The following is a 66,301-nucleotide window of genomic DNA, read 5'->3' as shown; positions in this document are numbered from 1 at the left end:
TGAAGATTGAATCGAGAGTTGGGGAGTATAGTTAATTGTGTGCCATGCATGCATCTAAAGAAAATATCTTTAAATTATGTGTCTTATTTGATTGATGAACTGTCACTGAACGTCTTACGGTGAAGTTATCTCTTGCTAGAGTGAAGATATAACTTGATGGTACATGAGATATATGAATAACCAAAAACAAAAATCCTATCGGACAAAATTTGCCATTTCAACATGTAGCTATTGAACTCTAAAATGTAATTTCAAAGGAGCAAAACTACTTATCCTATGATCTGAGACCAAGAAATTAAAGTGGACATGTAAAAGCTGGTCCCCAACAGCAAAATATGAGTGACACAACATCAATGAACTACAACTACTAACGTTGCAAGGATAAAAAACAAAGCTTATGACAAAAAGGAATATCATGTCATGGTTGGTGAAAAGCATTGTGAAGCAGAAGAAGACATCAGATTCCCCATAGTGGCTTCCTATACACAAATTGTCATGTCAATCAAATATTATTCATAAAGTATTTCTATTTGACATATGGATATAATGATATAATCTTCAAGGATTCTTCAAATGTATAGAAAAATTAACTATGTTCGTATCAAATAAATGTTAGAAAATTGTGGATATCACATGTATAATAATAATTATGGGCCTCAGTTATTAAATAAAATATAAGTCAAATATGTGTAAATACTCTAGTAATTAGTTTTTAATCGATGATAGGTTGATTAGAAATTAAGGTTAATGTACAAAAGTTATAATTAGGGTTATGATCCCCAAATTACACATACTCTGATATCCCATATTTAGAAAAGAGAAAGCCATCATTCTCTAAAATACTTGTGTCTCTAAAATATTTATGTTAATGTGAAAGATCAAAACCACAAGACTTGAAGACTTCAAGATATCAATGGATTCAAGTATGTTTTCGCATCTAGTTTTGTTATTGTTGATATGATATGATAGATATTGGTTTACGGTTTTAAATTTTATATCAAAATTCTACTATTCTAACAGATGACATCCGAGTCTCGTCATGTCGAATTATTAAGAATAAATTAATTTTATTTTTTAGAATGAATCGTTGTTAGGTTTTATGGGTTTTATGTTATGATTTGGATATTTTAAGGATGGATTTCGATATTTTCCCGTAAAATTTTGGCATTAAATGTTTATGTATTAAACCCTACTGATGGATTGAATGTATGGTTTGTGGAACAATGCATGATTATATTATCCATGAATTGGATGTTATTGAATCCACATGATTTTAAGTCTAGTGTGTATTTATGTTAAGATTATTGATAATTTTTTTATGGATTTAATTATGATTTTTTTTGTTAAATTGATTTGATGACATTCGTCAAAGGTTTTTTTATACGTGTATATATATATATTAGAGGTGATCATGGGTTGGGTGACCCGGCCCGGCCTGATGGCCCGCTCGAAATATGGGAGAGTTTGGATAAAAATATAGGCCCAAAATATGGGTTTGGGCAAAAAATAAGGCTTGTTTAGAAAATGGGCCGGGCCTCAGGCAAAATTTTTTTGGCCCGGCCCGAATATAAAATAAATAAATATTTTTTTATTTTTAAAATACATTTCCCATTTCCCATTAGACATTTAGTATTTATATAATAAATATATATAATAAATATTTAGTTATTTATTTTAATAAAAATACTTTTTCTTATTTTTTATTTTTAAAATACATTTCCGAATATAATAAATTGGTTGCAAAAAGGACGATGAGAACGATGAGGATGATGTTTCTTCGATTACTTTTTAGGATACTTCATTTCTAATTATTGAAAAATTATTTTAGCTTACAATTTATATTTTGTTATAAAATTAAATATGTTATTGGTTAATGTATGGATATTCTAGTTGGTTGATTATATTTTGTAGGTTTTTTATACAATTTTGGTGTTTACTAAAAAAAAAAAAAGGGCCGGGCCGGGCTCAGGAATTTTTTCTCGAGCCGGGCTGGATAAAATTTCATGCCCATATTTCGGGGCGGGCCGGGCCCAGGCCTAGGACGTGGGACGAAAAATTTTCTGAGCTTGGCCCGGCCCATGATCACCTCTAATATATATATATTCAATTTTCGAGCATAATATGAATTTAGTTTTAACTTTTGTTCTATAAGATTTTGTTTTAAATATTATTTTAATTTTTATGGTTATTATTAAAAGACAATCAAATAATAAAATTTTCGATTTTTATAGTAACATTTAGATAATTTTATTTCGGATTATTTTAGAAATTATACTACATTGAGAAATTTTAGTTTTGGTATATTATATATATATTTTAAAATTTTGTTTTAATTATATTTTATAAGTTTTAAGATTTTTTGCTTTTGTGTGGTTTAGTTTGTGGTTTTATTTTTTTATTTGGGTTACATTTATGAGTGATCTGCCCATGTTTGTTTTATTATTACTTTTGATTTTCAATAAAACATGCATGGTATTTCTATTAATTTTTTAATTAAATCTAATATTAGTTAAGTGATAATTAAGATACTTAAAATTCTAATTAAGTAATAACTCTATTTTATTTTAATAAAAGTAGTAACGTCAAATGTTTTAACTAAAAATAGTAAATTATAATTATAATTATCACAATTTTTGTCTTTTCCTATATTTTATGCTTAGAGTTTTATTTAAATAAAATTCTATTTTAAAATTAGCATAATATTTTTAATAATAATTGTAGTTTAAATTTTAATTATTTTGATTTATATAATTCTCACAACTTCTATTAAATTATAATTATTTTTAAATTTATAAAGAGTATTTATATATAAAATATATTTATTTAATTAATAATTTTGAATTCTTATTATTTTAAATTCATCCAATTATATTCGATGATTTTATAGATTTATAATTTTATTAATTAATAATATATTATGTTATTTTCTAAGTAGAGCATTTATAATATATGACCAAATATATTATCATTTTAATTATTATTACTTTTTATTATTATATAATAATATTAATAAATTATTATTCTAATGTAGTTTAGTAATATAATTAACAATAAATGATATTTTGTCGTTCAAAAGTTTTTCAAAGCTCATGCTTTTATATATATTATAGATAGATATTTTTATGATTTTTATTGGAGATATGAAAGATTAAATCATAGGCTGCCATATTTCATCATCTAATTGGTCAATGCAATCAAATGTAAAAATCATTAATGTAATAGCTTAATTAATTTTTCAGGTTAATGATAATGGCTCAATTGGGTTCAAATTAAGTCAAGGGAATAACTTTTTAGTTTTTCTTAAGGGACTATTATAGCTATAAGCCTTTATTTTATTAAGAATATGAAAGTTGTCTTAATTTTTACCAATATTATGTTATTATTGTGTTTATTAATAGTTAATAGTAAATTGTTGAAATCGTTAGTATTGTTTGTAAGGTTAGAAATTTAATATTTGGTAGGCTCACCTGAGAATGTGATAAATCGATTTATGGTCTGAATTAGTCTGACTGGATATATTATTTTAATTGAAGATAATGTCACTTTTAAGTAGGGATGAGCGTTCGATCGAATCAAATAAAAAAATTTCGAGTTAATCGAGTTGACGAATCATATTTTATCATCCTAATTTGATTTGAAATTTTCTCGAATGGAGTCGAGTGAGATGGAATTCGAATCGAAACTAATATATTTGTTCGAGTTAAATTTTAAAAAATAATTTTGGGTCCTTGTAACCACTGTCACCCATCGTAATAAAATTTGTCCACCTTAATCAAATTTTTTATTAACTTTCATCAGCTCATAATTTATTTATTAATTTTTTATATACTGGTTAGCTTCTTTGCTTACTTAGTTGTTTCAATTATCTTTAGATTCTTGTCACTATGTATTTTGGAATTAAAAATATATTAAATGTAAAAATATGATTTTTAATAAAAGTTATTTTAAAATAAAATGTGAAATTGATACCAATATAAAATTTTAACACCAATATAAAAACAAGATTGTCACACGTAGGAAACCTATTACCTCAATAATAAAATATAATGAGTGGACGATGGTTGTGTGACAATCGATACTATAAATAATAATTTTAAAAGTTTAGTGATGAAACATAATTTTAACTAAAGTTAAAGGATAATTGGTATAGTTTATCCTTTCAATTAATACATACAATTAATCTTGTTCAAGGGCTAAGCTACCTGAGTAAACCCGAAAACTTCCATGAAATATCGGAGAATTTGAACAAAAACATTAAGCTTAAAAAATGAGCTTAAGTAAAAAAATAAATTCATTTAAAATATGAGTTAAACTTAGACTTAAACATTTAAGTTCCAAATCGGATTTAACCCGAACCGTTTTTTAATTTTGTAATATAAAGAATAAATATATAATATTAAAATATAGATTAAACTGACCTGGCACAATCGATGTTATTTATTTATTTATTAGTTGGTGCATAAAATCGATTAGGACAGAGCATTGTAAGCTACGCAAACATGACATAAATGATAAAAAAAACCCTCATCCAAAAAAAGTTGAGTAGGGTTTAAAACCGAAACAAAAGAATTCTACGTCGTTTTCCATCAAACAGTCACCAAAAATGAAAATTAAAAATAAAATAAAATAAATAGAGAGATCCAGTAATCAGCCAAAATAGCTACGTCGCCATTTTCCAGCTCCGTCATTATTTTCCAATCTCCTTTGTTGTGCAAGTTTAAATCGACGGCGATAGAGTGTGTTAGCTAAAGAGAGTAGTAAAAAAAGAAAAGAATCTCGTCGATGTTCATTTCATTTAAAGAGAAATAAATTTACTACTATTATTGTCCAATCGATGTAAAGAATGAGAGCACCGATAATTTATTCGTTGCGGTAGCTGTTTCTTGGGTAGTTGATGATCGATCGACAGTTTGCGTTTTGTTAAATGGAGATTTCTTCGAATCGATGAAGTATTTCCGGTTTTGTTATGAATCTGAGTGTTAGATCGGCTTCTTGATGCATTGAGTTTACTTTTTTTCTTTCTTTTGTTTTTGGAGTGGAATCGATATAATTTTCTTTCTTCCTTTTTTTGGGGAAAACAATGATCAACGGCGGTTCCGAAACAGCCGTGGCTCCGGTGGGAGGATCGCAACCGCTTGACTGGAAGTTCTCTCAGGTGTTCGGAGAACGGACGGCCGGAGAGGAAATTCAGGAAGGTGTGCTATTTGGATTTATTCGATTTGGTTTCTCTTAGTGTTGATTTTGTCTCAGTGCTAAAGAATTATCGAATTTTATTGTTTTTTAATCCTTATAGCTAATAATCTTTTTTTTTCCCGTTGCTATTTATTTTTCCATTGTTTAAGTTGGTAATATATATTGTTGGATTAGTGTATAATGTTAAGATCTAGGTCTAGCTTCATGTACTGTATAGCTTCTCAAAGTGTGATGTGAAGCAATGAAGAATTTTTGTGTTCTGGAATTAACTAATTATCGGTTGAGTTCAGTAATTAAGTTGAGATTAGATGTTATTTACTGAAAGTCTGAAGAAGGAATTCAATGAACTGTAGATTGATCTAATTACTAGGTTCCTGGTCTTGGAGGGTGGTGCACCATGTAAAAAATGTACTAAGCAAGTCCTTTGTGGTAAGAGACTGAGTTTGCCTGCGTGACTGATGCTCTTTGACTTTAGGGTGTTATTTATGGACTAACATGGAAGTAAAACTAGTTTCATGCATTAATCAGATGGTCTTACTTAGGAGTCTGGCCATGCAAGTGACAGTTCGATGAGGTTTTGATCCAGTAAGAACCATAATTTCTTTGTGAACCATCTCGGGATGGGCTGTTATTAGTTTTGCTCTTCATGATGCCTTCCTTGCATTGGCCTCAACTCTAAGCGTGATTAAATAGAAAATTTTGAAGAGCTTTTCCATGATGCACTTTGCTTGATGAGTCTGCTTGTGTGAAGAAAACAGTTGCGGGCGTGATATACTTGGTGCTTATATGTCCTACATGTTCTGCTTCTCTTTTCACTTCATTTACATGCCATTGTTTCTTTTTCAGTTGATATCATATCTGCAATTGAATTCAATAGAAATGGCGATCACCTTGCTACCGGTGATCGTGGGGGTCGGGTGGTTTTGTTTGAAAGGACTGACACTCAAGACGTACGTTCTCTGACCATTTTTCTTTTTAATATTTCTGAACCTGCTTGTTTCACTTACTGTGATTCTCCGGTGTTCTGTTCTCACACTTTGTCATACCGTTTTATAATATGTAGCATGTTGGACATCGAAGAGATCTAGAGAAGATGGATTATCCAATCAATAGGCATCCTGAGTTTCGCTATAAAACAGAGTTTCAGAGCCACGAACCTGAGGTATTTATGTTTGGTTTGTGGTAGACATAAACATAATGATTATTGGGAGTACATGCTAAAAACTTTCTGGACTTGAATATTGAAAACGTGTACTCCCTTGGTTTAATACAGTTTGACTATCTGAAGAGCTTGGAAATTGAGGAGAAAATTAACAAAATTAGGTGGTGCCAGTCATCTAATGGTGCTCTTTTTCTTTTGTCGACAAATGACAAAACAATCAAGTTATGGAAGGTAGGTAAAGGCATATTTTCTATTCCGGATTTTACAGTTATGAAGTTATACACAAATTATTATTGTGATAACTCCACTATTTTTTCCCAAGGAATATCAATATCCCAAAAGCAGCAACATAGCAAATCTACAAATTTAACCTTGTTATCCTGTTGGGTATTTCTAATGTCATTTCAAACTTGTAAAGGTACAAGAGAAGAAAGTCAAAAAAGTATGTAACATGAACGTGGACTCAACCAAAGCCATGGGAAATGGTCCTATTGTTGGTTCAAGTATCTCAACAAGCTCCAAACAACACATTGCTAATGGAGGATGCACAAGCAATGACTTCTCATTCCCAACTGGGGGTTTCCCATCTTTGCATTTGCCTGTGGTAGTTGTTGTGAATCCAGAATGCTTATTTGTTAAGATACTTTGGAATCAATTACTTTTTTTGTCATATTTCCATGGTTTAGGCAGTGTTTGATATGCCAATACTTTTATTATATGGTTTACTGATCTAACATGTAATGCTTCTGTCATATCTAGGTAACCAGTCATGAGACAAACCTTATGGCCAGATGTCGAAGAATATATACTCATGCTCATGACTATCATATCAATTCCATATCCAATAACAGGTGCGTATACTTATTTGGTTGAATTTAGCAAACCCGTACATATGGTAGATTTCTTTTATTTTCATTGAGTTTCCTCTTTCTTGGGGCTGAAACTTTTTTGTGCTTCAATTTTTTTTTTTTTTTTTTGAGGGGGGGGGTTGTTACATGTATAAAAATTATAGATTGAGAGAAAGTAATAGGAGTTGCTGCTCAACTTTTGAACCTAGAATACTTGGTCTTCTAAGCTTGTTCTTTATTTTATGAAATACTTATTGTTCCTTTCTTGATTTGTAGTGATGGTGAAACTTTTATTTCGGCAGACGACCTGCGAATCAATCTTTGGAACCTGGAAATTAGCAGCCAAAGTTTTAACATTGTTGATGTGAAACCTGCAAACATGGAGGATTTGACTGGTCTGTATCTGTTTTGTAAATGGAAATTATGGATCTAGTTTTGATATTTTTTATCTTCATCTTTTATTGCTTATGGGTTGATTGGTAAAAGAATCAGTTATTTCCAGTATTCCCATCCCTCTTTTTTTCCCCTTATGTATTTTGGTTATTTGCAAATTTTTCTTCCTCTTTTCAACACCCTCCTCTTCATTGGGTTACCAGGGGTGGGGGTTGGGAGGTTGAAGGGAGGTAAGGGCTATGGAGGAGTAGCAATTGAGTTGCTTCTCTCTCATTATCCCGTACTTCATTGACTCTCTTCTGTCCTCATACAACACTTTGGATTCTGCTGATATTATGAATTTATGATGTTTCCCTGTAAAGATAATACTATTATGTATTTTCCTGTTTGCATGATTCGTTTGCTATTTATACTTGCAGAGGTGATAACTTCAGCAGAATTTCATCCTACACACTGTAATATGTTAGCATATAGTAGTTCTAAGGGTTCAATTCGTCTTATTGATATGCGACAATCTGCATTATGTGATACTCACAGCAAATTGTAAGCGACCTGTTTTATCATGTCATTTGAAAAGTCATCACTAGCTTTCTGTACTACTATATTCTTTTTTATGCTGTTTTCTTTCTGGTTTTATAAGTTTCCCCTTGATGGTACAGGTTTGAGGGACAAGAAGCTCCAGGTTCCAGGTCTTTCTTCACAGAGATCATAGCATCAATCTCCGACATTAAGTTTGCCAAAGATGGAAGGCATATACTAAGTCGTGACTATATGACCCTTAAGGTTTATTTGTTTTTACGGAATTGATTCTTCTCTTTTGATCTACACTTTGCTCTTGCGTCATACCTACTGGGTATGATGCTAGTATAATAGCTGAATTTCTCTATATATTTCCTCCTTTTTCAATTGTTCTGTAACAAGGTTTTGATTTATTGGCTCTCAGTTGTGGGACATAAATATGGATTCTGGTCCGGTTGCAACTTTCCAGGTTCATGAATATCTTAGACCTAAGGTAGTATATTCTACTATTTGGTTTAGATAATTTTTTTAAAAAATGCTATATTTTACCCGGTATGATGTTTTCCTGTCTTTTTTGGACCCTGAACAGCTTTGTGATCTGTATGAAAATGATTCCATCTTTGACAAATTTGAATGTTGTCTAAGTGGAAATGGACTTCGAGTGGCTACTGGTTCCTACAGGTACGGACATTACATTAATTCTAAATTGGTCTCAAAACTTCAAAATGATCTAATTGAATTTCCAAACTATCAATATCACTCCAATCAGGTCTTTCTGTCAGCCATTCTGTTGACTTTTGTATTATATTTCTATTAATGACACGTCACCAGTTGAATGCGACACGTCTCTTTTTTCAAAATTTTTTTCTTTCATCATTTCTTTCTTCCTTTTTCATAATAAATACAAATAAATAATAATTTTATACAATTAATATAACTGAATAGATTTTAATAAATTGTTTATTAAAATTTGATTTAAATTAGTATATAAGTTATTATTTGTTTTCTGTATTTATTTATATAAAAAGGAAATTAGAATTATTTTATAAAATTAATACAAATGAATAATTTTCTAATTAATTATAAAATTTTAAATTTCTTTAATTATAACATAAATTATTATTTATTCTTATTTGTTTATAAAAAAAGGAATAAAAGAATAAAGTATAAAAAACAAAAACAGAAAAAGCAAACAGGTGTCGCAACTAGATATGCGTCACCAATTGACAGAAGTACTAATGGAAGGACCTGTTTGGAACAATGTGATAGTTTACAGACCTAATTAGAACGTTTAAGAGTTTAGGGACCAATTTAGAATTTGGCTCATAGTTTATGGATGTTTGGTGCAATTAACTCTTTTAGTAGTGATTCTTTTTATCATCCGAAATAAAACATCCACAATATGTCAGGACTTGAGCATCATATAATCTAGTGTTTTCTGTGATTCCAGCAATCTGTTTCGGGTGTTTGGTTGTTCTGAAGGTAGTACGGAAGCAACAACACTGGAAGCCAGCAAAAACCCCATGAGGTATGTTTTGATGTTGTCTGCTTGGCTATTGTTGATATTAGTGATGCTAGTTGCTCTAAAAAAAATAAACGTGTTTCACCTTTCTTGGTTTTTGAACTTCTGATTCAAAAGGATGTATCATCATTTGTCAGAAATTCCCTTTTTTAATTTTGTGATTAATTTCCAGGAGACAAGGTCAGGCGACATCAAGGCCTTCAAGATCTCTTGGTAATCTCTCTGGTGTTGTCCGACGAGGTTTGTGTTTCACATACTTACTGATTCGTAATTTGAAATGATCTGTAACTCATTTAATTGCATATTTTCAAGATTTCGCTTGATTATTGGTGAATTAGTATTATAGCCATTTCCTGAGCACCTAGTTTTCAAATAATCATCGACTCAAAAAGCATTATATATAATATCTTTTGAGGTAAACATCTATTTAACTACATGCATCTCTCGTCGCCATTTTAGTGAAAGGAGCAGATAACTCGGGAGTTGATGCAAATGGAAATGCTTTTGATTTCACTTCGAAGCTGCTACACTTAGCATGGCATCCAACCGAGAACTCTATTGCCTGTGCTGCATCCAACAGTCTTTACATGTATTATGCATGAAGAGGATCCAACGAAGCTTGCAATTATTTTTGCTGGGCAGAGCTTTTGGAGAGATTGCTTTGCCTTCATACCTTATTTAATGATACAGAAAAGCTGCACCCATTTGTCGAACTCTTGGCGATTCTTCGAAGTCCAATCATGTCGACCACCACCAAAGTTCAATGCCGCTGTTGTTGATTTTGTCGATGAAGTACATTGACTTTATGCTTTGATGGCCACTGATATTAATATTCTTTTGTAGGGATAGACACACAGTGCTATCCCTATTCTGTTTTGATTAGGTTGAAGAAAATACAATAGCACAACTCCATCTAACTACTCAACCCCAACCCCAACCCCCCAAAAAAAAAAAAAAGCTTCTATGATTAGAGGCTTTTGCTGCAATGTTACCAGGTTTGAGTTTGAGATAAATGAGCTGTTAACCAAAATCTTCAGGAAAAAAAGAAGCTTATAATTCTCATTGGTTAAAATGTTATTGTACTGTTTAGACTATATAAGTTCAACACATTTCTGAGTTTTAGTTTATTAATAATTATTATTGTTATCAAATTCCTAACTATTCTTTCTGTTACTCCACAGAATTGCCGCTGGTTTGTGTTGGTTTTTGGATGGTGTAGAAGTGGAAGAAGCTCTCCTTTTAAATCAAATTTACTACTGATGTCCATTTTAATTGATCTAAACAAATAATAAAATGCTAATTACTTATCAGTATCTGTGTAGATGTTGAAATTATGAGTTGTATGCACTATGCACACAATATCAGCTTCGGTTGTAGCTTAAAAATTAAAATAAAGGAGTAGGACGGAGATGCAAATGTTTAAATATTAAATTTATTGGACATTATTGTATTATAAATTTTAGGTACTTGAATTGTTCCTAGTACAAGAGACAAGCCCAAAGGCCTATTTGGCATGTCGTGGGTGGCAACTTTAGTTCTTAGACCACCCTTATGTATTTCGAGTAGCGTCTATTTGTATTTTTTTATTAAAATATTATTATTTTGTTTATATTTATTCAATTAAGACTCTTATGATTTTCTCTATAAATAGAGACCATTGGTTAGATCGAAAAGGCACCACTTAAGTGTTAATACTCTATCAAAATCTAGTGAGATTTATTTTCTTAAATAAATTCTAAATTTTAAGAGAATTTGTATTTCAGTTTCTAACATTTGAGAGTTGTTGATATTCATTCTAAGTACCAATAAAGTTTTCATTAAGTGATCATTGCTTCGCAATTAGAGCCTACGGTCCAAGCAAGTTGAGATTTGATAATAATAGAGAAGATTGTGTTAGTTAAAAGTTGGGAATATCTTATATTGCCTATTCCTAACACAAGTGCGAATTTGATAAAGAATTTATTGTTATAAATAACACAACAACCATTTACAAAAAAAAAAAAAAAAAAAAAGAAAAATATATTAGCCTTTAATCAGCTCTTGCAATTGATTTGAATTAAACAAGATAAAGTTATGATAACCTCCTCCACAATATTGAAAAATTGAAGTAAAAGTATAAAAGTTCAATCAAGAAAGAAATATAAGAAATTAATCTTATAAGAAAATCTCCTTGAACCCTAACTAATTATAAGCATGTCTAAGCCCTACTTAATAAAAGTAAACATAATACATGCTATGGTGGTAGGCGATTATCTATTTATGTCTAATCCCTACTTGAACCCTAACTAATTACTAAGGGCTAGTTCGTTGAAAAATACTTTTTAGAGAAAATGCTTTTGAAAAGTTTAGAAGAAAAGTGTTGTGAAAAATGTAATTTATTAAATTTTAGTGTTCCCCATTACTATCAAAATTCTGTTTGAAGGTTAAAATGTACTTTTGGATATGATAGTAGAAATTTAAAATTAATTAAATTATATGATATTTAAATAATTTAATATAATGGTACATGAAGTATAAATGTTAAATACTTTTAAGTAATTAATGTAAATTATTTGTAAAATTAATGAAACATAAATTATTTTAAAAACTTAAATATAATAATAATTTATATTTAAATAATCTAATATAATGATAAATTATATTTAAATAATTTGATATAATGATACATAAAATATAAATTAATCTATGTAACAGCCCGTTTTCAGCGAAATCGGAACAGTGGTTTTGGGACCACAAATTCGAGTCTGAAAGAAAATTTATTTTAATATTATTTTATGGTCTGCATTATAGTAGGAATATCGTATAACAATTTCGTTAAGAAATTTTACCAATTTCATGATTAATTGAAAAAAAAGACCAAATTGCATAAAATGCAAAAGTTGAATTCCAGTAGCTAAAAGGATCAAATAGCTATGGAATTCAAAATTTTAGGTCCATGGAAAATTAAATAAAGAAATGGATGAAATTGAAAAGTAAAATAATAAAAGATGATAAATGATAAAATAATGAAAATATCATCAATTTATATCATATTTCCCAAATAAAAACATGGAAACCCTAGTTTAGAAGAACTTGAAGATAGCCAGTTATTTTGGTTCAATTAGGTGAGTATTCAAGTCCCGTTTTTAGTAATTTTTATGTTTCCGAGATCGTAATAGCTTAATTTAGCTATCTCGGGGATTAATTTGTAAAGTTATCAAAGTACTAGGGTTTTGCCATGGATGAATATGTATGAATTATGAAATTTATTGTAGAAAATGAAAGGTTGTTGATAGATAAACAACTTTTGTAAAGTGAATTTTGATGAAATTGTGATTTAGGGACTAAATTATAAAGATGTGAAATTTATGGAAAAATTCTGATTTAAAAAAAACATGGGCTGAAAATGTTATATGTGAAAATTGGTTAGGCTTGGAATAAGGATTAAATTGCATGAATTTCATTTTCTGAGCCTAGGGATGAAATCGTCATTAATTAAAAGTATAGGGGCAACATGGTAATTTTGCCTAAGATGTGAATTTGATTGAATTGAATATGAATTGTATTAAATTGAGCTAATTTTACTCGTTAGATCCGGATAGATCAAATATGAAGCTAGATCGAGGTAAAGAAAAAGTATCGGATTAGTACCATACAAACATGAACATTGTCGAGGTAAGTTCGTGTAACTAAATTATATATTTATGTGATATGCTTGATTTATATGTATGTAATTTGTATAATTGTTAAGTATGAAAATAAATCACATATTCGACAAGAAATAAATCCCGTTTGAATAAATGAAATTAGATGGATACAGAGTTTCCGAAGTGCTTGTGGTTCTGCATATGTTGCGAACACACCATAACTCACAAGAGCGTCCCGTTATAGCTCACATGAGCATCCTGATATAAGCTCTCTTGAGCTTTCTGATATATGGCTCTCCCAAGCTTTCCATTTATATGCTCTTTTGAGCATTTTGATAGGTAGTGATCCTGTATGTGTTGCGGACACATCGCAGCTTTTATGAGCATCCCGATATATGGCTATCCGGAGCTTCCTGATTAAGAGCTATTTCATGAGCTTCCTGATAATAGCTCTTTAGAGTAACCTGTTAAGCTCGCATGAGCTTTCTAATTTAAGCTCTTATGAGCTTTCTATCATTAAGCCTGAATGAGCTTCCCGTTATAAGCTCACACGAGCTTTTTATTATTTGGCTTGGAAGAGCTCCCCGATTAAATGCTCAATGAGCATTCTTGAATATGAATTGACGGAATATAGTATGTACAATTTGTGTGTAGTAACCATGTATCCATCGATATTATAAGTGATTCAACAGGGTAAAGTTATGATAAATGGCAATAAGAGTTTGTAATGAAAGATTATGGACATATATTTGACTACATGAACATGACTTGTATATGAAGTTTGAATACATGATATGGAAAGTACATGAATAAGAAAACTTAATTAATGATAAGTTCATACTTGTTTATTGATATTCAAGTGAAATAAATGACTAACATTTTTATGAGGATATGTGTATAGGCTATCGACCAACTTGCTTTGAATATATTATGTATATTTACCTTAAATGCAATTAAATGGTAAGTTAATTTCCGTTAAACGAACTTACTAAGCATTAAATGCTTACTCTATTTTATTTCCTTTGTTTTATAGTACTTGGAGGCTCATAAGGTTGGAAGCTGGTCGGAGCCACATTACATTATTTATTAAATCAACTTTGGTATAATGGCATGTATAAGGGGAGATTTCTAGTAAAATGCTATGTGACAGAGGAAGACTTGTTAAAAGCTGAAAACTGTTGTGCTGTCAAAATGTGAAAGAAAGAGATACTCTTTACATGCCATTGTTTCATTCCTTATTCAAATAATACTTGGGACAACAAGTTAAAGATTGTATTTGGGACTGCTACTTGGGATAATAAGTTAGGACAATGAGTTTGAACAGTTAAAGTGCAGTCAGTTTGTTAACATTTTCTACTTGATTCATCTTACTTAGTTTTCTATCTTGGATTGAAGCTGCAATTTTTTTTTTTTATCTTGTTGGTAGATTTAATTTCAAAGAAAAGAAGGAAGAAGGACTGATTGATTTAAAGTAAACTTTATCCTTATGTAATAAGGTTTAATTAAATTTATTTTTCTTGGAGATAAAGCTGATCAGATTTATTACCGCACATGTTGGGGGTGTATCGTCAGTGCTTTTGTCAAGTGTTTATTGATTTTTTGCTCTTGTGTCAGGTATTTCATTGGAGAATAAAATTTGTTGTAAGAGAAGTTGTTTGGGGTGAATAATGGTAGTATCGGGAGTATTTTGTGTAAAGGTAGATTGAGCTTTTTTTTCAATAGGGTTTTGAATCTTTTGTTGAATAAAATCATTCACTTAGCAAAACTACGTGGAGGGGGATTGGTGAATCTAGATTGCGTTAAATTGTCTTGTTCCAAACAGTTGAAACATTGCATTGGACATCCAACAAACCGGAAAGTTTTCAAAAACAATATTTTAAATTAAAATTTACAATTGTAATTAAATGATGTTTAATCAATATTTATAAATATCTACATAAAATATATTTTGCATGGACTTGATAATTTAGTTGTGAGTAGGATTTATTCTCAATTTTGTCATCACAAATTCGCATAATTTTGAGTTTTGATCGGTTTTGATTTTGAGTTATTGTATTTTTAGGATTAAATTAGATTGATTTGCGGATCCAAATGGATGCCTTAGGAAGGGAAACACTTTGTTTAGTCCCCTAACCCACACGTGGTAGGCAACGAACCATTACAACAAAGACAATTAATAACACCACAAAACATAAACCATAGCCCGAGAGTGAGTTGGTAACTGAGTCATAATCTTCCAAATCTCTGGGCCTCCCCAAAGCGAACCCTCTCTTCTCTAGAAACCACCGTCGAGCCATGGCTCTAATCACCCGAACCACCGCCAATCGCCTCCCTCACCTCCTCTCCCTACAGCGTGCCCTCGCTATTCACACCACCGTCCCTTCTCTCTCCTCTTCTGCCACCCCAACCACATACGCTCGCCCTTCTCCGCCGTCCACCTCCGGCACTCCCTCCAGTCTGTCTAAGCCTGCTGAGTACGTGATCTCCAAGGTCGATGACCTCTTGAACTGGGCCCGTCGTGGGTCCATATGGCCCATGACTTTCGGCCTCGCTTGCTGCGCCGTCGAAATGATGCACGCCGGTGCTTCTCGCTACGACTTCGATCGCTTTGGTGTCATTTTTAGGCCTAGCCCTCGCCAATCCGATTGCATGATTGTCGCTGGCACTCTCACCAACAAAATGGCCCCTGCTCTTCGCAAGTATGATCTCATCTCATTCTTAGGGTTTCATTAAAAAAAAAGTTAATTTATGATCCTTTATTTTGATCTGTATATTAGATTTGGGATTTCATGAGAATGTGATTGTTGCAGTCCCAACCTTTTCTTAGCTCGTTGGGTTTTTAGCCTAATACAATACAGGCGTAATCGCAAAATTCAATTCGTGAACCCTCTATTTGATTTGTGTTAAGGATATATTTACAATTTGATTTGTGACTGAATTGCTTTGATTTTTGGAAGATGATTTTTTCTTTGAAATTGGTGGATTGTTTTTGGGAATATGATACATAAACTAAAAATGAACTGAAAAGCTACTTGAGGCTGTTTCTTCTTTAACATGATACATAAATCGAGAAGGTTATGTATATTTTTTCTATTGCTCTATTCAACTTATGCGTTTCTTTCTGATTATCAGGAGAATTGTTGAAGAGTTAGTAACATAAAAAACTATGTATCTGTAATCTTTTAAGCCCGTAGCTTGGTTGACAAAACATAGATCTTAATGGTGTAAAACCTGAAGCTCAAGCTTGAATGGTCCTGGATAAGTTCGTGTGGTCTAACTGGGGCTTGATGTTTTAGGAAGAAGATTCATAGTTATTACAAACATATTAGTACACATTGATTTTTTTTTTAACTTTTATTTTATGGTGTTTCTGGACTTGTGGAGAACTACCCAAATCCAGACTGAGCTAGCTTATTTGGCATACAATTTTGTCTCATGACAGCCGTAGCCTAAACGTCTGATGGTGAATTCAGAGTGGGATGTCCATGAAAAGTTTTCTTGTTTTAATGGTATTTTGACAAATATGATTTATTCCCTTTGTTGTGTTGAACAAATCCAACCTATTAAGTTTTCACCCCTGATGGCATCCCACTCTCTGCTTTGAATATTAAGATTCTTATTAGCATTCCCCAAATTTTGTTGCTTGGTAGTGCATGTTACAAATTCTTCATTTTGAAGTTTGTTAATCTAGGCTCGAGGGATTCTCTATGAATTATGTGAATGACTTGGCAAAGAATCAACACTGTGTCTCCATTTTTGCTTCTTCTTCCTGCCTGTCTTCATATTTCCTGTTTGTTTTCCAGTCTTCGGTTATGCAAATTTGATTCGGCTTTGGTAATTTAGTTAATGGTTTGTAATATTTGTAGGGTTTACGACCAAATGCCAGAGCCTAGGTGGGTGATTTCAATGGGAAGTTGTGCAAATGGTGGTGGGTACTACCACTACTCATACTCAGTTGTAAGAGGTTGCGATAGAATCGTCCCTGTTGACATCTATGTTCCTGGTTGTCCACCCACTGCAGAGGCGTTATTGTACGGAGTTCTTCAATTGCAGAAAAAGATCAACAGGCGCAAGGATTTCCTCCATTGGTGGTCCAAGTAAGAAAATTTGCAAGTTACTTCAGGGCTATTTGCACTGCATTTTGCAGTGTTGAGTAACAAATAAATAAAATCAAACTTTCTGGTGAAATGCCATGTAGATGGAGATTGTTAAGAAAAGCTTTTGATTATAAAAGTTCATGGGGTTTCTATTACTTTGCATGGTGACTGTACTTCCTGTATCATTTGGAACTTCAGTTTTTGTTTCGGATTTAAATGGGTATGAAATATGAATAATTTCATTGTTTTGTTGTGGTATTATCTGGATTTGATGGTTTTTGCATTCATGCAAGTGTTTATCTTCTTATTTTGTGGAAGACGAATTTGGTCAAAAAAGTTCTATTGATAATTGGTTAACTCAATTTTATTGGTTTAGTCAATTATGATGTTAAATTGGTCAATTATTGATTATTAGAATTCATTATTGAATCGACCTATCAATGTTAAATTGATTTGATTAGATAAATTGTTTTAGGTCGGCAGTACAAAAAATTTAACCTTGCAAAAAAGGGCCTTTTATACCCTAATAACAACCATTTTATTCCAAAAGTGAATTATGATTCAAGAACAACTAATGATACTTTCATATGTAGTTTCCCAAATAAGAGAAAATCCCTTCTATCAACAATTATATGCGTTCTAAACCGATGGCAATCCAAACTCAAGTTTAGTCACTGATGACATTGATCTTCTTTTAGATCCTCACCAAGAATGTCTTCATACGAAACAGGAACCCTAATCCTGTCATGAACAGTTTTTCGTGTTCCTTCGGTACTGAACTGCTCTTCCCGAGTTTGTGGAAGCAGTTGAGAATCTTCCAAAACACTTACCGAGGTTCCATTAGTCAGATTGCAAGCAGTTTCTCGGGACGAGCTCTCTTTGTTCTGTGCTAGTGTTCGTCCGACATTTTGTTGCTTGAATTGCTTCTGCAAAATTATAAATACCACAACTCACATATTCGATGTTACAATTCGAAGAACGAAACTAATTACTAGCTTTGGTTACTCATAACATGAAACAAGAACCAAGGCCTGGAAATCTAAACCCAAGTTCAATGGCTAGTACATCAAAAACAAGAGTTGCTTGAATCATACTTATATTTCAACGTAAAGGAACATGTCATATGCAATTAGATTAGTCATTAGGTAGCCAAACTATAAGAAACATCAGGCTTTAACCGCTAACGGTTTACCTTTGGACATAAACCAGACAATTATTTAGACATCTGATTGCTGGATGAATCAGAAAGCTCTCATGCATACACATGTGTATGTATTTATTCATAAGCTAATGAAAAGGCTAGTACTTGAAGTGACTATTAATACGCACCTCGAAGTCCTTGGTTTTTTTCATTATTTCGCGATAAGCAGCGGGTTGTCGCACTTTTAGGATATTCCATAATATGCCACCACCTGTCCGACAACGTTTTCCATCGGTAGTCATCTGACCTCCACAAGATTGAATTGCACACACCTGGGAACTTTGTATTTCAACATACCATCCCAGAAGGAAAATTGCAATAGGAAAAATGAAGGAAAGAAAGTATCAAACCGAGCATGGAATAGTACAGTAGGATATATTGAGATTATCATAACATATAACAAAAACTATAATTTGCAACAGAGGTAAAAAGGGCATAAGGAAGAAGAAACAAGTCATGAATTTCCGCTTATTCCTATATATACATCAAGCAATGGTAGCCAAGGTGAGGGACTTCAACACAACAATCTTATGAGCCATGGCCATGATGAAAATTGTTTTCCACACCAGACACCAAATTAAGGAATCTCCAAAACTATGTTACACAATACTTGGGTATATGTATCCGACATGTGTATGGTTAGATTTTTCTGTACTCAAAGGTCATATCACATGTGTCGAGCACATATAGGAAAATGAAAAATCCGAGCAACATAGCTCCAAAATCAAAAGAAAAGCTCAATGTTTTAACCTTTATCAGTTGCAAATGGGATACTAGTGATAAACATAAACCCATCATTAGATTGTACATTATAAACACAGATAATTGAGTAAAAAATATACCTCCACGACAAGATCACTCAATGCAGAAACCCCCAAGCACCCCACAGCGTTGTACACCATGTATGACTTCTTTTCTTTTAATCGTCTACAAGTATCTAACACAAACCTGCAAAACCCATATTTATCAATTTATCAACAAATTAACCATGTTTTGATGGAAGAAAAAATTTTCATAGAGAATTACTGGTTTATATCCAAAGGTTTATGTCCAGAACCACCCTTTTTTCTCTTATTCTTCCTCTTATTTGCTCGGCGCTTTTTATTTTTACTATGGGGCACTTGATTTTCACCATTAACAGCAGCAGAGCCGCTTTTTTCCCGATCATTTCCCGAGTTACAACATTCCACGAGCTCTCCTTCTTCAACGTCAACCATCTCTACATCTTCTCCATCTCCTAAATCTTCGTCTTCGTAAATCGCTTCCAATATGCTCTCTCCTTTCTCCATCAAGAATTTCAAAACCAAAACAATCCCAAAAAATTTAAATTTTATGGCCTTTAAATGGACAATGGAGAAGTTTGTCGGCCGAGCTTTCAGTGAACGTGCGAACGTTTTTGAGTGTACATTAGTGGGGATTTTTCGGTTTTGTTTATGTAATGCAAAGGGAAGCCCAACTGAATAATATGAGCCGATTTTGGGTTTTCATTTTCTCGGGAAAATAACCAGTCGGAGAGAAAGCCCATAAAAATTTTAAATGGGCCTTCACCCAATTTTCTAAGCAACTCTCATCACAACCGCCAATTATATACGATTCCTAATCATCAACATCGACGCCCCAGATGCAAGCACACATTTCTATAAAAAAATTATAGATAATGTAGCTCTGGGCCCCTTACGTATCCTTTACTATATATGATAATGTAAACATATCTATGTATACCAGCTGCAAAAGGCTTGAAGAATCTGTTTCCTTTTTATGGTTCTCTATAATTTGGCCAAATCATGACATCTCTTGTGGTTGGTGCGATTCTTCTCTTGTTGTCGTTGACCGGAATTGTCTCAGCCGGTAGAGATGTAACCGGAGACATACTCCGGTTACCTTCAGAAGCTAATAAGTTCTTCCATGGGGGCGACGATGATGAAGTTGAAGGCACGAGATGGGCGGTCTTGATTGCCGGATCTAATGGATATTGGAATTACAGGCATCAGGTCATAAATAGTCTAATTTGTCAAAAAAGTTACTTATTTTGGGGAATTTTATGATGAATTTATTGTTTTTTAATTCATAATGATTGATGGGTCGTATTAATTTTGAAGGACATATGTATCTATATATTTGTTTCAGGCTGATGTTTGTCATGCTTATCAACTGTTGAGAAATGGTGGCCTAAAAGAGGAAAATATCATTGTTTTTATGTATGATGATATTGCCTACAATGAAGAAAACCCTAGACCTGGAATCATCATTAACAATCCCCATGGTGATGATGTTTATAAGGGTGTTCCAAAGGTTTATTCTTTTTTCATGGTTACTTGTAATATTCTTTAAAAAGATTATAAATTGTATGCCTAATTGATGTTCTTATGCAGGATTACACTGGAGAAAATGTTACTGTTAACAACTTTTTTGCTGCTATCCTTGGAAACAAATCTGCTCTTACAGGGGGTAGCGGCAAAGTTGTTAATAGTGGCCCCAATGATCATATCTTCATATATTACTCTGACCATGGAGGTCCTGGTGTACTTGGTTAGTTCTCATTAGCATGGTCATTAACTTCATATCTATTACCTTGGATTCTTATATGTCATTCAGCTTGAAACTTAATATTGGTTTATAGAGTTGCTAATGAATAATGATGAATTGTGTGTTAATCCAGGCATGCCTACCTTACCTTATCTTTATGCTGATGATTTGATTGATGTTTTAAAGAAAAAACATGCTTCCGGAACCTATAAAAGCTTGGTAAACTTTTTTGTTCTAAATATCTGTCGGTTTCTAGATGTCTTGTTCATCACTATGTCGTAATTTTTAATTTCTTGTCTCTCTGTATGTAACTTTGTAGGTGTTCTATCTTGAAGCTTGTGAATCTGGAAGTATCTTTGAGGGTCTTCTTCCCGAGGGTTTGAACATCTATGCAACGACTGCGGCAAATGCAGTCGAGAGTAGCTGGGGAACCTATTGTCCTGGAGAGTATCCAAGTCCTCCCCCAGAGTATGAAACCTGCTTGGGAGACTTGTACAGTGTTGCTTGGATGGAGGACAGGTACATATAATTTTTCATCTACCCTTCGGATCATTGAATCTGCGAGGTTTTTGAAGTTGAAGCCTATTGCCTATATCTGTTTTCGATAGATTTAAGTGTAGCATCTTCAGTTTATTTCATTTCTTTAAGAATTTGGTAAACAAATACAAAAATCAGAGGCAAAGTAGGTGGATATATTCTGATTCTTTTGATATCATCTGGATTAAATTAGGATATATAATACTAAGGAATCAGTTTTTTTTCTAAATAGTTGAGTTACATCTCTCGGAATGTATTTTTAATGTTCTGTGTCTTGTTGAGCAGCGACATACATAATCTGCGGAAGGAGACTTTGCACCAGCAATATGAATTTGTAAGGCTTTTTTAAATCTATGCTTTGCATGAGCGGGTTCCTTTCCTTTCTTAAAAAGAGAAAAAAAAAATTGCGACTTCAATGTCATCTTCCTATAGTAGTTATTTATTACTGCTATATAGATATAAATAAATATGAAACTATATACTGAAAATGAGAGGTCGGTCTAAGTTCCTTTGACACTGAATTCAAGTGCCAATGGGTCTATTCAGTATTATGCTAAAATCCAAATGGTTACCCGGTTGAGTTATATGGTGAAATTTCACTGTTCTGGTCTTTACAGGTAAAAAGGAGGACTATCAATGGCAATTCTGCATATGGTTCTCATGTTATGCAATTTGGTGATATAGGAATTAGCATGGACAATCTCTTCACATATTTGGGTACCAATCCTGCTAACGATAACTTCAAATTCATCGATGAGAACTCCTTGTTGCCACCCACCAAAGCTGTTAATCAGCGCGATGCTGATCTTGTCCATTTCTGGGATAAGGTTTGTATCTTATGTCTCTTGCATCGGAAATTACTGTGAATGAGTGTAAGATATGAACACTTTGTTCCGTACTTTGAAAGCTGAACTGCTAGTTTAGAGCTCATCCCACTCAAGTTATTTTCGAACCTATTGTGCAGTATCGCAAGGCACCTGATGGCTCGGTTAGGAAGGTTGAAGCTCAAAAGCAGGTTATGGAAGCCATGTCCCACAGAATGCATGTAGACAACAGTATACAACTCATTGGAAAGCTGTTATTCGGAGTCGAAAGAGGCCCTGAAGTTTTAAACACTGTTCGACCAACTGGTCAACCTCTTGTTGATGACTGGAAATGCCTTAAGAAAATGGTAATATCCTTGATTCCAAGTCCCTCTTCCTCATTTTCCTTTTTCTCATCATGCAACTTACGAAGATGCTCTGTCCATCGACACAGGTAAGAACCTTTGAGACGCACTGCGGATCACTGGCACAGTACGGGATGAAACACATGCGTTCCCTTGCGAACATCTGCAATGCTGGAATTGAGACAGAAAAGATGGGTGAGGCATCAGCACAAGCTTGTGTCAACATTCCTTCAGGACATTGGGGTTCTGTTGAGAAAGGGTTCAGTGCATAAAATGTAGCAGAATTGTCAACTGTTGGAAGACCTTAACTTTGATGATGTTGTATTTCATAATGTGTTTTCCTAAGAGATATGTATATATATAAACTCTCTGCATTTTTATGATTATTCATGTGATTGCTTCTGCCCAAAATTGTTGGGTAGCCACACTGAACCAGACATGCTTCATTTAAATTAATGTGCTTCAGTTATGATTCAAATGAAATATTGCAAAGCCTAAAATGTGATGTTTTTGGTGTAGCATCTTTCAATTTAGATTCGAATTTATTTAAATCTCTCAAGGGTAAAACTTTGTCACTGCAGTTTTTTTTTTCTTTTTTTCAAGTTTTGAATCCGAAACTTTGCTTAAAGATATTGGAATTTTTTTCACTTATTCTTACGTTGCATAAAGGATAAAGGATATTGAGACTGTTTGTAACGGACATATTTGGTTTTAATGTTTTTCTTCAACTCCTATACATATATTTTTACTTTTGTATTTAGTCCTATTTTTAATTTTTAGGATTTAATTCCTTTAGTTTTCATATTTAAAAACAGACCCAATTGTTAATATTGTTAAAATTTTATTATTAAATTTAGGTCATTACAACATCTTTTTGTTACATGCCTACCAATTGAGTATTTTTTTAATTTTAAAATACCAAACCAACAAATTTGATAAAATAATATTAATCATGTTAATAATTGGACCTGGATTTTAAATTCAAAAAAAAGAGACTAAATTTATTAACATAAAAGTAGAGTGGTTAAATTCTAAAATCTACAAAAGATATAGGGACTTGGTGAATATTTTACTTTTTTTTGTTTAGTACATATAAGGAAAAGTATTCAATTCCTCTAAGATTTAATTAAAAAAACATTTATTTTTATATTTTAAAAATATGTTCTGCATTAATTACGTATTTTTGTTTTAATATTATATTCAATAATTATTAATTAAAAATAATAAAAATATAATTATTTTAGCTTTTTTAGAAGTATTATTAAATTAAATTATAAATTGCATCATACTTTAATATAAGCTTATCTTAATATTTTTCCAATTAATACTAGAAATGAAACACTGCATGAAGACCCTATTTTGTTGAAGATAATGTTCCAAAGTTTACGAAAATTAAACTGTTCGGTAATTACATTTGATTCTAATTAAATTTGAAGTTGAAGCTAATCATATTATTAAACGAAAAGTAATTTATTTTAACATTGTACTTTTCCGTCCTTAAATTACGAAATCAAAATTTTACTTTAAAAAATATTCCACCACTCAACAAACCCCTGAACGAATAAAAATTTTAACTTGTGCTTAAAGAGAAGGCCCCTCTATTTTCCAATCAAAGAGCTTGGTGGTGACACCCTTGGGTCATTGTCATCTTTAAGGACAAAAATAAAGAAAGAAACTGAGCTGAAAGTAGCCATTTTGGCATGTTTTTCATCTACCATTAGTAATAGGTTGATGAAGTGATTCGGAAGGTGACGGGTGGGTCTAAGCAAAGACACTTCAAAACTTTCATCATTGGTTGGATATATAATATCAACATATGCATAATCCAGGCTGTGTGGGTTTTGTAATTGGCCTAAGTACAAATCATTCAATCAATTCCGTGGCTCATTATCAGGAATTTAAACCCTTTTTCCTCGGGCTGGAAGTTAGCGACTCTTCATGTGAATGTGTCGAGAGTTGCTTGGGGTGGCTTTATAAGAGTGTCGAAATTTTGAAGGTACCTCACTTTTCAATTATCGTTGTCTAATACAAGAAGACAATATATTTACACTAACTATTAACACGATATGATAACTATAAGATTTTTTAAACAAAGAAATCTTTTTCAACCTTGTTGCATATAATTATTTTATGTAATTTCAATATACAAGTGACACAAAACGATAAAACCAGCATGGGTTTCAATTTTAAATCATGTAAACAAATGTATATAAAATAATAATAATAAAAGGGTTAATTGCACCAAATTATTATCAAGGGTTCGGGTAATATAAACCAAAACACAAAATAAAAATTTTAATTACTTTTAGTAGGAAAGTAATTTTCTCCTAGTAAAGATTGTAATTTCTAGAAAATAAGATTTATTTTAAGTAAATAAATTATCACTACTTTCTGGTAGAATAACAATACCTTATGATTGTATGAAGTGTTTTTAGGTCAATCGATCCTCTCTATTTATAGAGGGAAGTACAAGAATCCTGTTTGAACAAATCTTTGATAAATAATATTATTTAAATAGAAAACATACTCTCTATCTAACTGAGAGAGAGGAGGGCAGCACACTCTCATAATTTTACTAGGGTTGTTACCTCCTCATGTTACATGACAGATAAATTGGCCTATCATGTATTAGATCTAATTATATGTGCTTTCTGAACTTTTGATCTAGCACTTTATAATTTAAACCAACCCAATATTTATTTTTTATTCTCAAATAAATGATAGTTAATCAATTAATTAAATTAATTAAATTAACTAAGTTACTTTCTCAATTAGATAATTTTCTCAGCCAAATTCTAATTCGTTAAAGTTATAACAATTTCTTGTAATAGAATCGTGAGGAAATATATTTAATTTCTTTATTCAATGATTCATGACGACTAATTAATCTAATTTCATTTTGAATTTTAATTATTTAATTATAAATAATTAAATAATAATTCAAAAATCTTCAATTAATTCTCAAGTTATTTTTGTACTTAATGAGAAAACACATTCATTGTGAAATATATTTCTCTTACTTCATCGTTTCCATTCATTTCTATTCATTTGGTTCTACATGTGATTCATTTATAGTTTCAACGAGCTAGCGGAAGTTTCAACTTTTTACCTATTAATTATGAACCACTAAAGTCACTAAAGTATTGTGACTGAGCTCTTCCTTATTATATACTATTACGAAAATTATTTAACAAGTATTTGTCCAATGACCTTGTCAGAAATGTATTACTTTTATAGGATATCCTTAATCTTTTTTGGATAAATCTATTTACATTACCTTTGTTACTTCCTCCAACTTAGGTGTCAGAAAGTTTCCTACAACATTAGTTTCGGTATCTCCATAAGTTTCCTGTTGTTTTAAAGGTTCTTCCATACTTCCAGCCCAAAACACAAATCTCAATCCAACCCCTTCCAAAAAAAGATGTTAACAATCTTACTCGAAGCATCACTAGCTTCAATTGTTGTAATCAAATGGATCTCAAACGGTAATAAGTTAGATCTTAAACTTAACTCGAAATTTGTAGCACAAAATTCGTCTCAAACTCAATCCAATATGTTAGTTTTCATTTTCCAAACCTTTGATATAACAACGTTTAATAATAAAATTTGCAATATTTTCCGAAACCATTTTATGAAAATATTATTGGAATCTTATTAAACATTTTCATGACTTTTAAATCTCAAAAAACACTTTTATTAAAATGATTTGATATTTATAAAATAATTTTGAGCTAAATTAAAATTAATTTAAAGTGTTTCAAAGAATTGTTTCAACATTTTAGAGACACAGGGAATCCCCCAAGGCAATGGCATAGGATTGGTCCCCCTGAATTGAGTAGCTAAATGAGGTTTTGAGAAAGGTGGGGGATTGATTTGCCCAAGGGATCGATCCCCTATGGCTAACAACTAGCTTTTCTACACTACTGCAAAACATGATTTTTTTACTTTCAACGATCATTTTTCATCCCCGATGGCTCCAAAGGTTAGAAATTAAATTTTTGGTATAAATATATTTCAAAAACACTTCAAAAAGCAATAAACTCATACCCATACAAGAAATCAAGAGAAAATTTATTAGAGCTTTCTTTTCTACATCTTTCTCTTGTACAAATTTTATTGAGAACTTTATTGTAAATTTTTGTATAAGTTTTATTCACTCTTCTTGATAGCTTATATTTCGCAAACACTTACTTTATTACTCGCATTTATCTTTGAAAAATGGATCGGTTTTAGCTTAGCCTTTAGAAAATAGTTAAATACTAATTCATCCCTTTCTTGGAAAAATTTGATCCATCAAGGCATTCACAATATTATTATAAAAGTTTGAGCTCGAACCAAATTCGAACTATTTGAGTTTGACTCAATTAAGTTTATTTACATGATTTACATGCTCGAGCTCAAGTTGAAACTCGTCTCATATATAATTTTTTTTATATTTAAATAACAAGCTTTAGGGTTTACATTTTATATGGATATATTTTAAGAATAAAATAATAATTTAATATTAAAATATTATAAAATACTCAAAGTCGCTTAATAACTTGAGCTTAGTTTCATAATGACGAATTCAAACTCATGTTTATATCTAGACAAATTTTATTAGTGTTAGCTCACAATTCTCATTTTTCAACTTTTTTTTGGTTTCTAATACTATTCAAAGATATCCAAATTTTCCATCTTCAGCGGAATACAACATCAAAAGCAGATAAATAAAAAAGGAAATTGCAATAATTAATAATAACAGCCAAAAGCAGGAAAAAGAAATCACCAATGTTATTTGAATTAGATCGAGAATCAGTTGAGAGATCGATTTGATTAAAGGGATTAGATTAATTTATTCATGTTATACCACCATTCGTGTAAGAACACGTGACAAGTCAAAAAGGCATTCGAGTAGTAAGCTTGTTGACAGCAAACTAAGAAGTCGTTCACAAGTCCTCCTCTCCGAAGATACCATCTGATACCTAGGTCTTCAGGCTTTCATTGGGAACATGAAGTTGTTGGTTACCGAACACCACGTGAGCTCAACTGTTCTATACCATCAAGTCAAAGTAAATGACAGGATTGTCCCATCACAAACTTCCTCATCCCATCGAAGACATTTGCTCCCACACGATTAGCCCAAACACGTTAACGTCATCTTAGATGAGACCCTCACCTATAAATACTTTCAAGAACGATGAAGAAATGATTGATTATCCAGAGATGCTTAGTCAACACACTGTCAACTTACCTTCAAGCATTCTCCTCACTTCTAATCCTTCCTACCTCCAGCTCTCCATTCAGATTGGGTGAACCAGTCTTCGTAGAATCTACCACTCTCTCCTTCATATCTCATTGTTATATTACTATATCAACAATCGACAAACTGATATGAATTGATTGAACTAAACAAAATACAGATTAAAACGATTTTTTTCCATTTTTAAATATATTTTTATAATTTTTAATTATATATTTAATATAAACCAAATTAATCAAATTAAAAATTAGTGTTAACAATAGTTAAACTACCATTCCAATTAAGAAACATTTTAAAAAGAATAAATAATAAATAAAACCAATTTCAATTTGGCAACTTGCCTTCTTCTTACTGTTTGAGCCGCCCGACAGGCATACTTACCCGTCCTATTGAGAAATTAAAATTCAAAATTAAATTATGATATTTTGTTATAGACGAAAAAGTCCTCCACCAACCAGCCACCACTCTTTAAGTGTAATGGTTATTTCTGTCTTTTCAAGCTTGTAATTTAGGCTTCTAATTAAAATAAAATCATAATTTGGATGCGACATCTATTTTTTTTCTTTTTTGAATTTTCCACGTGTTTGCCTCTATTTTTAAGCCTAGTAGCGTTTTCTTATATCAACAAACATCGTAGTAGTACGATTGGTTTGGTCGTGTCAAATTTAATATTACGATATATTTCGAAATAAAATTGCACTCATTAAAATTTCTTAAATAGTATTAAAATATCGTAATATAGAGCATAATTTCATTACGATCTATTTATTAGATTATCTTATATTAAAGATATGATTTTAAATTTTAGATTAATTTATCCTTTATATTTATTATATTTATTATTTTTATTTTTATTTAAATAAAATTTAAAATTAACTAAAAACAAAAATATGTTTTTCTTGACAGTGAAATAGTAGTCGTACTTTAAAATTATAGTGATTATATTTATCCTAATAATTTATTTATTTATTAGTATATTAATTATGATTATAATTATAATTATGATTGGTGGTGCAATTATTTTCATAAATTATTATAATTATGATTTATAAATTTATTTCAACATAATATATTTACTTATTAATATATAAATTGTAATAAAAAATAAAAATAAAATAATTTATCATAATTTTATGAAAATTGAGATTAAAAAGTATTAAATGAACTAAACTTATAAAAACAAATTCTATTAGAAGAACAATTTAGTAAACTATGTTTTCTAGAGAACCATACATTTAATCAATTGAGCACCTAAATTTTAGGTACTCCAATCAAATGAATTAAACATAACATAACACTTGTAATCTCATTTCTTGAACCAAGCCTCTCCTAATAGAAATTTTACATGAATGAGTTGACTCTGTTAGGAAGCAATGCAAATCAATTAGTCCAATATTTCTTGTTTTAATTCAATCCAATCAATAATCTTATCATTTTTTTTATACATTCAAGTATGATGAAAGTCGAAGTTGAATATTGTGGATGATGATTTCAACTTTACAAGAAAATCTCGATTATCATTCGGGTATTGATAAGCTTAGATTGTTAAATTAGACCACTTAATTACTAGTTACAACTTCTATTTTTAATACAATGTTGAAGTGAAATATAAGAGTAACATATATCAAAAGGATTTCTGATAAAAAAAAATTAATTTATAAATAAACACCTAACCATTACAGTATTTTGCCTAAAATATCAAGGAATGGACTTCAGCTAGTGATGATTTAAGCAGGACATCGGTGACTAACAATTGTTTTCTTTTGTTGCGACAAAAATCTAACCGTTACAGTATTATGCCTACAATTTATTAGAGCTGAAAATTCAAAATTATGCCTAATAGTTATATAGGCGTGATTAGACTTGTTTGTGAGTCAGGTTACCTGTTTAAGCCCGTTTGAAATATGGAAGGGTTTGGATAAAATTATCAAGCCCGAAAATAGATTTGGGCAAAAAATTATGCCCGTTTAAAATATGGGCCGGGCTTGAACTTGAACATTGAAGGCCCGAGCCCATTTTAAATTTATAATGTTTTATATTATGTTATTTTATATATTATGTAATTTAGAACACATTAAAAAATAAACTTATACTAAATATGTGATACTATTCTAATGTAAACATTAACATAATGTTAAGATGACAATATAAAAAAATTTAATAAATAAAAATGTATAAAATTATTAAATATTAAAATAAAAAAAAATAATTTTTAAAATAAAAAAAAATATGGGCGCTTGAATTAATTTTTTACAAATATGGGCAGGTTTGAACAATTTTAGGTCTAGATTTCAAATCAAGTTTAGACAAACATAAAATATATTTATATCATGTTTAGATTCAACTCGAACTTGATCTGACCCGGCCATGAGTACCTCTATGTGTGATTAATTCATTAATGGCAGATACTTATCTTAATTACTGTAAGATTGTAAAGAATTTTAAATATAAAAAAAAAGTATAATATATCACATTTTCGCAGCCTTTTACTTTATAAAATAATTACTATATGCTATTATATGCCACTTGTCATTTTAAAAAATTTATTAATTGCATTTTATAATACTTAATATGATGAATATTTACTGAATAATTCTTTGATATTTTATTTGATTCTTCATTAAAATATTTTAAAAATATTTAAAAAAACTTATTACATGATTTAGATGAAAATAACTATTTCACAATATCTATTAAAGTTAGAACTATATGAGATGTTGCAATTATTGTCTTTACTCAGAATTACTATTGATGTAGTTAACTTATAAATAATTTATAAATAAATTATAATTTGGTGGACGGATTTTTTAGAAAAAAATGCGAAATATAATCTATTCGGATCCAATGGACCTCTTAACAAGTTTGGTAATTTTTTTTAGTAACGGTTTTATCTCTTAACCTTTCGAAAGTTCGAGTGCTTGAAAATGCGATTTAAGGATAAAGTGAGAGCACCTTATTAGGTGTTTCAAAAAGTAAACCATGTGCAAATGGGAGCACCTCATCAAGTGTTTGAGAGAGTAAACCACGGGTGTCGCACATGGTTGAACTCAAACTCATGCCTTATAGCACTTATGGGTGGAAAATGCCACCACTTAGCCTAACTTGCACTCATGCCTCATTCAATGTATGGGTTTATTAAGAGGGATACTCTTTTGGGAAAATTTTTGAAGTGTCATCTATTGAACAGTTGTGTGAACCCCCAATAATGTTAGGTATTGTACTCATGGTTGGGGTTTTGTCTCCCTCCTCTATTAAGAGCCATGTACAATTTACAGAGGGGGAGCACCTCAATTGGTGAAGACAAGGGCGGAGCTAGAAAAATTGGGTTGTGGGGTTAATTTGAAAAAAAAACCAAAGTATTTATAATAGTCATATAAACTAAATATTAGTTATTAATAAATCGATCTATATGGTTAAATGTAAGACTATTACAAAACTATTAAAACAATAACTAAAACAAAAGGTACATCAAATAATTTTGAATAACGCGTACCTTTTTTTACAATTGTCCTGCATGCTTTCTCATGTGTTGAAACTGTTGAATTATCTTCTTTTTGTCAATGTTATTAAAAATGTGCCCTTCTTATATTATCTCTATCATTTGGATGATAATCTGTAATCTTAGTTCTCAATTTTGGATCGATCGGAAGGTTTTCAATGCTAAACTTAACTTGACTCTTTTGATCCTTTTACAAATTGGTTTGAATCTCCTTTTGGCTATTCACTTTTTTTTTTCTTGTTGCTTTTCCTCTACTTCACTAGTAAACTTTTTTTTAGAATATTTTCTCATTCCTGTTAAACATTTAGAATAAATAAATCTAAGCAATAAGCACAAAAATTTTATGAAGCCAACACACAACTAGTAATTTTCTTTCACAAAATAAAAATCACTTAAGTATTTTTTAGTGTCACGAGTATGCAACATGTTAATTTTCAAACACAAGATTCACAACAATCACACTAGCAACAACAATTTCTAAATAAGAATGTTACATTTCTAATCAATATTTAAGAAATTTAAGATTATATAAATACAACTAATCTTAATTTCTTTAAGGATTTCTATTAGTTAACCTTTAAAACAATTGCTCAACATGCCAGTATTTCACACAAAATCAATATCTCAAAATCATTCAATAAATTAAAAAAACTAAATCTTGCATAAAAATTCTAAATTATCACAAGAAAAGCCACAATCTTAAAATTTTAGAGATTAATAAATAAAACTTGAAAAGAAAATAAAGTTATCATCAAATTAGGGAGACTCGCTTGAAAGTATTAAAAGGTTAATCACTTTCTTGAAGAAATTCTAGAGAGAGTGTGTGAGAGAATAAGATAAATTTAAAAGAAAAGTGATAAGTGTTAAAACAATAAAATGATTATGGATTTTGGGGTTTTAGTGGGTAGAGTGAGATTTATTTATTTTTATAAAACTTTTAGTGGATCATTTTCAAATTTTGGTGAGATAAATTATATAAATTTTAAAATATATAACTAAAAAATTTCTTTTTTTTTTTGGGCCAATTTAAGTGGTTTTAAAGCTGGGTGGAGATAAGACCTACAAGGCTTAAAAGAAAGTGTTAGTATAATGTATAACAATAATTACGTAGTCCACCAACCTAAGGTATATAGACCACATGCTTGAAAGTATGGCACCACCTGAGGTACGTCTAAACGACAAAACTTTAAGATCTTCTTCCAAATGAGTCAACCCTTTAACAAGGTTCAAACTCCACTGTTTGCAAACTCTTCAGTTTCTTTGATGGTTTGCTTATTCGGGCATCAGTGAGTTGTTTCCTTTCTATGATATTGCCAACTTTTTAAACTATTTATCTCTTGATAAATATAGAAGAAAAATCCTTATAAAAGATAATATCATATTTGTTAAATATTTCATTGATTCTGAATCAACTAACACTTTATAAACTTCTCCTAAATGAGGCCAAAATCGCTTAACATAATTGTTTTTTTTTTACTCAGTTTTTTCCTTACCATTTGGCAAACGTCTCATGAGCTTTTCCTATTTCACATTCCTTTTAATCAAGGAATCAAAATTTGGATCCTAAATCAAAGTAATGGAACTTTAGATTTTTTATCTAGTCGATTGAATATATCACTTCATGCTGATTGAGTCTTAACTTGATTAATATGGGTATTGTTATCAATACAAGAGGGCGTGAGTTCGAGTGTACTGAAGCGTATTATCCTTTTAGAGGGATTATAGATAGTTCTAAGCATTGCGTAAAAATAAACAGATATGGCCAAAACCTTTAGTGAAATTGTTCAAAAAAATACACAAATTAAATCATAAAAAAATTGTCATCAAATTTTATTTTTAATAAAAAAAATCAAGACTTTTAAATATTGATATAATTAAATTTACTTAATTACCATTATCAACTACACGTTCCAGTGACATGCCAATCTCTTTTGTTACATTATTATTTATTGTCTTTTAATTTTTCAATCAAAATAATTCAACTTATTTATTTTTAAAAAGCACCCCAAAACAGAATATCTAAAACCAACTTTTCTAAATATTTTAATAAATAAAGTTCCTAAATTTTCTATGTTTTGAAAGAAGTTAAATTTACTAATAAGATTCCAAAATGTTGAAAACACAAATTTGGAAAGTGGGTTTAATTCCTTGAACTTTCTCTTGATAATATATATATATATATATATGAGTATATTTGAATAAAATTTTAATATTTATATTTTTCTATCAATTTCACATTTAATTAAAAAAGTTGAATTTAATCATCAAATTTTTAAAAAGAATCGAATTGTTTTTTAATGAAAATTATTAGTTAAATTATTAAAATTTAAAAATAGCAACACACATGTCAATCCAAATATACTTCATGTTTTTTATTTTTTATGATTTTTAATGTGACAAATAAGACAAATAGTATTATATTTGCATAAAATACATGTGGATTGTTCACGTGAGTTACCACACAAATATCATTAAAATTAATGTTTTAATTAATATTTACGTTGAAAAATGATTTGACTCTTTTTAAAAATTAATAACAAAATTTAACTAATAAAAATAAAAATAAAAATTACTAAAAATATAAACATTAAAAACTAAATTTATTATTATACGTTTAATAATTAAGAAAATTATCACCGACCGTGACAAGGGTTCGATGAACCTCACCAAAAGAGGAAGTGACATTTTTTTTGTCACAACGGATAAACATTAAAAATAAAATAATCGTAAGGTATAACATAGTGATTGTTTACTTCATCTTTAAATTATAAGATCAAGGATTTAATCTCTATTCATATCTGTTGCTTATGTTTACGTAGGATATTCATAATGGGGGAATTAGTCACATCCTAATTTCGACTGCAAAAAATAAATAATGTGGGAAAAGTATAATTACCGTTTGATTCAAAAGTCCACCAAGAATTACGAAACTGTCCTACAAGAACAGACCCGGTTTACATTAACCATGGTCAGTTCACCCGAGTTTACATAACCAACCATAGTTAACTTGTTGCATTGTTGTGCTAAGCACCACCTCACCCGGCAGCGACAAAATTAAAATAAAACAAAATAAAATATTAAAGAAAAAATAAAAATATTATTATTCCAGCGTTGTTTGAAGATTCCGCTAGATCTATTAACGCCGTTAAAGAGGAGTAAGGCAAAAGAAAATCCTGAAACGAGAATCGTTATACAGACGGAGTTAACTTTTCGAATTTAGGGTTGGGGAATATGAGCCGTTGGATTAATGATGAACGGATTGGATTTCACGGTGATGAAACCCTCTGTGGTGTAACGGAGGGGTGAGAGGAGGTATAAAAACTGGCTATTGGAAGGGAGAGAGCGCATTTCGTTTAATCAATTTTTTCTTTTGTTTATTTTCTATGTTCTTTGCTAATTTGCTTCTACTTCCTTCTTCTTCTCTTTCTCGTGAACCAAACAGAAATTTCCTAAAGGAAAAAAAAAATTCAAAAGCTGATGTTAATTTATGAATAAATGTTGAGGATCTGAATTTTAAACCAAGCGAGGGAGTGAAAGAGAGACGAGAGAAGGATTTGAGGAATTGTTAGGTGTGTAATTGAGAGTTGAGATTGTTTGTGTTTTAATTTATTGTGATGAGTTTTTGTTACCTATTTCCAATGGATAACTTGTTAAACAACGATTTTCGATTTTTCTTTTCTGCAGATACACTTGAAGAGATTGGAGGGAAGTTTTTTGCTGGTTCTGATAACTAATCGTGAAGATTTCTTTTTATTTTGTTGAAGTTTTTGAGAATCTGTAAGAAAAACGGTGAACAAAGTTCAAGAGATTTGGAACTACCGTTACGTTTCGATTTCTTTTTTGGAAATAATTTTGTCTTTCTTCAATTTTTCTTGTTTGACAGATACATTTGGAAGATAGAAGAGCTACTTCGGGGAGAAATTTCAACTGAATTCATCTGCAAATAAGCAGATCAATTGCTGACATATTCAAACATTAGAACCTTCATCACAATCACAAGAGAGTTTCGGAGGAATAGGCTGCAAATGTCATTATTTTGTTGAAAATTTGAAGTAGATTTGTGTTTATAGACTAGAAGAAGCAAAGTTGTAACGGCTAAGCCTGAGTAATTCAGGTATGAGATAAGATCAGGAATCTGACTATCCAAATACCGATTCTAGTTCCATCTAATGGGAATTGACTCTCGCCATTGTTATGGCAAGCTTTTTGTTAAAAGAAGAAAAAGAAGTCACGGTTATTTTGTTTCTTCCCCGGCTTCTATTTTTAGAACACTCTCTGTTCTACCAATTGGTTTTCTCTAGCTTGGATTTGATCAAGAATCGAATTTTTTTGACAGAGTTGATTTTTTTCCCGAGAACGTTAGCGACCTTCAACACATCTTTCTGCAGAACGTTGGGATTACTTATCCTCAGATTTTAATTTCACTTTGGAAGTGTTGTTTATTTCGTTTTCGTTTTCGTTTTCTGATAATTTTAATATGTTCTCTTCCATGTCCGTCTATGGATATTTCAAACAATTTTAAGAAGAATTTAATCTGTTCCGCCAAGATTTTTCCTCCAGATTGGATCTCTGTTTTGGTTTTGGTTTTCGCGTCCTTAAATCACCACTGAGAAACATCGTTTCTTCTTTGGCTGCGATGTTTTCCCGATTTTGTTGAATCGTCTTTTCAGTTTTTTTTCTCATCGCGTTTCTTCTTAGTCAATGAATTCCTGTTTGGTTACCAGGAATCCAAGAGAAAATTAAAACAAAACAAAAAACTGTTTCTCCCGTCTTGAACTTTTCATCAGTCTTTGGCCCTTTTTTTTTGAAAAATTTCTATGTAAATTCTGAGTCGTTCGATGCACATATTCTAGTGCTAATCCAAGGGCAACTGTTGTTTGAAATTGCGTGAAAGTTTCAAGAGAAGCGACATCTCAATTCCCCTAATCTCTTACTATCTTTTTTTTTATCCTTTCGGCATTTCTACTTTAATTCTGAATTTGTATCCAACGCCTTTTCCCAAAATTGTTTTTCTCAATTTTTTACTCTTCATGATGGGTCAGGTGTGGTGGAGAAAACGATGGAGAAGGACGCATTAAGGATCAATAACAGTGGTATTGGTAATAGCATCAACTACAGCAGAGATAGAAACGGAGGCGCAGGAGACGGCGGATTGTTAAGATCCAGCTCGGATCCGGCCAAGCAAACGGCGTCGTCTTCTGATTTCGTTTTGCAGTGGGGAAATCGGAAGCGTCTGAGGTGTATGAAGATACAAGTCAAAGACGATCAGTCCGGCCCGGTTAATCGAACAACGGTTCGAGTCGACCGCCGAGTCGTGAGGGCCGACAAAGACTCTTCGAATCAACCAAGCAATAATAATCACGGGAATGGATATTTTAACCTCCGTCAACGACCTGCTTCTCCTCAAGCTCCGCCATCTCAGCGCGTTCTCAGGTACTGTGTAATTTACGATTTTACACTTCTTCTCCTTGAGTGTTGGGCGCGTTTAAGATACGCTCACTTGTGATGGGGTAATAATGGGCGGTGTTGGTTAGTTTTTGATGTCTGGTTTCTTTTGCCACTTGTTTTTGCCTTGGGTTTTTAGTTCAAATTGGCGTGAGAAAGTGATTATAAAGATTTAGATCCCATCATTTCCAGGCCCCACTTCATCATGTCTGAAATTTCTTAAAATAATTTCTTCCCCTGCTTCAAAAGCAGAAATTACTGATCTGGATTAAGCTTATTTGACTAGTATATATCCTTTGATGAGATGAGTTTTCTGAGGTCATGGATAAGGGAGAAGATTTTAGGTTAAGGAAGTACTTTTTTATTTAAATTACGATTTTAAATAAAAAATTGATAAACATGCCTCTTTTAAATCAAAATTTATTTTTAAATCGAGATTTTAATCTAAATTAAAAAGTTAAAATTTTAGTTTTAGCTTTTTGGAGATATGCTTTTAGTGAAATTATCATTTTATCTTTAGTAAACTTTTTACTTTGTAACATCATATTTGAAATACATATTTTAAGCAGTTTTAAAGATAATTATAAAACAAAATAAAAAATTTAAAAATATTTTCTCACAACTAGACGCAGATCCCCAAGCCCCTAATATTTTAAAATCTTTTTATTTTTGTAAAATTTTAGAAAATTTTATTAGGTCCTCTCAAATTTTAAAAATTCTCATTGTACTTTTTAATTTTTAAAATTTTAATTAAACTTTCTTAAAATCTTTGAAAATTTTCATTAATTTTACAAAAAATTAATTAAACCCCAATTTTTTAAAAAAGAAATTCAAACTCTCGAAAATTTTGAAATTTTATTAAGCCTCAGAATTTTATCTGAGTCCACCACTGCTCGTATTTTTCAACTTTAATAGTAAACTAACTCCTGTGAATAGAGAAATTGAGAAATCGGACACTTAAAAAGTCTAGACAAAAAAGACAAACCTTCTCGATCATGCTACAAAGATCAAGGTTGTTCGTTGACTGTTCATTTTTCCTGGTAGCGTAAAGGTTTGTTCCAAGAATGGATAATCTTTATAGTTGGTTGCCAATGCCACGGACACTCCTAAAACCTACACAAATTTGGATGGATATTTCCAGATGGGCCTTTTGACTAGTTGGTGAATGCATTTAATGGCTCTCGTATATAAAATAACATTTCAGCCTCAGATTTGCTATTCTAACATTACATAACATTATATGAATGATGCATTCAGGGCTGAATTATTTTTAAGAGGCTTTTATTTTGTGCACTCCCCAATTGGTCAGGTGGGCGCCAGTGTATGGTTCTGGAGAGAAACAAATGGTGAGTTTATGAATGGCGCCTTCTATGTTTAGGGTTTTACTTCTTTTTCGTAGATCTGACTGAATCTGGTTATTCATGCTAATTTAGTGATTAAAAATAGAAACACATGAATTATAGGGCTATGCTTTTGCTTTTTCACGAGGATCTTAATAATATGGTCACAGAAAAAATAAAGGATTGCTCTAGTTTCAAGTAGGTTCTGGTTCACCGCTTCTATTATGCGTCTTTGTTTGAAGGTGGTGTTGTTTGAGGGATCATTTTTCTAGATTTTAAGTTATTACAAAACATAATTGGCCAAATTAGTTAAAATTACTCTGAAATACTAGGAGCTGGATTATATTGTTTTCTTTATTTAAAAAAATGAGTAAATTAATTACAATACGTTAGATCAAAGAGTAAGTTAGTCATTTTATTAAAAATTTTATCTATTTTATTGTTAAAATTGTCCTTGTACATTGGAATGAGGTATATGTGACATGTTAAATATAACTATTTGGTTATTTTGTTAGCCATTAACAGTGAAAATGGATAAAAATTTTGATAAAGAATTAATTTGCTCTTTAATCTAATATATAAAATTAATTTACTCTTTTTTAATAGAAAGGTAAAATATAATTTAATTTTTAGTACATGAGTCAAATATCAATTATCAAATTATAGTTTTGTGATATTTCAAAAAGAAAAAAACCTAATGAGTTATGTGTTGTAATTCTTATTTTTATCGAAAAAAGTTTAGATAAGGAAAGATTTTATCAGTAGGATCAAGTATGCCATGGTCTTCATAAAAAGCTGAAAGGGATGTTTATAAATGACTCATCAATTGAAACTGATGATGGGGTCTCTATGTTTGTCGAGGTGTTCCTCCATCGTAGACGAAAATCTGTGCTGGATCTTGTTTTGAGTTTTGATAATTATTATTACTATTTGATGGTATCCGTAGTTTTATCTTCTAGTAATTACTATTATTATATGTTCTTTTTATTAATTATTATAGTTTCTCGATGGTGCTTGTCCTGCTTTAGACTTAGCTCAATTAATGTACACGATTCTTTCCTAGAGCTATTTAGTCTGATCAGGGGGACTCCTTGGAAACATCAACCATGGAGAATGGACAGTTACCTCACCACATGACTACAAATAGTCTATTTTGATCCCAACTTTATCAACCGTCGGATTATAAATCTGATTTAGGAATTTGGTCCCACTTTCTAATACCAACCCATATTTCAACACGTAACCTTAATCCACTACAAAAACCAAAAAATATGCCTTTAATCCTACGGCCTTAAAACCACCTGTGCTTTCCTTATATCCAATTCATCTCTTTCTCTCTAATAATCTAAACTTTCCCATCAAAGCAAGGAAAGAAATTTAACAACTCTCCTATTTAAAAGCCAATCTCAAAGTCTCACCCTTCTCTTTAAGAAAAGCCAATTATAAAAAAAGAAAATCCCTTCCCCCATTTTCTACGCAAATACTTGTACAGATTCTATCCACTCTCTTTCACCCACCGATTTAGAATTCTAGATCACTCCCAAGGTTATTTTTGTAATTCTAGTTTTACAACTTAAACCTTTTCTCTTTTCTTTTTTTCTACTTTTTTAAAAGTTACAGCAGTTGGTTCTTTTTACCATGTGTTTTTTAAGATACTTTTTTTTTTTAGTATTTCTATTCCTCTTAATTCTTGTTAATGTTTTCCAGGAACTCTGAGAATTCCAGTGCTATGAGAGGCCAAAACAACGGTGGTGTAAGGGGATTTGCTTCGCCAGATAGGGGTGCGCACGATAAGAGAGTTGGTGGTAACAACCATAACAATAACAACCACCACCACCACCACCATCACCACCATCACCACCACCACCACAACAACAAATCAGCGGCATCTTCGGATATGACCCATGACAGCAAAAAAGGAGGCTCATCTTCAGGAAGCGGTGAGGCAGCTCCACCCATCGTTTGGCCACCAAAATTTGTGATTGCTTTAACTAATAAAGAGAAAGAAGAAGATTTCATGGCCATTAAAGGATCTAAGCTGCCGCAGAGACCCAAAAAACGAGCGAAATTTATTCAACGTACCCTCAACGTAAGAAACTCTGAACTCTTTTCCTTGAATTGATTCCTAATTTTGTTTTAAAAATTTAGGCAAATTGAATGTTTTTAGCATTTAGAGCAGATTTTGATTTGAAAACGGAATTATTTTTACTAAATTGTATGGGGATAATAGATGAGGTACAAAAATTAAAGTAGGGGAGACTACCCGTGAATTACGTCAAAATAATGGGTTGTTTCGCTTTTATTATTTTTAGGCCATCCTCTTAGGAAAAAAGAAAAAGGGAAAAAGAAAAGAAAAGGCTTTGAAGGAGTAGGTAAAGCGACAATAAATGAAACGTAGTCGTCTACGTGTCAGTGGAGGAGTGGATGAGTATCTAATTAGATTAATCCAAGTGTTAGCGGTCCACTGGAAAGGCTGTGATTGCGAGGCTGTCACCCATAATGTTGTGTACTGCTATGATGTACGCCTACCATAAAAAATATATAGGAGATTTGAACCGGCACAACACATCACACATACACGTGTTACTTCAAGAAAAAGGGGGTTTTCTTATACAGCAGACTTGAAGCTTAGAAGAAGTCAATAGAATCCGGTTTGAATTGGACGGTTCGGGAGATACTGATTATTTTGTAAATGAAGAGCAACCAGTCCGTTGCTGAACTGGAGGGCATTTGTGCAAATATGTTGTTGTTATAGGGTTACTTTTCCCTTCTTGTACTTCCAGTTGTCTTCCGGGATGGACCACATTGCATACATAAAAACACAAGCAATGATTAATCTTCCTCTTTCTTTTCTACTACATGGGAAAAAAATTGATAATATTTAAAAAGATTATATTATTGAGTAGATTTAAGCCTTTGAAATTCTAATTGGGGAAAATATATTGTACAGCTGGTAAGCCCGGGGGCATGGCTATGCGATTTAACACTTGAACGATACGAGGTCAGGGAGAAGAAGATCTCAAAGAAGGTAACAATTGAGTTATAATGATTTGTTATAGTTATGGTTAGAAGGCTGAAATATTACAAAATGTAATGTTTGCAGAGACCAAGAGGTTTGAAGGCTATGGGTAATAGTAATATGGAATCGGACTCCGAATAAAAAGCAGCCTTTTTTGAGCTTAGGTGTTGAGAGGCAGTTTGGGGGTCATTTTGTTAAAGATGGGAGAAGAAATTGAAGTGGGTGTAAATGAGGACCTTTTTCATCCTTTGAGATTAATGAGAAAGGAATAAATTAAGCCAAACTTTTTTTCATCTTTTATTTTTGGTATAGGATTTCAAATTTCTTCTGAATTTCTCATATAATTCAATTTGTTAATTAAAAGATTATTAGATTTGGTAAAAAAACACTTTTGGTTAAATTGATTTGAATTTCAATTTCACCTTTTAATCGAAATAATTTGCGTTTAAAATTTGAATAGTGATAACCTGTAAATGTTCCCCACAAGTAGGCCTAAATTTTTGGTTATTCAATTTAAAATACAAATATTAATTTAAAAGTAACATGTAATAAATAATTAAATGTATGGTTTAACATTAATTAATAATGTGTAAAATATGTACTATATTAAAATGAAAAAAATTAAATTGTGAGTAAAATAAAATTTAAACACGTAAATACATTATATTAAGAAATAAAAGATGCATTACAATGGTTTATTATAGTATTATCATCACTCTTAAGTTAGTGTCTTTATGACACCAATTCAATCAAAAATATTATCAATATATATACAATTGATGGAAGCATGCTTAACATAATTAAAATATAAAATAAAGTTTTGGTTTATTAGTAAAATTAAAGTTTATTTGATCTAAATAACATGGATTCAAATCCCACCACATGGAAATTTTTATTGTTTTTTATTTTAAAAAATTGAAGTACCCGAATAATATAATTTATTTTAATTACGAAAAATAATTTTGTAGTTTTCATAACCAAGTTGGTGTTTGATTAACTTGTGACATTAACTCAGTCAATGTCTTAAATAATAGTATAAATATACATACAATTGATTGAGGTAATACAATTAAAATGTAAGTATTATATTGAAATAAGTCATTGGTTTATGTAGATCTAATCATGGGCCAAGTCGTGCTAATGCAAAATTTTAGGTCCATTTTTTAGGTCGAGGCCAAATTCTAGGCTCATTTTTTGGGCCAAGCCTGGACCTAAAAAATGAACCTAGAATTTTACCTAAGCTTAGATTGCCCGTATTAATTTTTTAGATGATTTTTTATATAAAAATAAATTTGAAAAATATAATACATCTAATATACTAAACACATTCAGATAAATGTTTTCTAATAAATTGAAAATACATTTAAAAAAATCATACTTAAATAACCCTAACATAGTTGTAACTTAACAAGTAAATACTTCTAAAATAGTAGCAAAATTAAAAATAAAACAAGAGTTATACAATATTCAAATAATAATAACAAAATAGTAGCAATATAATAGCGAAATGATAGCAAAACAGCATAAAAATAACATAACAGCAGTAAACAGCAACAAACATCAGTAGGAAAAAATTGTCAAATTCAATCAGATTCGAGTAAAAAAAAATCTTGCTTGAGGCTGAACGGGCATTTTTTTATCCAAACTCATTTTTCGAGCCTATATTTTTGCCCAAACCCTTTCACTTTTTGAGCAAGCCTTCGGGGCTAGGCATATGGCCAACCCATAATTAGGTCTAGTTTAATGGTAAAATTAGTGTTTTATTAACTCAAATAGTATAAGTTTAAATCCCACCACACACAAATTTTTATTGTTACTTTTTTGAAAAAAAAGATACCATCTAATAATATAATTTATTTTAATTACAAAAGAACATTTTTGTAATTTCTCTAATCGAGTTGGTGATGATTGACTCGTGATACCAACTCAATGAAAAGCTTAATTAATAGTATAAGTGTATTAAGTTAATCATGTATTTTAATATAATCGATAATATTTTTAGCGTAATTGGTTATGTCTCTCATTTATTAAAAGAGAAGTTTTAAGTTTGAATAGCGTTCGATCGAATCAAGTTAAATTGAGTGAAAAAATTCAAGTTAATCAAATTGACATATCCTATTTTATCCTCAAGTTGGGAGGTTGTCTTTTGTACTTTGTCGAGAGCTAGCTAGCGTACCATAAGCACATACTCGGGGGCTTGATTCATAGAGTCAGGAGCTCCTCAGTCGGTGGACTTGCAAGGCTCAAGGGAGAGGTGTCAGTATAGGGCGTGTAATACTTATAGAACTCACCTGGGCTAAGCGACTTACATGCAACCGGTTGTTGTTGAGGGAGGGCTAACTCCTTTGGGAAAGGTCTTCAAAGTGTCATTCGCCAAGCAGTTGACCTGTACCCCAACAACTGAAGGTATTGTCCTTTAATGAAAGGTTTTGTCTCTTGTACTTTGTTGAGAATGCGTCAGTGAGCACGTGCCCAAGGCACAACAATAAAAGTTACTACGCTTCGAAGACCTTCTCCTGAAAGAGTCGACCCCTTTCAACAATGAAAGGTGCATGTGCTTGAAGCATTCCTAACTCTGAGAAGCAAGCCCCTCAAGCATGTGCTTAAGGTACGCTGGGTCTCAGAAAAGTACAAGAGATAGAACCCCATTGGTGGACAATACAATTGGTTGTTAGGAGATCGGTCGACTGTCTGGCAAATGACACTTCCAAGACTTCTCCTAAAGAAACCAATCTCTTTCAACACTTTCTAATCTTACTAATGTGTCTGTGCATCTGTTGCGTTCCTAAAGATATGTTTGAGTGAATTATTTTCCATAGAAATCTAAAGTATCCTACATTCATCACTCAATAGACAAAACAAATTTCGACTTAGTGTTAGTTAGCATAAGATTGATCACAACAATAGCATCAACTTCAATTGAAAAGTCAGGAATGTTAAGGCCCTCTAGCAAGTTGAAGCCCTTCTCGTACTGCCCATAGCTGGACCTCCACACTAGGAGCAAATGGTATATGACGGCAAGAATCGATTATCCAATTTCCGCGGATGATTGCAGCGTCCCATCTCTATCCGAATTACCCGTCAAGATCCATCCATGTAGAGCTTGAAAAACCCTTGACAAGGGCCTGCCAGGCTACAGGGATGAAGAAGCTTGATGGGTGGTGAGAAAGTAATAAATTCGTTGCTGGCACAAAATGGAAATACACCAGGAGTGCTCAAACTTCTCGAATTGCGAAGACTTCTTGGGAGTAGCACTTTCAGTCCACATTTCCATAGGTCTTCATTGGCAGAAGCTTTGTATGGCTTCTCTTTCCGATGTTAGCTCGAAGCTAATTCATAAGCTTTAAATAACTCATGTGACTAGAGATGTCCAATAGGTTTCTGATTGTAAATAGATTTTAATAATAAAAACAATATTTATTTAATTATTAATATAAGAATAATTATATGACACAGTAGATTTCACAAGCGAACTAAAGGCGTAACAAGTGTCACATTTATTTATATAATTATTTTTACTGTATTTTATAATATACTTGTGGAGTCTAGAAAACTTCAATAACGATATATCAAATAATTTTTCTTAATTTAAAATATTCATATATTAATATGTTTAAAAAATAAAACTCCAATAGAATTTAGATAAAAGAAAAAGTTAATTCACCTATACTTAGAACTGTTAGCATTAATTCATAATTTGGCAATAAAGCATTACTACTATATATATTTATTTATTTTGGTATAAACCCATATCTTATGCGTGAAGTTCGTACTTCTTAATATTTAAATTTGTATTCTCAAATTTATAAAGATAAAATCATTACTATTTTAATAAATAATTTGCTAATTTTATAAAGTTTAAGAACTTCGGGGTATCAAATATTTTGTCAGGAATAAAAAAAGTTAAAAGAAGAAAACCACATGATAAAATCATTTATTGGTGAAAAAACTTAGATTGTTTCATTCTACTCTTCCATAGTAATTCCAGAGAGCTATTAAAACCATGTAACATTGACTTCAAAATTTCAATTAACAACCATCTTAATTTGTTTTTCTTTGAATAAAGTAGAACTAATTAGAACTATGAATATTTGTCCATAAAACAAAACAAAACCAAATCAAACTAAGCCATGTGAGGTTGTAATTAAGATAAGATAGTATTGTTTCCATCAACATATCGTTTTTGTTTTGGTATATCTTTTCAAATTTATTAGTATTTTATAAGTACTTTTCATATATATTTATATATAAATTTATTTATTTATTAAACTTAGTTAAATGATTATATTTTATTTTTAAATGTAATAATAAAAATAAAAATATAAAATTGATTTAAAGTATTAAGAACTATGCACTGGTACAAAACAATATTGGTCAAAATAATAAACAGGCAGAAAATACACTGAAATTTTGACACTAACTAGTTAAACTAGTTAGTAACGGTTTAAAACCAAAACGATAAGTACCGGCTGATACGATCGGTACCTACCTAAACGAAACCTACTAGCATGGTTGTAATGTAAACTAAAACTACTGGTTTATACTAAAAGAATATATTGAACCAATGATCAATCAAAAGAAGCCATCAGATATTATAATCATACCAACATGTTCAAGGAGCTTATGTTTGTCATACAAGGTTCTTGAATCAGCCTAAAATGCAAAGTTGAAACAAAATTTATATTACATTGACTTGTAATCTCTCAACATATATTTACATATGAATAGACTATAACCAGAAAATATGCAAGAACATGTTACACCAAAAAGTAAGAGATAATACTGTTCAAGCAGCACACATAGGTAGATGGAGTCCAAGATGATTTACCGGTAATGGTTTGTTTGATATGTAAAACAAGCTCATCTTAGTCCCGTCGCTTTCTCTCTTTTTGTATAGATTGGAAAATACGTGCTGCTGATTCGGTGGCTGATCTTGGATTATGAGGCACAACCCGTATTACCCTTGTCCTCTGGTCAGTTTCGTTAGGCTTCAAGGCTCCCTGTGGATTGGCCGGAGCTGTAAGGATAAGAGGTGTATTTTTTCCTTCAGCAGTATTACAGGTCCTGTTTTTCTCTGCTCTCTCACCTGGACTGCTTGCTGTACATCTTTGTTGCTCGGTGTCTTTAGATGCCTGAAACTTCACAACAGGAGGAATAGCAACATTCTTCTTACTCGGCAGATTAGATGAACTTTGTTGCTGCATGTTAAAGTTAGCTCCATTTCCAGATAACTGGCCACTTTGGGCATGGGACCCTGCTCCAGCAAATTGGTTCATCTGTTCCATGGAAGAACCTGAGAATGCTGGGTTCATGACTGGCATACCATGATGAGGAAAGTAAGAGTGACCGACTAAAGGAGTGCCAGGTAGAACCCCAAGTCCTTGATGAGGAGGAGCTTGAGCTCCGTAAGCTGATGTCATGAAGTTTCCAGTCATTGGGTTTTGTCCAAAAGGTCCACAGCCTCCACAAGCAGATCCCATGAATCCAGGTCCTGGATAGGGCTTGTATATCAGCCCTTCAGAGGGGGACATGACAGGGACCAGCCACTGGTGCCTGAGCATTTGATTGAAACACCAAGGGTTCATTTTGTTATCACCATTAGCTGGTGAAGGTGGTGGATTTCCGAGGAAAGGCCCATTATTTGAAGGCTGACTACCATTTTTCACAGAAGAGAGGGATGTCCTACCAACAGCATTTTCTGCTGAACATTCCATCTTATGACTTAGCTTCTCAGCTTCATCTTTGAGCTTATTTTGGGGCACTGGTTTTACAATTAACTCTGGTGGAAGCTTCTTCCCAGGAGAGTCTTTGTAAGAGGGTTTGCTCAAATATGCAGTATCCTCAAGCAAGAGATGTGGCAATCCAGCAATTAATCTCTGAACCTGTTTCAACCCAAAGTATGAAGCATTTTAACTGTATAAATACAATTATCTTCATGTGCATGCATGCATCCATATAAGAACCAGCAGAAATTGATAAACAAGTCAGGATCACCTTACCTTAATCAGCCTATGTAGCTCAAACACTTGTACAGCAAATACTCTTTGTTGACTGTAGAGAGTAACAGGAGTTTATCAACAAAATGTTGCAGAGGTCATAATAATACAGTTTTAACAGAATAAACTGCTGGCAAGTAAAAGGGGAATATCAACTAGATACTCATCACAATAATGCTTGAAAGCATCAGCTGGATACAGTTTTGTTATTTAGCATACAAATATTGCTTCATATGAGGTCAAAGTCACTAAAGCAGTTAACACGTAAAGAGGTGAAGTTTATTATTCATCTCACTTCTCCTCAAATCCTTGTTTTATGATTTGGGGAGGGGTGGTTTGTAACTCATTCACAACCATGGCTCCATGGGATGAAACCTTCTAAAATAATCTCAGTCTCGACAACATACCTTATGCACTTTGAAGCAATTAGATATTTGTAAAGCAGAATCCAACAACCAGAAGTCAATTTCATGCAAACAGATATGCTAGAAAACACCAAAATAATCAATCTGAAGGCATCTATAAACGTCAATCAGAAAAATTCTTCAATGTCACCTTTGGAGCAGCCAAATATAGAACATTAGTTTCAGTAGAATAAAATCGAATCTGAAGCCACATGCTTTTGTCGCAAATAGAATATTATCAACTTACAGAATGTACACAAACAGATATTTTTCTTGCATAGATATATGTGCAAAATCAAGTGAATCCTTCACCAAAACCAAACAAATATAGGGCGGAACTATTAATCTAAATTGCAATTGACCTATAGATCCCAAAACCGAATAAATCCTTCACCACAAAACCCAAAATATCAAGCTAGAGAACATCCCTCTTGCCAAAATATCCATCACCAACTTCAAAAATGTTCAAACATTTCCCAGTTAGCCTCCTCCAAGGTCCACCAACATTAGCTCCAGGGATAATCCTCCGTTGCTCATTCTCCTTCTCAAGACCTCAGGATAAAAGGTGAAGAAAGCTGCACCAACCCGAGACAAGAATATATCTCAAATGAAGATGAGCAGACAAGGAATAAAAGGAGTTCCACTGTCTCAGTTGTTGGTTGCACAAATTAGGATAGCCCTCTCCCCGCTAGAAGATGATCCACGGTTAACATGTTATTGAGGGCCTCTGAACGCATAAAAATGCCACTTTGAGCAGAACTCCAGATCATTACTTCTCCCTCCTTCAAAGCCATATTACTATGCTCCATAATATAGCATTTATTCCATATTCCTACTACCAGTAATCTAGATTGCATTCAGCATATTAAAGTCAACTTTAACCTGTGATAACAACTAGAATAGTGATCTTAGTCAATATCTAATTGTAGTTTCAGCCAAGAGGAAATATTTAAAATGCAAAATGTCTTTACAACCATGGGGCTAAAAGTTACAACTCGATACTGTAACAAGAGAGAATACAATAGAACAAACCTCAGGAACATATAATCACATTTAAACTAATGGTAACACACCATTCAATTAAATTTTCATGAAAACGTCGCATGGATAAATTCTGTCTATGTCAATATATCAATCTAAAAAGGTTCCACTACTGGACCAGGCATCACATTGAATCATCTAATCTTAATATAGACTAGACCTATTGCTCCACCCCTCCTCATAAGGGACCTAAAAAGTTTCTTGTATAAATTCTCATTCTCAAAAGCACAAACCTTGCACTGTTTTGTCTTCATATATACAAGTATATAATATGAGTACGTATTCACAGAAAAAGAAAAAGTACCCTCAGATAAAAAACCAGAAAAGCGAAAAAAATTCAAGACAATATACTTAACAATGAATGCTTACTTAGCAATCGCTCTTCTTGCTTTCCAGAAACGCTTCTGACCTATTATTCCCACCACGTCATCAGGAGAGATTTCCAAGCCTGATGCAGTATCCACCACAGAAGTCTCAGAGACATCATCGCTTTTATCTACATTTGCCCACTGCAGTGAGCCATAAGTCCTGTCTTCATGGCATTCACTGTCATTACTAGTTTCATCAGGAACACTGTGATTCCTCTCTGAATTAGACAGGCTTCTCTTCCGAGAAAGAGTTCCGTCACCAATCACTTTCACCAAGGCAACATCATCATCAGTACATCCATTATCAACCGGTTGTCTGCCAGCTCTCAACTTTTCTACCAAGCAAGCATCATTTTCATGCGATCCACTTAATCTAGATGCTGGAATCTCTCCACAACCTTGATCAGGGGACACATTGAACTCTTTGGCACATCCATCAATGTTTTCTCTAGTTGATGAACCTCCAGCAGTTTTTATTGAACGCTCCCTACTTGAGCATGCTTGCAAGCTCCCTTCACTCTGATCTCTTACCTCCTTTCTTGAACCGACACCAGAAGAGCTACACCGATTTGGATCATTATCATGAACATTACGGGCTTTTCCCCCATCAAACCCTTCCTTATTTTTGCTATGTTGTAGACCTGTCTCTGAATTAACAAAAACAGGAACCAAGAAATCATCTTCATCTCTAACTTTCTTTCTCGGTTCAAGGCGTGCCATAGGAGCATTTACACTTGCTCCTCCATGCTGGCCTGTATGAATCTTCTCAGCCTGATTAGTAGATGTCAAATGCGATACATGAGATGGAAAAAGCATATTTTGAAGGCTACTTCCCTGCAGGCATCAACCAGTTACAGCATAAACCATTATAGTTCCCGTTTCATTTGTATAAATACTAAGGAAATAACTAATCCCTCACCAAATCCCCACCAGATGTATAAAAACAAGTCATAAATAAAGGAATTAATCCCTTATGAGCCAATAAGAAAAACAAAGAGACATAAGATAAATTGCAAACACACACCAACCTGGCTTGTGGAAGTAGGAGGAACCAAACTGCCTGAATTACTTGTGTTATGAGGCAAGAGGCCAGGGTTAAACCTCTGTGAGGGAATACTTAGCTGTTCATAAAGGGCCATCTTATTCCTTGGAGGAGCCCTCGGCCCTCCTTTCTCTGTATCATTAACATGAAGCCTAGGGAACATAGGCTCCATATTCTTCTCATCATCTTTTCCTCTCTTCATTTATTTTGTTTTCTATGTCAAAGTTTCAACCAAAATAATAATAACAACACAATTTTACATAAAATTCACGAAGATACCTAATGAACCACATCACCAAAATTAAAACCCACCACTAAAAGCTCAAATTTTAACAAACCCATAAAGAAATAGCTTAATTTGGTCGATACCCAGACTCCAAATGCACCTTCGACTCGGATTGAACAGTCTTTGCAATAACGAAGAGAATACCCAGATGGGAAATGGTGAATTGCAACTCAAACGAAGAAAAGGGGGAAAAGGGGAATAGTTTGGATCTTGAAAAACTAAAAATGGTAAAGTTGATAAAGAGAAGATAGATTCAATGCAAAGGGTGAGATAGGAGAAGGAAATTGAAGAGTAAGGTCAGGGATTTGTATGAAGAAGAGGAAGAGCAAACCATGGTTGGTGTGAGAGAAGGGGAAAAGCGTTTAGATTATGGGCCCATTTTTGGATGGAAGTAGAAGTAGGTGCTCCTTTTTCCTCGTGGATTTCCAATATTTTACTCTCTGCCATTGTTGGCCTCCAACATTTCTTATCCATTTGAAATTTTATAACCATTCAGTGCTTTTCCTGCTAAAATACCCTATCTTACCCACCATTGGATTTTGCCTTCATTTTTTCATGTCTTTATTTCACCCAAAATAACTCCATACAAATTATCATTTTTATAATTGTTTAATAGAAAATAATTTCTGATTAATTTTTTTTTCAAAATAAATTGGTGAATACAAAATAACTTATTGACAATTTTTCTTTTTGGAAAATGTATGTCATTTTCTGGAAAAATGTGTAAATTCATTTTATATAATCAAATATTATTATATTAATAAATTTTAAACTAAATTTTAAATATTTTAAAAATATTATTAAATATAATAATTTTCAATAGTATTAATCATTCACATTTATATTTTAATCATAAATAAATTATTAACATAATTTATTTTAATAAAATTATTTAATATTACAAATTTATTTCAATAATAAATTTTAAACCCGTAACTATTTTAAATTTTAAGTTGAATTATATTAAATTTTATTTTTAGAAAAATATATTAGATAAATAAATGTTTTATAATATAAAATATGAATAATTTAATAATACAAATACAGGTATTTTAAATCCCATTTAATTCTATTTATCCTTTCCACTTTCAATGTTGTACCATTCACTCTCGTATAACTTCAAATTAAATTTTAATTAGACATTGATTATTATTAAATCTATATAAGATATTAGTTATTATAAAATATTATCTTATTATAAAACAAATTTCGGTTGCTAAATATATTTTGTGACAAATATAATTTATATTGTGTTTGTTTCATTGAAAACATGTTTCAAAAATGATTTTCAGAAAATTTTTCAAACAATGAAAATATTTAACAAAGAATCATCCAAAGATAATAAAATTTTCAAAAATTCAATCTATTTTTAAAAATTATTTCGAGTGAAACAAACACAACTTTTTTTTTTGGTCTCTTTCTATTTTAATAATAATATTGACCTTTTAATTTAATTTAATGATAAATTTATTTATTTTTATAATAAGCTTAAACTAAGTCTAACCCTCTAATTTTCAAAATAAAATATATTAAATATTTGAATGCGTTGAAATCTGTATTTTTTTAACAAGATCGTATCTATTTTTTTGACACAATATCTAAAACTATCCGTAACCCCTTTTCAACTCATAAATCTCGAATCTACGTCCTCATGCATTGGCAATAAGGTCCGTACCAATCGAGATAAGACACAATCGCCAAAATTCGTATTTTTAAAATTATAAAAAAATAATATTAAACAAAGTAAGACATATACAGCTAAATTTACTTTTCAAAATACATATACAAAATTATTTAGTTAAATATATATTTTCTCGAGTTTACAAAAATATAATATTAAATAAATGTTGATGTCTTTAGTAAAAACATAAATAATTCTCTAGCTCTCACATTTGTTGTTTCTTTAATCATCTTAATAGTTTTTTCCTCTCGTTAAGGCCAGCAAACCCTAAATCCCCAAATTCTAATTACTCAATTGCTAGTGTGTTGATGTCAATTTTCCCTCAGTTTCTGTCATCTATCATTATATGAGCTTTGTGGTTTGGATTCGGTCTGGCTAATAAGATAGTTGGGTTGAAATTGGAAATTCCCCAATTCAATCTCCTTATTCTACTAAGGGTGAGTTTGGATGGACAGTACGTTTACCTATGATTAGTGTAAAAACAGCGGTGGCGGTGAGATTAGATACTGTAGCGTAAGACAAAAAGTAAGCTAAACGCACCTCACCGCACTGCACCGCACCTAATCGCCCATCCAAACTCACTTTAACTTGCTTTAAACATTTGATGGGGTTCTCTCATTAATTGGAAGCTCAACATCCACTTGCTATGCAAAGGGTATCATAAAAAAATTTGAAAATTCTATTAATATGATTCAAACTTTTATCAAACATTTTCGAAAACTTACAAAATACTTAAAAATATGTTTCAAATATGTTTTAATTTATCTAAATATTTTTGAGTTAATACCAAAATGTTTTAAAATGTTTTTAAGAGATTATGGTATGCAAATTTCGAGACATATGACTATAGACATAAAAATTCGAAGCAAAAATATGCTTCAAGAGCTGCTTGTCTTGAGACATTGTGTAGTATGTCTAGAGACAATTGGTTGATTGTCTTGAGACACAATTCATGTCTCGGTTTGCCAATGGCTATATAATAGCTATTTTTTAGCCATGTCTCGAGAATGCTTTCAACGGTTAGAATTCATCCCAACAATTATAAACGTCCACATATTTGTTCATTGATATAAATACACTTCAAGATTCAATGGAGAGATATCCAAGCATCAAGATAAAGAGAAAAGTATTCGAATATTTATATTTAGATAACACTAAAATAAGTACAATTTAACACGCAAATACTTCTAAAATAGTAGCAAAATTAACAATAAAACAAATATTATACAAATTCCAAACGTTAACCACAAAATAATAGCAATATGATAGTGAAATGATAGCAAAACAAGGTAAAAAGTGGGAAAGCAACAGTAAAACACCAGAGTTTTTTTTATTACAAATTTAGGTCGGGTCTAGACAAAAAAACCTTACATGAGGCCTGATTTATTTTTTAAACAAATCTTATTTTTTTTTTCAAATTTATTTTTTGAACCTATATATATATATATTTAAAATCTCCTTCATATTAGACTGGGTAGCCGCACATACACAATTTTAGTAATATTGAGGTAACACACAAAAAAAAACTAGTAGTTAAATGAATCAAAGTGGTTTACCGGTTTACCCTCTTATTAAAACAGGAAGACGCCAGAGAGAAAGACTTAAAAAGGTCTAAGCGAGAAATGGTGCCAAATGTGAACGCAAAATCCAATGGGGGGTAGGAGGGTATTTTTGCAAGAAAAGTACTCAATGGTTAAAAAATTTCAAATGGATAAGAATTGTTGGGGGCCAACCATGGCAGAGAGTAAAATATAGAAAATCCAAGAGGAAAAGGAGCTTCTAGTTCCATCCAAAAGTGGGCCCGAAATCTAAACGCTTTGCCCTTTTTCTCAGACCTACCATGGTTGCCTCTTCTTCTTGTTCTTCATAGAAATCCCTAACCTTACACTTCAATTTCCTTCTCCTTTCTCACCGTTTTCATTTAATCTATCTTCTCTTTATCAACTATACCATTTTTAATTTTTCCATATCCAAACGATTCTTTATTTCCTTAATTTATTTCCTTTTTCCCCTTTTTCTTCGTTTGAGTTGCAAATCACCATTGTCCGATCTGGTTATTCTCTGCGTTATTGTAAAGACTGTTCAATCCAAGTCAAAGGTGCATTTTGAAGTCTGGGCATCGACCAATTTAAGTTATTGCTTTATGGGTTTGTTAAATTTTGAGCTTTTAGTGGTGGGTTTTAACTTTGGTGATGTAGTTCATTAGGTATCTTCGTGAATTTTATGCAAAAGTGGGTTTTGGTAATTGTGTTATTATTATTATTTGGGTTGAAATTTTGATATCGAAAACAAGATAAATGAAAAGAGGGAAAGATGATGAGAAGAATATGGAGCCTATGTTCCCTAGGCTTCATGTTAATGATACAGAAAAAGGAGGGCCGAGGGCTCCGCCAAGGAATAAGATGGCCCTTTATGAGCAGCTGAGTATTCCCTCACAGAGGTTTAACCCTGGCCTCTTGCCTCTTAACACAAGTAATTCAAGCAGTTTGGTTCCTCCTACTTCCTCAAGCCAGGTTGGTGTGTGTTTGCAATTTATCTACATGTCTCTTTGTTATTCTTATTGGTTCACAAGGGATGAATTCCTTTCTTTATGACTTGTTTTATATATCTGTTGTGGGTTTGGTGAGGGATTAGTTATTTCCTTAGTATTTAGGCAAATGAAACGTGAACTATAGTGATTTTGTAGTCATGGTGATTCATGCTGTAACTGGTTGATGCCTGCAGGGAAGTTGCCTTCAAAATAGGCTTTTTCCTTCTCGTGTATCGAATTCGGCATCTACTAATCAAGCTGAGAAGATTCATACACGACAGCATGGAGGAGCAAGTGTAAATGCTCCAATGGCACGCCTTGAACCAAGAAAGAAGGTTGGAGATGAAGATGATTTCTTGGTTCCTGTTTTTGTTAATTCAGAGACAGGTCTGCAACATTGCAAAAATAAGGAAGGGTTTGATGGGGAAAAAGTCTGTAATGTTCGTGATAATGATACAAATCGATGTAGCTCTTCTGGTGTCGGTTCAAGAAAGGAGGTAAGAAATCAGAGTGAAGGGAGCTTTCAAGTGTGCTCAAGTAGGGAGCGCTCAATAAAACCTGCTGCAAATTCATCAACTAGAGAAACGATTGATGGATATGCCAAAGAGGACAATGTGTCCCCTGATCAATATTGTGAAGAGATTCCAGCATCTAGATTAAGTGGTTCACGTGAAATTGATGCTTGCTTGGTAGAAAAGTTGAGAGCTGACCGACAACCAGTTGATAATGGATGTGCTGATGATGCTTCCTTGATGAAAGAAAATGGTGAGGGAACCCTTTCCCGGAAGAGAAGTCTGTCTTATTCAGAGGGGAATCGCAGTGTTCCTGATGAAACTAATAATGACAGTGAATGCCATGAAGACAAGACTTGTGGCTCACTGCAGTGGGCAAATGGAGATAAAAGCGATGATGTCTCTGAGACCTCTGCGGTGGATATTGTATCAGGCTTGGATATCTCTGCTGATGACGTGGTGGGAATAATAGGTCAGAAGCGTTTCTGGAAAGCAAGAAGAGCTATTGTTAAGTAAGCATTCATTGTTAAGTATATCGTCTTGGATTTTTTTCACTTTTCTGGATTTTTATCTCTGTGAATACTTACTCAGATTATACACTCGTACATATGACGAAAAAACAGTGCAAGTTTTGTGCCTTTGAGAATGAGAACTTAAACAAGAAAATTTTTAGGTCCCTTAGGAGGAGGGGTGGAACAAGAGGTGTAGTATATATTAAGATTAGATGATTCAATGTGATGCCCGTTCCAATAGTGAAATTATTGTACTGACTTGATATATTGACATAGCATTTATCCATGCAATGTTTTCATGATAATTTAATTGAATGGTATGTTACTATTAGTTTAAATGTGATTATATGTTCTGAGGTTTGCTCTATTGTATTCTCACTTGTTACAGTATCGAGCTGTAACTTTTAGCCCCATGGTTATTATGTAGAAATAGAAGCATTGCTTTCAATCATTATGAAAGTTAGACAATTAGAAATAGCTGTAAAGACATTAAGCATTTTAAATATTTTCTCTTGGTTGAAACTACAATTGGGCATTGACTAGGATCACTATTCTAGTTATTATCACAGGTTAAAGTTGACTTTAGTATGCTGAATGCAATTTAGGTTACTGACAGTAGAATATGGAATAAATGATATATTATGGAGCATAGTAATATGGCTTTGAAGGAGGGAGAAGTAATGATCCGGAGTTCTGCTCAAAGTGGCATTTTTATGTGTTCAGAGGCCCTCAATAACGTATTAACCATGGATCATCTTCTAGCAGGGAGAGGGCTATCCTAATTTGTCCAAGCAACAACTGAGACAGCAGAACTCCTCTTATTCCGTGTCTGCTTATCTTCATTTGAGATATATTCTTGTCTTGGGTTGGTGCAGCTTTCTTCACCTTTTATCCTGAGGTCTTGAGCAGGAGAAGGAGCAACGGAGGATTATCCCTGGAGCTAATGTTGGGTGGATCTTGGAGGAGGGTAACTGGGAAATGTTTTAAATTCTTTATAAGTTGGTGATGGATATTTTGGCAAAAGGGATTTTGTCTAGCTTGATATTTTGGGCTTTGTGGTGAAGGATTTATGCGGTATTGGGATCTATAGGTCTACTGCAATTTAGATTAATAGTTCCGTCCTATGTTTCAGCTGCTAATTGTTGTACATCTACGATATGTTTTACTCAATTTTGCACATATATCTATGCAAGGAAATATCTGTTTGTGTACATTCTATAAATTGATAATATTCTATTTGCAACAATTGCATGTGGCTTTGGCTTTGATTTTATTGTACTGAAACTAATGTTTTTATATTTGGCCGATTCAAAGGTGACATTGAAGAATTCTTCTGATTGACTATTATAGATATAGCTAGATTGTTTATTTTGGTGTTTTCTTCAACATAATGCTAGCATATTTGTTTGCATGAAATTGACTTCTATTTGTTGGATTCTGCTTTAGAAATATCTAATTGCTACAAAGTGCATAAGGTATGTTGTTGAGCCTGATGTTATTTTAGAAGGTTTCATCCCATGGAGATTCAGTTGTGAATGAGTTACAAACTACCCCTCCCCACATCATAAAACAAGGATTTGAGGAAAAGTGAGAGGAATAATAAGCTTAAACTCTTTACCTGTGAACTACTTTAGCAACCTTGTCCTCATATGAAGCAAATTTTGTATGCATAATATCAGAACTGTGTCCAGTTGATGCTTTCAAGCATTATTGTGATGAGTATCCAGTTGATCTTCCCCTTTTACCTGCCAGCAGTTTTTTCTGTTAAAACTGTTTATTATGACCTCTGCAACATTTTGTTGATAAACTCCTGTTACTCTCTACAGTCAACAAAGAGTATTTGCTGTACAAGTGTTTGAGTTACATAGGCTGATTAAGGTAAGGTGATCCTTGACTTGTTTATCCATTTCTTCCGGTTCTCATATGGATACATGCATACACATGAAGATACTTGAATATATATAGTTAAAATGCTTCATACTTTGGGTTGAAACAGGTTCAGAGATTAATTGCTGGATCACCACATATCTTGCTTGAGGATGCAGCATATCTGAGCAAACCTTCTTTCAAAGACTCTCCTGTAAAGAAGCTTCCTCAAGAGTTAATTGTAAAACCAGTGCCACAAAATAATCGCAAAGATGATGCTGAGAAGATAAGTTGTAAAATGGAATGTTCAGCAGAAAATGCGGTTGGTAGGACATCCCTCTCTTCTGTGAAAAATGGTAGTCAGCCTTCAAATAATGGGCCTTTCCTTGGAAATTCACCACTTTCTCCAGCTAATGGTGATAACAAAATGAACCCTTGGTGTTTCAATCAAATGCTCGGGCACCAGTGGCTGGTCCCTGTCATGTCCCCCTCTGAAGGACTGATATACAAGCCCTATCCGGGACCTGGATTCATGGAATCTGCTTGTGGAGGCTGTGGACCTTTTGGACAAAATCCAATGACCGGAAACTTCATGACATCAGCTTACGGAGTTCCAACTCCTCATCAAGGACTTGGGGCTCTACCAGGCACTCCTTTAGGCGGTCACTCTTACTTTCCTCCTTATGGTATGCCAGTCATGAACCCGGCATTCTCAGGGTCTGCCATGGAACAGATGACCCAATTTGCCGGAGTGGGGTCCCATGCCCAAAGTGTCCAGTTATCTGGAAGTGGAGCTAACTTCAACATGCAGCAACAAAGTTCATCTAATCTGCCGAACGAGAAGAATGGTGCTATTCCTCCTGTCACGAAGTATCAAGCATCTAAAGATGCTGAGCAACAACGATGTAATGCAAGCAGTCCTAGTGAGAGAACAGAGAAAGACGGGACCCGTAGCACCTCTGAAGGGAAAAATACACCTTCACTTCTCCCTACAGCTCCAGCCAATCTGGAGGGAGCCTTGAAGCCTCGCGAAACTGACCAGAGGACGAGAGTGATACGAGTTGTGCCTCATAATCCAAGGTCAGCCACTGAATCAGCGGCACGAATTTTCCAATCTATACAGAAAGAGAGAAAGCAACGGGACTAAGATGAGCTTGCTTTACATATCAAACAAAACCATTACCGGTAAATCATCGTGGACTCCATCTACCTAGGTGTGCTGCTTGAACAATATTATCTCTTATTATCTCTTACTTTTTGGTGTAACATTTTCTTACATGTTTTCTGGTTATAGTTTATTCATATGTAGATATATGTTTGAGAGATTACAAGTCAATGTAATATGAATTTTGTTTCATCTCTGCATTTTTTAGGCTGATTCAAGACCCTTTTATGAGAAACAGAAGCTCTTTGAACATGATGGTATAATTATAGTATCTGATGACTTCTTTTGAATGTCCTTATCTTTCTTGTATCATTGATTCAATAGGTTCTTTTAGTGCAAACTAGTTTTAATTTCTTGAGTTTTCTTCTTTCAACCATATGCTTCATTACATTACAACCATGATATTAGGTATCATGCCGGTATCAATCTTATTAGTCGGTGTATTTACATTTCGGTTTTAAATCATTAGTAACTAGTTTAAACTTCGTTTCGATCAATATTGTCTTGTACCGGTGAGTGGTTCAGACCGATTGGTACAAGTTTTTAATATTTTAAATTGACTTTTTACCTTATATCTTGATTTTTTTATTATTTCATTTAAATTAAAATATAATCATTTGATTAAGTTTAGTATATTAAATATATTATATACAAAAATAATTTATATATCTATGAAAATATTTAAAAGTACTGACAAATTTGAATCAGTATATTGAAATATAATGATATCAATACATACTAATACCTAATTTCATTTTGTGATTGTCTATTTTGATTACAACCTCACATGGTTTGGTTTGCTTTTGTTTAGTTTTATGGACAAATTATTCATAGTTCTATTTAGTACTAGTATTTCCTTCTTCTTTTTTGTTAGTTAGTGATTTGGTATTAATTGAAATTATGGTAAATTTCACCATTAGTTATTAAATTATATTAAATTAAGAGCAAGCTTTTATTTTGGTCAATTAATTAAAAGAGTTATAATTTGATCATTAAATTTTTGAAATTATTTTGATAGTCACCCATTTTTTAGTTGGTATAATAATTTTAATACTCAATTTTTATACTTTAATTTGCTCCTAAGTGTATATAAGATGATAAAATTAAATTTTTAAAAATTGGAAAAATTAAAATTAAAAAAAATTAAGTGAGAAAATGAGTGATCAAATTATAATTTTTTAATTAAGTGATGGAAACGAAAATTACCCGTAATTTGACTAATGGTGATACTCAACTTATAAATATTAAAACTTAAAAACCTAAAGCATAAACCTTTGGTTTCTGTCGTCAGCCTTCATTTCTACTTTCAATCTTTGGTGGAGAGTGTTGGGGATCGATCAACGGTGTTGATTGGATGAGCAATGTCCTCAGCTCTTTGGCCAATGCTAATGGATTGGGTTCTCTAAGTGGTTTGATTAATAAAACAGATTACAACTTCTAATTAAAAAGGAAATTGAGTTTCCAAATATTATTAAAACTTTGGTGGATCAAACAATTTTTTCTACTATTAATTTAATTGCCACATTTCATGTTTTATTTATTTAAAGTTGGGAGTAAATTTAAATTTTTTAATTATTTCTATTATATAAAATACTTTTAACTAATAAATATATATTAATATAAATTATATTTTAGATCTATATGATAAAGATATTGGATCAATTCAAAATTTTATATGTACTAATAAATTTAACAATTGAATTCATCATAAATTTTTAACAGATTAGTCATTGCAACGTGATATGTAAGAGGTAGTGTATGATGTTAGTTAATTAATTAAAGCCTTTCATGAAGCAGTTAATTACCCCTTTTCAGAATGCACTCATTCATGGTGGAGGCATCATGGATAACGTGCTGCTCGGGAGTGAACTAATCTATACCATCTAGTGAAAGAAGACAGGGAAGGGTATTCAAAATAGACGTGTAGTCGCATAAGTTGGGATTTCTTGCTTTGTGTAACGGAAATCATGGGATTTAACAAGCATTGGAAGCAGCTTGTCCACCAATGCATTAGTTCAGTTAACATATCAAGTCCTCATTAATGGTAGTCGTACGGAGCCTTTTGTCCCTAGTAGAGGCCTACGTTAGGGAGATCCCTTTTGTCAAAATATACTTTCATTATTGCTCTTAAAAGCTGAATCTGAGCAAGTGATACGGGGTATTTGCATCGCAAGGACATGCCCTCCCGTCTTCCATCTCCTATTTGCAAATGACGAATACTTGTTCTTTAATGCTACTACATATTCTTACACAGTACTGTTATCTCTTTAGACCATCAAATATTATAGGCTTGTATCTCATCCCTAAATTTTCAAATTTTCAACATAACTATGTTAATTGTCCATATCACATGATGAAACTTTATTTTTATTTGTGTCTTGAAAATTCACAACACTAACATTCTCACCATGTTCAATTATCCATTCTTTCGCAAAACAATGTCATAAAGAATATTCTTTCTACAGTTGACAAACTACGGTGTCACTTTATCTTTTCTTATCATGACAATTTCATATTTGGCTATCTTATTTATTTTTTAGTATCCAAGAAATTAATTTCACAATCACTAAATATACGAAACCATACCTCTTGTCTTTTTCATCAAATAAATAGTCATAAAGAGGTCTAGAATCTCTCGGCGAAATTAAAAAATACATTTGCTATCTGCCGTACCTTTCGTCATATGATCCACAAACTTCAGACTAAGCTTGCAGGATGGGAAGCCAAGTGACTGTCTCTATGGGGAAGATATAATCTTATAAAATTTGCGTTGTCATCTATTCCTCTATATGTCATGTCTTGCATTAAACAAGTGGAAATTACACGTCAATTTGGAAAAAATTATGCTCCCCTGTTGAACAACGTCGGTTGGGTGTCCATGGTACCGAGCTCTTAAATGAAGCTCTTCTCTGCAAGAAAGCTTGGAGAATGCTAATAGATCAGGAGAACTTTACCTGAAGCATCTTACTTGGGAAATACTGTCACGATCACCATTTTCTTGATTTGCCTCTCTGGCAATCTGACTCTTGGTTTTTGAACAACCTTCCATGCGGACGTGATATTTGTAAAAGGGAAGGGGAAAATGTTGTTATTCTATCCAATTCTTTTGTTCACCAAAACTAATCCCAATTATTTGCCCTATAGTACTACTTGTCACAGATACATAGACTCTAATAATCAAATGTGGGATACACTCTAAGAGTTGTGTTCACGGGGTTTTTCCATGGTTGGAGGTAAGGATAAATATGTCTGGAAATACAATCATAGCGGTAATTTTTCTGTTAAAAGTGCTTATGACTAGCTACGGACCATTCCCTCATTCCTTACCTACCAACCAACACTGCAATTGGAGAAAGCTATGGCAATTGAGATTACCATATTAAGTACTAATATTTGTTTGGAAGTTGTTAAATAATTGTTTGCCCTTGTATGTTGAACTCAAAAATCAAGGCATTGTTGAAAATGATATCTGCCCCATGTGCCAAAGGGAATCTGAGTCAGTGAACCGTTTGTTCAAAGAGTGTTCTTTCGCGAAGGCTATTTGGTTTGGAAGGTACATGAATTTTAGACTTGACACCATTGAAGAAGCTAGTATCTAACTATGGCTGTACCAAATATTGAATACGATATTCCACCAGGACCCGACGAATCAGGCATTTTCTTTCTTATATTGCTCCAAACGTTTGGACTATCTGGAAAAGTCGAAATGCATGTGTTTTTTCGCACACAAAACCTTCTCCAGTGAAGTGTATTCTTCAGGCTAACTATTTTGCCATTTCTATCTTGAGAGCTTTTCAGGAAGAATCTACCGTCCAACATGACCGCTGCACTGTCTCCTCACTACGATGTCAGGCATCTGGTATTGAGGAGGCATTCCAATCATAGTACGGGCCTAACTGGTGGTGCAGCCCTAGCCATGGATGCCAAAGGCAATCAAATCATCATATGGAGGACGATTAGAGGAGACTCAAAACTACATTGTCGACTGTTATTGGTACGTTCTATCTTATTTCGCTTTCATAATCTCAGTATCATGTGTTGGTGTTGCAAGACTCCTAATAAGCAGTGGAAAGCAAATTTTCACAATCATGTTAACACTAACCGGAGGTTGGAACCGTTACGATCTGATATACAACACCTCCAACAGGGGATGACTATACTTTGTCAACTAAATCGCCATCATCTACATCTGGTGGAAAATATGGTGATCATAGCAGCGGAGTCCTGGATACCTTTTAGCTGGCCATAGCTTATTGATCGATATGATAATGATATTAGATTTATTTAAAAACTTACCTGTATGAAAAATATAATTATATTGAAAACTTCTACACTGACATAATTGAAAATATGGGAGGATAGAGAATTAAAATACATAAAGCGTTGTTGAAAATATTCTCGATCGACCAAAGTTGTAATAATATATGGAAAGCTATCCCACTCAATTTCCCTTTTAATTAGAAGTTCTATTCTGTTTTATTAATCAACTTGGTAGACCAATTAGAGATTCCAATCCATTAGCATTGGTGAAAAAGCTGTGGACATTGGTCCATAATTTTCATCGAATCAATACACTTGATCGATCCCCAGTCCCCCACCACTAACCGGTTTTTGTCTAATATTTGATAATTTAAATGCAAACATATTTCTGTTCTCATTAGGGACTCGAAGGGTTCCATCATCTTTCTATATAAGACACTCGACCAGACATAACGATTCTGCATTCAAGTCCTCTCAATTATATTCTTAGTCTCCTACGAAGTGAAACTATGGCTCAACTTAAGAAGATGGATTGCCAAATAGTGATCAAGACACCAGCTGAGAAGTTCTACAATACATTCAGGATCAAATCCCATTTGATACCAAAGATGTCCAACGGATTAATGATAGATGGCAAACTTCTTCAAGGTGATTGGAATACTGTCGGCTGCGTCAGGCTTTGGTCTTATGTTTCCGAAGGTAAATACCATCAAATATATAGCTCACACAATCACGTATATAAATATGTTTTCCTCGTGTATTAGGAATCCGATTATATTTTGTCCATTCTACTAACAAAAAAAAGGGGTAAACTAGTACGTTAGATCAAAGAGCAAATAAATTATTTCTGTTGAATTTTTCATCCATTTTTACCGCTAAAAACTGACGTAGTTAATAGAATAATTAGACAATGACACATGACATGCCATAAGTACTTTATACTAATGTACAAGAATTAATTTTTAATAGTCAAAATTGATGAAATATTTAACGGAAGAACCAATTTGTTCTTTAATCTAAAGTAAAAAGATTGATTTGTCCTTTTTTTTAATAAAAAAACTAAATAAAATTTGACTCCTAATACATAGACTCTAAAATATTCTAAAATACTTTTGCGCGCTTTCCACACAATGTGAAGCATATGATATATACTTCTTGTATGGCTAATTAATGCGTGTTGTAGGTAAGTCTGAAATGGTTAAAGAGATACTTGAGAACGTTGACGACGAAAACAAGACAATGGTTTTCAAAATGGTGGAGGGTCAAATCTTGAACTATTATAAGAGTTGGAGGAGCATCTTTAACATCACGCCCATGGGTGAGGGGAGCTTGGTGAAATGGACTATGGAATTCGAAAAGCAAAACGAGAACATCCCTGATCCAGACAAGTACATCAGCTACATGATGTGCTTGACCAAGAATATCGATGCTTATCTTCTTGATGCCTAATCAAGTTCTGTTTCGGAAAGGGAATATTGACAATAACTATTGTATGGTATGGAAATTAAGTATGAATCCTTAAATTAAAAAAAGAAAAAGAAAAAGAAAGACATATTAATGAGTACCTGATGATGTATATGCGTCAATAAATAATACTAAGGTCTTAACTACATGTAAAATAAATTTACTTTTGATCGTAATTACATGTAAAATGAATTCGCTTTTGATCGTTGTGTCTATGTATTATTAATAAAATAAGATTCATTCTCCTCCTGTCGACACTCTGTTTGGGGTGCAACATGCCACTGACACTTCATCGCTAATCGTCCAGCTCGATTTTTTAAAGACTCTACAACAATAACATTATTATAAATAAATGTTCCAACAACTACAAAGTAGAATTAAATTAATATCATCATAATTGAGGATTCTAAATAATTTAGACTCAAACTCATATATACATAAAAATAGCATAGATTAAAAATCTAACACATAGACAAGTAGCCAAAGGGGTCTGACTAAATGGGAGAATTGCCTTTTAGGCCTTTTCAGAAATTAAAACATTAAATTTAAGGTTTTTTGGCCTTTCATTAAACAGAACAGTTGCTTTTCTTGGTGGCATGAAAAATTAATAAATTAACTTAAGTTTTTTTAACATATATATTCTTTTCTCTTTTAGGTTGATTCCGAGTACAATTCGTTCTACGTATTTGCTACGCTTCCTTAGAACACTTCACAAATATTATGTAGATTCTTATAAAATAAAGGATCGTAATCATTTGTGTATACATATTTTTAATCTATGTTGTTGAATATATCATATTTATTATAACATTAGTAAATTAGAAAGGACGACGACCACGATGGCTCACGCCGTAGATGGTGTGAAAAACCAGATTCACACAATAGATGATTGTAGAGCCATAAAGGTAGTGGTTTGTTTAAGTTTAGAGGGTGCTTTTACAAAGTGTAGCTATGTAGATTTTCCTGTGTCTTGCTTTGAAGAAGGAAATATTTATATGTAAAATTGGGTTGAAAAAATTATTTAATTGGATATATATTGAGATGTTTATTTTGGGAAATAAAAAAATATTTGTAATTGAATCCGATATGGGAGAGGCCCAGAAGCCCCATGTTAATGACGGGGTGACAAACCCTAGTATTATTAACTAGGGTTGCTGCCCCTATACTCCTACATAGGCTAGGAGTTCATTTTTTAAGTTGAAATAAACTTTTACAATTTAACAAGAGTTCTACTTTCTCTCTCTATAAATAAATGGTATCAGTAAAGCTATTGACACAACTTTAAGATATTATTACTTTGCCTAGAAATAGAGATAATTTATTCTCAACTATTGAATCAATTGGTTAGAATAACAATTCTACCGGTATCTATTTGAGAAGAGATTTTTCACTTTTACACTTAAACAAAGAAAACTATTTCTAGTTATGTGTTTTGATTTGAATTTTTCAAGTCTACACTCGAAGCAGTTCGTGCTATTTTGTTTTCACACTTAAAATTTCGGGTTATTCTTTCAAATTTAAAGTTAGATTTAATATTTGAGAAATTTTGGACAAAAATAATAGGTCTAAAATTAATATTTAAATAAAAATTTAGACTCATTTAAATTATGAATCAAATTTAGGCTTCAACATTTAAAACTCCAAACATGGCCCGGCCTTGCCCTTTATAATATTATATAACATAAAAATAAAATCTATAATAATCTATAATATTATAAATTGCCTTGCCCTTTATAATATTATATAACATAAAAATAAAATCTATAATAATCTATAATATTATAAATTAAATATTATAAAACATGTTATGTTGCCTATGTTTAAAATTTTAATAAAA

General features: G+C 32.2%; 8 protein-coding genes across 11 annotated transcripts; 6 read left to right on the top strand and 2 right to left on the bottom strand.

Moving 5' to 3' along the window:
* Positions 1-4,591: 4,591 nt before the first annotated feature.
* LOC105803843 (serine/threonine protein phosphatase 2A 55 kDa regulatory subunit B beta isoform) lies at positions 4,592-11,257 on the top strand. 4 transcript variants are annotated; one of them, XR_008197901.1, is made up of 15 exons: positions 4,592-5,195; positions 6,040-6,143; positions 6,257-6,355; positions 6,467-6,586; positions 6,774-6,989; positions 7,115-7,206; positions 7,480-7,598; positions 8,016-8,139; positions 8,256-8,379; positions 8,540-8,608; positions 8,705-8,796; positions 9,566-9,643; positions 9,810-9,877; positions 10,097-10,429; positions 10,819-11,257. XR_008197901.1 is itself a non-coding variant. In XM_012636288.2 (14 exons), the coding sequence occupies exons 1-14, from the start codon at positions 5,081-5,083 to the stop codon at positions 10,237-10,239; spliced, it is 1,563 nt and encodes a 520-aa protein (XP_012491742.2). In that variant the 5' UTR covers positions 4,592-5,080; the 3' UTR covers positions 10,240-10,788. The 4 variants fall into 4 exon arrangements, 3 of the variants coding, with proteins under 3 accessions (XP_012491742.2, XP_012491818.2, XP_012491893.2); XM_012636288.2 differs by lacking the exon at positions 10,819-11,257 and having other exon boundaries at positions 10,097-10,788; XM_012636364.2 differs by lacking the exon at positions 10,819-11,257 and having other exon boundaries at positions 4,593-5,195; positions 6,774-6,962; positions 10,097-10,788.
* A 4,189-nt stretch (positions 11,258-15,446) lies between these two features.
* LOC105804198 (NADH dehydrogenase [ubiquinone] iron-sulfur protein 7, mitochondrial) lies at positions 15,447-17,618 on the top strand. The gene is made up of 2 exons (XM_012636730.2): positions 15,447-15,962; positions 17,130-17,618. The coding sequence occupies exons 1-2, from the start codon at positions 15,559-15,561 to the stop codon at positions 17,362-17,364; spliced, it is 639 nt and encodes a 212-aa protein (XP_012492184.1). The 5' UTR covers positions 15,447-15,558; the 3' UTR covers positions 17,365-17,618.
* Positions 17,619-17,807: 189 nt separating this feature from the next.
* On the bottom strand, positions 17,808-19,992 carry LOC105804109 (uncharacterized). Its single transcript, XM_012636636.2, has 4 exons — positions 19,588-19,992; positions 19,404-19,509; positions 18,690-18,833; positions 17,808-18,286 (listed from the first exon to the last, which is right to left on the bottom strand). Exons 1-4 carry the CDS (start codon positions 19,848-19,850, stop codon positions 18,032-18,034), a joined length of 768 nt encoding a protein of 255 aa, XP_012492090.1. The 5' UTR covers positions 19,851-19,992; the 3' UTR covers positions 17,808-18,031.
* A 283-nt stretch (positions 19,993-20,275) lies between these two features.
* Positions 20,276-23,292, top strand: LOC105804025 (vacuolar-processing enzyme). Its single transcript, XM_012636543.2, has 9 exons — positions 20,276-20,552; positions 20,689-20,853; positions 20,934-21,090; positions 21,221-21,306; positions 21,407-21,606; positions 21,910-21,958; positions 22,242-22,451; positions 22,589-22,795; positions 22,882-23,292. The coding sequence occupies exons 1-9, from the start codon at positions 20,346-20,348 to the stop codon at positions 23,062-23,064; spliced, it is 1,464 nt and encodes a 487-aa protein (XP_012491997.1). The 5' UTR covers positions 20,276-20,345; the 3' UTR covers positions 23,065-23,292.
* Positions 23,293-34,876: 11,584 nt separating this feature from the next.
* LOC105804331 (uncharacterized) lies at positions 34,877-41,630 on the top strand. The gene is made up of 7 exons (XM_012636930.2): positions 34,877-35,102; positions 35,218-35,310; positions 35,417-35,647; positions 36,576-36,966; positions 40,026-40,407; positions 41,269-41,346; positions 41,422-41,630. The coding sequence occupies exons 4-7, from the start codon at positions 36,593-36,595 to the stop codon at positions 41,476-41,478; spliced, it is 891 nt and encodes a 296-aa protein (XP_012492384.1). The 5' UTR covers positions 34,877-35,102; positions 35,218-35,310; positions 35,417-35,647; positions 36,576-36,592; the 3' UTR covers positions 41,479-41,630.
* A 4,275-nt stretch (positions 41,631-45,905) lies between these two features.
* On the bottom strand, positions 45,906-50,957 carry LOC105804272 (protein EARLY FLOWERING 3). Its single transcript, XM_012636836.2, has 4 exons — positions 50,175-50,957; positions 49,148-49,980; positions 47,337-47,388; positions 45,906-47,219 (listed from the first exon to the last, which is right to left on the bottom strand). The coding sequence occupies exons 1-4, from the start codon at positions 50,388-50,390 to the stop codon at positions 46,203-46,205; spliced, it is 2,118 nt and encodes a 705-aa protein (XP_012492290.1). The 5' UTR covers positions 50,391-50,957; the 3' UTR covers positions 45,906-46,202.
* A 2,967-nt stretch (positions 50,958-53,924) lies between these two features.
* On the top strand, positions 53,925-59,030 carry LOC105804396 (protein EARLY FLOWERING 3). Its single transcript, XM_012637037.2, has 4 exons — positions 53,925-54,668; positions 54,880-55,709; positions 57,536-57,587; positions 57,706-59,030. The coding sequence occupies exons 1-4, from the start codon at positions 54,453-54,455 to the stop codon at positions 58,720-58,722; spliced, it is 2,115 nt and encodes a 704-aa protein (XP_012492491.1). The 5' UTR covers positions 53,925-54,452; the 3' UTR covers positions 58,723-59,030.
* Positions 59,031-63,445: 4,415 nt separating this feature from the next.
* On the top strand, positions 63,446-64,713 carry LOC105804465 (kirola). The gene is made up of 2 exons (XM_012637126.2): positions 63,446-63,699; positions 64,184-64,713. The coding sequence occupies exons 1-2, from the start codon at positions 63,510-63,512 to the stop codon at positions 64,447-64,449; spliced, it is 456 nt and encodes a 151-aa protein (XP_012492580.1). The 5' UTR covers positions 63,446-63,509; the 3' UTR covers positions 64,450-64,713.
* Positions 64,714-66,301: the final 1,588 nt, after the last annotated feature.

Source organism: Gossypium raimondii, chromosome 7 (assembly GCF_025698545.1).
Source record: "Gossypium raimondii isolate GPD5lz chromosome 7, ASM2569854v1, whole genome shotgun sequence".
NCBI classification, from domain to species: domain Eukaryota; kingdom Viridiplantae; phylum Streptophyta; class Magnoliopsida; order Malvales; family Malvaceae; genus Gossypium; species Gossypium raimondii.
This window is presented reverse-complemented; position numbering and strand designations above follow the sequence as displayed.

Coding starts and splice junctions, on each gene's coding strand:
- LOC105804465 (XM_012637126.2), top strand. CDS start 63,510: ATGGCTCAACTTAAGAAGATGGATTGCCAAATAGTGATCAAGACACCA. Junction 63,700..64,183: donor TTGGTCTTATGTTTCCGAAG/GTAAATACCATC, acceptor TGCGTGTTGTAG/GTAAGTCTGAAATGGTTAAA.
- LOC105804198 (XM_012636730.2), top strand. CDS start 15,559: ATGGCTCTAATCACCCGAACCACCGCCAATCGCCTCCCTCACCTCCTC. Junction 15,963..17,129: donor ATGGCCCCTGCTCTTCGCAA/GTATGATCTCAT, acceptor TAATATTTGTAG/GGTTTACGACCAAATGCCAG.
- LOC105804272 (XM_012636836.2), bottom strand. CDS start 50,390: ATGAAGAGAGGAAAAGATGATGAGAAGAATATGGAGCCTATGTTCCCT. Junction 47,389..49,147: donor GCAAGAAGAGCGATTGCTAA/GTAAGCATTCAT, acceptor TACTCTCTACAG/TCAACAAAGAGTATTTGCTG. Junction 47,220..47,336: donor AGCTACATAGGCTGATTAAG/GTAAGGTGATCC, acceptor GGGTTGAAACAG/GTTCAGAGATTAATTGCTGG.
- LOC105804396 (XM_012637037.2), top strand. CDS start 54,453: ATGAAAAGAGGGAAAGATGATGAGAAGAATATGGAGCCTATGTTCCCT. Junction 54,669..54,879: donor CTCCTACTTCCTCAAGCCAG/GTTGGTGTGTGT, acceptor TGATGCCTGCAG/GGAAGTTGCCTTCAAAATAG. Junction 57,588..57,705: donor AGTTACATAGGCTGATTAAG/GTAAGGTGATCC, acceptor GGGTTGAAACAG/GTTCAGAGATTAATTGCTGG.
- LOC105804109 (XM_012636636.2), bottom strand. CDS start 19,850: ATGGAGAAAGGAGAGAGCATATTGGAAGCGATTTACGAAGACGAAGAT. Junction 18,834..19,403: donor TGAGTGATCTTGTCGTGGAG/GTATATTTTTTA, acceptor CAAAGTTCCCAG/GTGTGTGCAATTCAATCTTG. Junction 18,287..18,689: donor AAAAAACCAAGGACTTCGAG/GTGCGTATTAAT, acceptor ATAATTTTGCAG/AAGCAATTCAAGCAACAAAA.
- LOC105804025 (XM_012636543.2), top strand. CDS start 20,346: ATGACATCTCTTGTGGTTGGTGCGATTCTTCTCTTGTTGTCGTTGACC. Junction 20,553..20,688: donor ATTGGAATTACAGGCATCAG/GTCATAAATAGT, acceptor TATTTGTTTCAG/GCTGATGTTTGTCATGCTTA. Junction 22,452..22,588: donor TTGTCCATTTCTGGGATAAG/GTTTGTATCTTA, acceptor CCTATTGTGCAG/TATCGCAAGGCACCTGATGG.
- LOC105804331 (XM_012636930.2), top strand. CDS start 36,593: ATGGAGAAGGACGCATTAAGGATCAATAACAGTGGTATTGGTAATAGC. Junction 40,408..41,268: donor TTATTCAACGTACCCTCAAC/GTAAGAAACTCT, acceptor TATATTGTACAG/CTGGTAAGCCCGGGGGCATG. Junction 41,347..41,421: donor AGAAGAAGATCTCAAAGAAG/GTAACAATTGAG, acceptor TAATGTTTGCAG/AGACCAAGAGGTTTGAAGGC.
- LOC105803843 (XM_012636288.2), top strand. CDS start 5,081: ATGATCAACGGCGGTTCCGAAACAGCCGTGGCTCCGGTGGGAGGATCG. Junction 7,207..7,479: donor AATTCCATATCCAATAACAG/GTGCGTATACTT, acceptor CTTGATTTGTAG/TGATGGTGAAACTTTTATTT. Junction 7,599..8,015: donor AAACATGGAGGATTTGACTG/GTCTGTATCTGT, acceptor TTATACTTGCAG/AGGTGATAACTTCAGCAGAA.